At 39.8% G+C, this 69019-nt stretch overlaps 2 protein-coding genes across 2 annotated transcripts; one reads left to right on the top strand and one right to left on the bottom strand.

Annotated features, from left to right (window-relative positions):
* The first annotated feature begins 8355 nt into the window (after positions 1 to 8355).
* LOC100562411 (keratin, type II microfibrillar, component 7C) lies at positions 8356 to 14831 on the top strand. The gene is made up of 5 exons (XM_062969380.1): positions 8356 to 8469; positions 10555 to 10767; positions 11546 to 11766; positions 12307 to 12338; positions 13587 to 14831. Exons 1-5 carry the CDS (start codon positions 8356 to 8358, stop codon positions 13868 to 13870), a joined length of 864 nt encoding a protein of 287 aa, XP_062825450.1. The 3' UTR covers positions 13871 to 14831.
* Positions 14832 to 21881: 7050 nt separating this feature from the next.
* LOC100567055 (keratin, type II cytoskeletal cochleal) lies at positions 21882 to 45552 on the bottom strand. The gene is made up of 9 exons (XM_003216975.4): positions 44961 to 45552; positions 42452 to 42660; positions 35947 to 36007; positions 33963 to 34058; positions 30903 to 31067; positions 28438 to 28563; positions 26180 to 26400; positions 24455 to 24489; positions 21882 to 22716 (listed from the first exon to the last, which is right to left on the bottom strand). The coding sequence occupies exons 1-9, from the start codon at positions 45390 to 45392 to the stop codon at positions 22493 to 22495; spliced, it is 1569 nt and encodes a 522-aa protein (XP_003217023.2). The 5' UTR covers positions 45393 to 45552; the 3' UTR covers positions 21882 to 22492.
* Positions 45553 to 69019: the final 23467 nt, after the last annotated feature.

Raw genomic sequence — 69019 nt, 5'->3', positions numbered from 1 at the left:
GGGCACAGTCTCCCAACTGGCCTCATTTACAAGGCCTTCAAAACCATCCCCTCAGATTTGAAACCTCCTGAATAAGACCTTATTTGGGAAGCTGCCTCCCGTCCATCACCTAAACTCATCAGCCTCAACCTGATGCCTGTTGGCTATTCCAAGGTGGGCAACGGAATTGCTGGCAGACAATGGGAAGTTGCACAGTATATTAGACAACAAAACTTTTTTCCCAATGCACATCTTCAAAATTGAAGTGCAAATCAATGGTGCATTATACTTGAGTAAATACAGGTATTTAACATCAGGATTCATCCACACATTATATCTTGTGTGTCAAAGGGCTGGGCCTCCTACAAGGAAAAGTGAGATAATTTTGTCACATACTACCTCATCACATCGGGGCAAATTACCCCTTTGTAGCGGTTTGGGAACAGCGCCTGCAGAGTGAAATCACATGATGCTCAGTAGTCCCCTCCCCCCACCCTCGCTTGACCCTCCACGTGTTGAGGAAGTGTTGTAAGATGCTTCCTTGGGTAGTTCCTAGGGAAATGTGGCAATGCGAGTTGCTGCCCTTTCCCCCACCTGATAGGGGCAAGGACAGGCCGCAGACATGCCTTATCCCATTCCTCAATGTAATGGGGGAAGGAGGGAGGGTTTGCAGGGCATTGCGAGGTGCCACATGCACCTACTGTTTTGCCAGCAATTGCGAAATGGAGCACACCTGAGATAAGTGTGAAGAGGTCCATAAATTCTATTAAGGGCTACAGCAATCCTCCTAGATCCCCTGGCTCTTACCTTGTAAGGAAAAAAGGATGTTCTGGAGAATATATTTTCCTAATACTACTTGTAATACCATACCCCTCCCTTTTAGATAAAGTACAATAGAAAAGGAATGCATTGAGGTCAGTGTTATCATGTTGATAGCCTAATTTGGGGTGCAATGTTGCCCTTTACCTCTAATATTTAGGCCAGAACATGTTTACTGAACTTGTATTTTGAGATAGTTCCATGTTTCTGGCAATTTCTCAGTATCAACCTCACCATAAATGAGATAAATATTACGCATGTGCGATCCATGAAAAAAATGGTTCAAAACTCGCTTCGAAAGTAGGGGGAGCTGGCGCTTTGTTTCTAAAGTCATTTCCAAATTTTGAAGCAAAAAAATTAGAAACTTTCCAAAAATTTGGAATCTTCGTATGTACCTCGTTAATGGCAGATGCGCATGCGCATGAAGGAAACCATTATTGTCAATGGGTAAACTTAAGGGGCTTCTCTCTCTCTCATTTTTTGAGCTATCCTAATGAAATTTGCTACATTTACCACTGTTAGCTCATCAATTCTAAGAACGTTTGACTTATCCTCAGACTTTTGGCTAATTTTCAAATTTTTATAAAAAAACATTTTTTTAATAACAAAAATCTGTTCCTGGTTTGGAAGTGTTATTTCCTATTTCATTGTCTTTACTTTGAAAGTCATTGTTCTACTTCAGAAACTTTGTTTTGTGGCTGAAACTTTGTTAAATTGGTGGAGAGAGACTCAACAAACCATAATGTGCTATTTTTTATAGGACGATGTCCCTTGCGCAAAGACAAAGTTTTGCCATGTTTTTAGGACAGAACCAATTAGGAAATCACATGTATCAACAAGGAACAGAAATCATAGCACACCACCAAATCACTCCTGACAGATGGCCATCAGCCTCTGAATAAGGAAATCTGTTTCTGGTTTGAAAGTGCTATTTCCTATTTCATTGGGTTTGCTGGGTCTGAGAGTGTGTGACTTGCCCAAGATCACCCAGTGAGTTTCCATGGCTGAGTGGGGAATCAAGCCACAATCGTAATCCAACTCTCAAACTACTACATTACACCATGCTTAAGAGCCCCATAGAAACCAACCGGGAAGGGAAGGGGGATTTCTCTCCTGGATAGCAATGGGTTTAAGAGCCCCACAGAAACCAATCAGAAAGGGAAGGGGGTTTGCTCTCCTGGATAACCAGGAGAGAAAACGCTCCAGGCTTGGTTTCTATGGGGCTCTTAAACCCCAATGCTAGCCAGGAAATTGGTTGAATTAAAACACTTTCTCATATATCTGAAGGTTACCTGAATGTATTCCGAGGCATGGGTGCCAATGCTTCAAATTGGAAGGTTAAATTCGAAGCAGCAAACTACCTTGGAACCCAGTTCAGAACCCAAAATAGATATGAATTTATTACGATTAACGATGATTCCAATTAATTCGCCCATGCCTAATAAATATGTTTTGAGAATCCACGTCCTGTGTATAACACTTCATGGACTGTCTTAGAAATAAAATTATAGGGCTTGGAGATTTTATGACCACACTGTCATGGGGCAATTGCAACTGTGGTGAGATAAAGTAATACCATAAACCTGTATGATTGTAATTGCAAAATATTATGTGGTGCAATTCACTTTGCAACATGTATTCATTAAGGTTATGATTTGTAACTTGCTTTCTAGCTCCTAAATATCAGAGTTGTTGCTGCATAAGAGGATTTCAAAGAGATGTAGTTTTATTATTCACTTTTGCATGATGGAAAAAATAAAGGGGGAATTACAATCATTCCCCTATAAAACAAATTGGATTCTTTGGTCTGACTCAAAAGGATCATATTCAGTTCAAGACTACAGAAGCAAAGGTATACCTGTTTTACTTTTGCACATGGTTATACCGTGTACATGCATGTACGTGGATGGTGTGCATTGTGCATGGATATACATGGGTACACGTATTATTGTGCATTTCATTGCTACACAGCTGTGAATTGGAGCAATTCACTGATAAGAAGGTGTTGCACAATCATAATATAAAGTTATGTTCTATCTTCTTGTTATAAGATTATGTTTGTCCCTTCCTTGAAATTTACATGCAAATCTAGCAACTTTCTTACATTAAACCCACCAAGAGCACCCATGAACTGAGGTAGAGCTCTGACAAGTCTTGCTTTTGATGGTTTCCCCATTTCTGGTAGCCTCAGGGGAAAGGCAATGTGTACCCTCCATTCCAAAAGAATCTGATGTTACTGTTGGTAACAAGACAGTGTATTTCACTGGGCCATGCTGGCCAAGAGATTTTGGGAGTTGTGAGCAAAATATTAGATGGTGATAGAATGTGAGACTGCATAGTTTTACCCTGATCATATCTTCACTCATTCATTTAATAAGGATGTCATTGGATTACGTTATGCAGTAGGGGAATTTGAGTAAAGCTTTTCTTGACCAGTCACTCATACCTACACACAGTACAACCCCCACATCTGCAGTACTGATAACCACAATTTCACTTACCAGTGTCCAAAAACGTTGTTAACTCTAGGCATTATCCTGATCCTCCTGTGTCATTTTATAGTATGTATCACCGAAAGCCGAGTATAGCATCATGCTGGTAGAGCTAGAAATAATAGAGAGGTGTTCTCTCTAGGCATTTTCCAGGTTCTCCAACATGATACTCTGGTTGCTTGCACCAGGAGTCATTCATTTCAAGTGTGTTATTATCTGTGAAACCACAGGTTTCTAATTTCTCCAATAAGACCAAGCATACAAGCATGTTAGAAATCATCAATGGACATGGGTATTGTACCATAGTTACATAGGTTGCCTTAGGTGGATTCCTATGGAAAAATTCAAGGGCAATAGCATGAGAAAGCATTTCTCTTGGCACGTTTTGAGATAGAGAGAGGAGAGAATGAAGGAAAGCAAGAAATGGGAGTGTATCAGTAACCTCATTAATTGGTCTATTAACTAAGACATAGAAAGGCCACATAGCCAGTTGTCAGCACAATCAGAAAACACGGGTGATGCAAATCCTCATTTCTTGATACATCCTTGTGTTAATTATAAGTCTTGTTCCCTCTGTGTGGAAAAAAGGGGGAAGAGTGAAATAAACTCTTTAATATGGCATTGCAAGTGCAGTAAACAATGACTTTGTGTAATCCCTGAAACCTTTTTATGTGCCAGATGAGCAGCCATAGGGTGGGGTGGGGTGGTGTGCATATAGCGTCCCAGGTTGTAGTTCCCTTAAATTTCCCAAGCTAATAATTTCTGGGACATCACTTGTTCTCCCATTTTTATACCAGCCAAACCCAGCTAGCCCAAACAGTTATAAAGGCCGTATCTTTTCCATAAGGAACCACAAGATCTTTGCACTTTCCACTCTGCAGCTACATTTCCCCCTTCTTGCATCTCCTTCTCTTCTACCAAACCATGTCTTTCCATTCAATCCCTGCCTGTGGCCCTAGAAATTTCAGCTCTTGTTCAGCTGTACTACAACACCCAGGGAATACATCTCGGATCAGTGATTCCTGCTCATCCCGAATTTCTGGGATCAGTTGTGGAGGAGCAGGTTGCTTTGGTACCAGAAGTCTGGGAGGCATTGGATCTTGTGGTCCCAGAATTGCTATTGGGAACTGCCCACCTCCAAGGTGTGGATACAGTTGTTGTGGTGCTGGATATGGCTGTGGTTATGGGCATTCTGGGATTTGTATGCCTTGCTCCCCAAACATCACCAGGGTGACATGCAATCAGGATTTGCTGGAACCGCTCAACCTGGGAATTGATACCACAGCCCAAGCGACCAAGTGCCAAGAGAAAAATGAACTACAGTGTCTCAACAGCAAGTTTGCTTCTTTCATTGACAAAGTAAGTTGGGCAGAGACATGTAGAAATGTTCTAAACCCAAGGCTAGATGACTAAGTTTTTAAAATGTATTCAGTCAGTTGTCTAAATTAATCTGTTGTATGAAATAGGACTGAGAAAAAGGCCTCTAGCATTTTTGCATTGCCTCTGTGTTTTCTAGTGAACCATCTTGGGCTGTTCTGGTTTGTAATGCTCTGACCGTATCTATAAATAGCTCTCTGGTTACTGATTTGATGTCTAGTTCTAACCAAAATATCCATGCTATCCATACCTTGGGTGACAGGTCCAATTTTTGGAGCAGCAAAATCTGATGTTGAAGACAAAGTGGGACTTCTTGCAAGAGAGGAAGTGTTGCAAAAGCAACATGGAGCCCATGTTTAAGGAATATATAGCCAACCTGAAGAAAGAACAGGAGTGCATGGAATGTGAGAGAGCACAGCTGCAGGCAGAAATGAAAAACTGGAGAGAGGCTCTGGAAGTCAACAAAAAAAAGTGAGTGTGATTTATCACCATGGCCTGTGACCAAATTAAAATTTTGAATGCATAGCAGATCTAGGCAGATCTAATCACCCAAAACAGGCATCACTCATGGATGGTGGCTCACTAGGTATTTGACAAACTTCCTGGTTTTAATGTTTGCCCAGGATCAAAAGAATTGGGGGATGAGATGAAGCCATCCAAAGCCCAGTTAATAAGCAGCATTTACTAAGTTGGGCAGTTTGCCTCCAAGTATTCCTTCCACCCATTGTTATAGCTCTGGCATGCATGGATGCAAGAATGTACAAAAATAACATATATTCTCAAAAATTGGTGTTTTTAAATTATTTCTTCTAGCAGCCATGGAATTTTGAAAGCCATAGCCAAAAAAGTAATTGTCAGCTCTGCTGCTGATATGAAATGCAGCTTATTACAAGCATTGCTATCCAAGCAGGGTGAAGTTTGTGAAGTTTAGGAAGTCCATGGCCTGATGAATATTGAGCTGATTATAGATAATCTTTTCAAGGATATTATCAAAGTAGTAAACAAATCCTTATGCATGCAAGGTTCCATCCTAAGCATTGCAAAAAGAGGGTAAAGAAGCACATGGAAGGATTAGAAGAAAATGTACACATGCCAATCCAGATATTTAGATATACATTTGGAAACAATTACTACAATTTAAATAGAAAACTCAGTCTATCTCATCATAGGGGCAAGGCTTATGATATGATGACTTTTGTACTTGGCTGCTTAGTCTACTGTCAAGATGCTAAATGTTGATGGGCAACTGGCCTCTCTTTTGGATTTTGATCTCCATTTTTTAAACCAAACTTCAGGCTAAATGTAGTTTTACCTCAACTAGAGTAGACCCATTGAATCAATGCAAACTTAGTAAGTTAACACTTTCACAGGCTCCATTGTTTTAGGGAATCTGATCTGATACTAGAAACTGGTCTCAGGTCTTGGATGAGGCAATCCTTCCAATGGAGAGCACTTCCAAACATGACATTATCTACTTAGAGAGCTCTTCAAAGTGAGAACTGTCCTCTTTAAAACAGTAGCAAATAGTCCTTTGATGTGAAGTACCTCAGAAGTCCTGTTTTGTCTATATAATTATTTACTTTAATTATTAAATTTACATCTCACCTTTATTCCACAACAAGGTTGCTGGCATAGTTGTTAGAATCAAGTTCTGCAAAAGGAAGTGATTTATTAAAACAGAAGTAATGTTTAATACATCAACAGTTTACAGATTAGATTCTAGACTGATCGTAAACTCAGGAAAAATGGGGGATTTCATGAGCACCACAAGAAATTGTGAAAATGTTAATAAAACACTTCCCTCACCAGGTTTGAAGAGGAGTGCCACCGACGAACATGTACTGAAAATGAGTATGTGTCCATTAAAAAGGCAAGTGACAAAAACACTTCTGAAAAGCAATCTACATTTCTGTACTTAACTGCATTTGGGTGTTATTAAAATTCCTGGGCCTTGACTGGTGATAATGGCAAAACATTATCATTTCTTCCTAAAGTTGTTCAACATTTTCCCCTTTAAATTCCATATTGCTGCAGGAGGTGGATTGTGTTTTCATGGACAAATCAGAAAAAGAAGCTAAAGTCCAGGCTTTGATGAAAGACCTCTTCTTTTACAAACCCACCTTTTATCAGGTAAGATGTGTGTTAGTAATGCTATGATCTAAAGTGTGCTTCTGAGAAAGGATTTTGGAAGCTTAGATAGAAAATCTAAATTGAGATTAAAAGAACTGAGATGTTACAATACCTCAGACATAAAGCAGGTATTTTGGCTGAGGATGACAGATACATGGGTGGCGGAGAGAACATTTGAATTGGTTTTGTATAATAGATATCCCTCCCATGCTATTGGCCATAAGAGTGGCACTGAACTCACAGTCTAGCCAACTAAAGCCAATTAATATGCTATGGATCTCCTACTCAGAAGCTATTACCTGGCCACACCTATAGCATATAATAATAATAATAATAATAATAATAATCATCTTCATCATCATCATCATCATCATCATAAAAAATATTTCTAGACCTCCCTTTCTCCCTGAAGGGACTCGGGGCAGTAAAAGTATGGGTGAATTAGCTTACAGTCTTTCCTGCGCAGTTCCAGGTAACATGCTCAGTGGTGAAGAATAATGGACAATAGTAAAAAATTCAGATTGGGCAAAACTGACTTTCCTCGATAAAACCTAAAGGACCACATGGCACAGTGCAGGACCAGCTCACGCATTCCATCATAAGCACTCAGGAAGGACAGTGGGATAAAGTACAATTGACTAATAAGGGTATACAAAACATATTAGGGATATATACCTCATTTGAAAGTTTTCAGCTTCTGCAAAACCTGGTATTACAACACAAGAGTAAAATGATATGTGATTTCTGTTTATGTCACAAAAAAGGTGCATTTGCACAAAACATTGATTTTCACACACAAAATGAGATTACACCAGAAAAAATCCCAGGAAAAATAATAAATATTTTAAACATACACATAAGCTTTTAAAATTTGCATTTTTAATCATTGTACCTGAGAATGAAATAACCATAGCTATGAATTCCTAAGGATTATAAGTCTGCCAGAAGAGGAGGAGGGAATAAAGCATTATCTAGGCTAGTGATTTTCAAGTTTAGATACTCCCTGTGGTATTTTGGTTACAACTCTCCAAATCTTTTCCTGTTGGCAATGCTATCTGGTGAGTCAAGATGTAGTCCAAAATCACCTGGGGAAGCAAGGTTGGGAACCCATGGTCTAAACTAAGTTGAGCTTTAGAGCTTTTTCAGTCAAGAACTTTATGGGTCAAATTCCCACCACCTTAGGACATATTTATAGAATAATAGAAATCAAGTATGCTTGGTGGGCTTTTGGCACAAATGGATTCCCACAACACTTGCTGCCACATGTTTGGGAGAAATTATCCAAAATGTGAGTGTCAAAGCCAAAGTTTCAAAGTCCCTCAAGAGCAACCCAATTTCCCATTGAAAGAACATCATATATGGGCAGTGGGACAGGAGAGAGATCAAATGTATTTTCTATCTCCTCAGAAAGCTGAGAGATTAAACCCCAAGTCATTTTTGTGTTAACAAAAACAGACATTCATAGCACTAACAGTGTCTCCCTGTTTCTGTTCAATTTGTCTTGTAGGAAATCCATGAGCTTCAGTCTTGTATCTCAGACACCTGTGTCACAGTACAGATGGACAATAGCCGAGGTCTGAATATGGATTGTGTTATGGAGGTATACAGGCGTCAGTTTGAAGAAATCTCCTCCAGGAGCCGGGCTGAAGCTGAAGCATGGTGCCGTTGTCAGGTAGGTCCCACATTTAAAATGCAGATGTGCCAGTGTGTTGAAAAAGTGGGTAAAGGAAGACAACTGACATATCACATTGGCAACCTGAAGTAAAGAGTGGGCGCTGTGAGTAGAACAGAAGTGGGCATTGTGATGAGGGCAGAATCCTTTGTGGATAGGAATCAGCAAACAAAGCCAGAGTCAACCCTTCCATCAGTCAGAGCGAAGCTGCCACCCCAGGCAACTGATTTTAGGATGTTGTGAAAGAGTAGCACATTGTTAGCTAGGTAACTAATTGAACAATTAGTCCTCCACATTTGTGAGTTCAACTTTTGTGGATTTGAGTAATATGGTCTTTCTAGGAATAGCTAGGTCCTGTGGTCAGCTCCTGCTGGATTAGCACTGGAGGACCTACAGATTTCTAGAGAAGTGTTCTCTCAGATTAAAAAAAAAATTAAAAGTTTTTTTCCAGACGTTCTACACCCCTAAACACACCAAACGTTGAGAGCCTACTGTGCTTTTGCTCCCAAGGAGCAGAAGCATCTGTCTACAGTTACATAATATGGCATAGGAAATAGCCTGGGACATCATGCTAATTTGCTTAAACCTAGAATAAACCTGATTATTCAGGTTTTAAAATGTTGACCTTATCACATGAGCCAGGCAAAATGTTTTGCTTCTCCTGGCTTTGGCAAAGAAATGGGTGGGGGACCAGAGTGAATCCGTCATCTCATTCACCGCTCCCTCACAGCAAAGCTTTTGCCATCACATACCGTATGAGAAGCATCACCTGAGTGGCGAGGTTCTGTACTGGCTCCAATGGAGCCAGCACAACACAAACAGACTCTCATGTTGGGAGGGAAGCATCATACAACACTTTCTCTCCAGTTGTGGGCAGGGCCTCTGCCGGAAGTCCTGTGACATTGCGGGATGGGCAGCATACCCATCCATCTCCGGACTGCTGGGAAAGTGTCCTAGGATGCTTCCCAAGTATGGAGGTACAAAATTTGCCTTAGTTCCTAGAGCTTGAAAATGAAACTGCATAGCTTTGGAGATAGGATGGGGTAATCCCCTTCCAAAGCTCCATAATTTCATTTTCAAAGCCCATGAAACTGAGGTAAGTCTCATGCCTCTGTATGAAGGCTTTGTCTCTATTTTTAGGGATTAATTGAGGGATGGGGAAGGGGATGATGGCCTTGCCCACTCATGTTTATAGCAAATCGCTATGGGTGGGTATTTGGCAACCTCCAGCCCCTCCCCATGCAAAATGTTTGAGTAGGCAAAATGAATATTTATTTATTATTTATTTCCATCATTTATATCCCGCCCTTCTCACGCAAAGGGACTCAGGGTGGCTCACACTCTGGCAGAACATCAAAGTAGGTAGCCAGAGATGGTACATAACATGAACAAATCTGAAAGGCTCAATATTCTGCCCCTAGTATTATGGGTTATTATACTTTTGGAAAAATGAGATTACCTTTTTTTTAAAAGGGGGGGGGGGAATGGCTACTTCTAGAGACTCCCAGAAGAGGCAATCCACCCTTATTTGTCCCAGAAAAAGGTGGTCAGAGGTTTAGGGACCAGACAAGTAGCCTTGGGGATCCACATGCACCCACAGGACCATATTTTGCCTACCCCAGTATTGGAGATTTTCAGAGTAGAAGTGAAGTTTGGACTGTCTGTACTGGATAAAGCTCTAAACTTTTAACATTGGCATTACTCTACAACAGTTATTTAGTCAAGTATATCAGTGCACAAAGGCCTCTTCTACACTGCCCTATATCCCAGGATCTGATTCCAGATTATTGAATTATCCCAGATCATCTGGCAATGGAGACTCATATAATCCAATTCAAAGCAAATAACCTAGGATCGGTTCCTGCGATATAAGGACAGTGTAGAAGAGGCCTTAGTATCTTTCATTGCTCTGTCCTTCAGCCATGCTATAATAATTCATGCTCTGAGCAGATCACTACAGCAGAATGGATTTCCTTCTCGCCTGTGCAATTGATGTCCAGTAAAATAGACTGGAGGTGTGTTAATCATTTATTGTAACTTTCGTTGGTGGGTGGTTGGATACTGTTCTTATACCAATAGCTATAGCTGCATGGGAGCTTTGACAGGGAACAGAATAATTATTCACACAGTCTCTGGCATTTCCCAGCAATATTCTTTTCTCTTGTGCCTCAGTATCAGGAGCTGAAAACTACCGCTGCCAAACACTGTGACAACCTACGTCATGTCAAGGAAGAACTTAGTGAGATAACAAGAGTTGTTCACAGGCTGGAGTCAGAAGTTTCAAATGTCAAAGCCCAGGTGAGAAGGAACGTTATTGACCTTGGAACTATGGCTGTAAAGTTGTCTTCCTGTATTGAAACTGTATGTTGGGACAATTACAGCTATTGCATGTAATAAAGGAACCAGTTGACTTCAGTTTTTGAAATAAATAATTGGCATAGGCCTCCTATATTCCACTATGTCACAACAATGCCAACTCACAACTTTAGCACATTTTACTCTCTCATTTCTTTTCTAAAACAGCTATGTCTACATGTATTGTTCTTGATGCTGAAGAGATGTATTTGAAACCAATTTCTGTTGGAAGATTATGGCAAGAAAGTATGTAGGGATATTTGCATGGGAAGATATGAGCAGGATTTCCTTGACACCTCTCAGTTTGGAAAATACTCTGAAATGTATATGTGACTTATAAAGTTTATAGCAAGAAGAGCAAGAATTATGATTAAAGGGAATCAGAATTATAAAATAAATTGCTAAAGAGGACGTGCAGGGCCATATTGTCCATTCTCCTTTTATTGCAGAAATTAGCTACTAAGTACCCCTAAGAAGTGCATATATCCACCCTCTGTTTAAACATCTCCAATGGAGACTCCCAACATTTCCAGAAGCAGGCAAACAACTTGTACCATCAGAATAATTTTCTTAATGTTCTGTCAGAATCTCTTTTCTTTTTAATTTCAATCTGAACTGAAACAGAGAAGACATTGCAAATGCTATCCAATGCTCAGGTAAGAAGATGAACTAAGTTCACTTCATGTGTTGTCAGTTAAGATCTTGTGCCTTTTCCTCACAGTGTACCAAGCTAGAAGAAGAGGTGGCTGCTGCCGAGGAACGTGGAGGCATTGCTGTGAAAGATGCCAGGTGCAAACTAGTTGAGCTGGAAGATGCCCTACATAAGGCTAAGCAGGATATGGCTTGCCAACTACGGGAGTATCAGGATCTAATGAACATGAAAATGGGCTTGGATATAGAGATCACTACATACAAGAAGCTGCTGGATGGAGAGGAACTAAGGTGCGGACCCTTGGGTTAATTAGCATAGTTTGCCAAATGAATCACACTTGTCAGGTGTTACAGACAGCACTTGAGACCTTTTCGATCATTACTTTTATTCCTGGCCGAAGACAATCTTTGAGAGAAAGGACAAGATTGTGTCCACCATTTCATGTACAGAACCAAATTGGGATAGCAGTTGAATCTGAGTTTTTTTGTTGATGACAATGAATCTGGTTAAAGTTAACTTTTCTGCTAGCCATAACCTATAATGCATTGGAATTATCTTGAGATCTAAAAATAGTCCCAGATTCACTGCATGCAAGCTCTCCCCTTTTAACCAGGTAAAAGGTGTCAGGGCACATATTTTATTTTTGCCTTTTTCATCTGTTTCATTGTTGTTTCATGAGGTTCTAAATAACTGGTTTAATAATTTTGGTTGATTTTAACATTTTGTGAACTTGTTCTGCTATAGACCAGTTTGATTGTTTTTATGCAAGCAAATGATGTAAAAGTAAGCAAATTTGTTTAGTAATCTGCTTTCCACTTCTTTCTCATTAGGATGGGTGATGGAGACTGTGCTGTGAACATCTGTAAGTATTCTGGTGACCTTCTACCCTTCTCTGCCTGTTGCCTATTATTACTTACAGGACTGTATATAACCAAGTGACTGTTAATACTGTTGGCCAGACCATAGTGGGATAGAAGGGAAAAGAAACAGGAACCAAAAACACTTCTACACTGCCATATAAAATCTAGAGTATCTGCTTTGACCCGGATTATATGGCAGTATAATCCAGTTCAAAGCAAATAATTTGGATTGAAAATTGATTGGATTGAAAATCTAGATTATATGGCAGTGTAGAAGGGGAATTCTGTGAGGTCTAAAGGTTGTGGTTGTGGGCTCTAGAGGCAGGAAATGATGGTGACTAAGGACTGAAAGGGAAAGGCTCAACCGAGACATGAGGTAAGGTCACATTAATGGAAAGACTTTCATGCAGGTGAGAAGAAAGTTGTTTTTGCCACTCCAAATCTGACCCTTGCCTATTCCAACGTCTCATTTTTTTATGCCCAACCTGACTCCGGGCAAGTCTAGACCAGGCAATTTGTCACATGGTCAGGCAGTGCCCCTGCTCTGCCAAGGCAGCATGCATCTCACCTCCATGTTTCCACTGCCATGCCTAACCGACCATGAAAATTCATATCAGCTCCTGGGCATCACAGGTGCTTCTGCTGTTATCAGAATAGGGTACCGACATAACCATGAAATGGAAGGGAAAATTGGCTGGTTGCAAAAGTAACAGTGCCAATGTCAGAATGGTGAGACTGCACAACCAGGAAGAAGTGGGGGGCTCCCCCTCCTTCTTTTTGGCCATACAGACACCCTGCTCTGAAATCAGCAGAGATGTCTGCAATGGCCAAGAATTCGCATGGAGGTCCATGACCGGCTAGGAATGGTGATGGCATTGACACAGAGAAAGAGATGAGAGCAGATAAAGGGTACTGGTGCTGGGGTCTAGTTTGGACACCAGCACTCTTTCTCTAACTGTCCAGACTGCACCAAATCCACTCTTGAATTTCCAGCAAACTCTGGAGTATCCCCAACTATGCCCAAAATCAGTTTAAACCGAACAAAATCAGTTTAAACCGAAAAACCCGATACTCACCAAAGTAAGTGTGTGTCCTGAAGATACCCAGCTTTCCATTCTGGGTGACCCAAGGTTTTTGCTAGTGTAGACAAAAGCCCTGAAATAAAATTAGTATCCAGGGCAGGCATGAGTTAATTGTAATATGTCACTGATGTGTTTATTTTCCTTCCATCGCTTTTCCTGCCTTTGCAGCTGTACGAAGGAGCCAGGGTGCAGTTGTAGGTGGCTCTGATCCACGGCCTCCATGTGGACCTCATGTGTTATGTGGACCCAACAAAAGAACTGTGACAACCTGTGGTCCAAGCAGAGAGAGGTGCATAGACACTATGCTGCCTTGTACTGCTGCTCACTGTATGAACACTTGTTCACCAAGTGGAGATCTGTGCTCTCTTCCAAGGGGGTTCAGCTGTGAGAGTGGAAAGTGCTCTAACATCAAATGTGTAACATCCATTGGCCCCTATGGACAAAGATACTAGGAACCTACCACTGTGGAAAGGCAGCAACAGTAACTGAATAATGCTGCCTACTAAGAGCAGTATTTCTTGAATCAGTGGATTTGCAGATGAGCAATCAAACCAAAATCTTTGCAGCTTGGGAAGTTGCTTTATTGTCAGTCCGATATGTCCAGAATACTAAATTGATCCCTCTGTCCCATCATCCATTTGCCCAATGTGTGTGAAATATCAGGTTCACTTGATGCTTACTGCAGTCAAATATGTCTCCTTAAACATTGTAGTAGTTGACTTATCTCCATTGACTTCAACTACACCAGTGGTTCTTAACCTGTGGGTCCTTAGGTGTTTTGGCCTACAATTCCCAGAAATCCCAACCAGTTTACCAGCTGTTAGGATTTCTGGGAGCTGAAGGCCAAAATATCTGGGGACCCACAGGTCAAGAGCCACTGAACTACACCAACTATGGATTCAAGAAGTACTTTGCAATTTCTGCCATTCTGTAGTTTAAGACCTTCAAAAGCATTCTTGTCAGCCAAAATAACACTGTGAATATAGTGAACAAGCTTGTTGCTTCAGTAAATAACGCCTTTAAACCCAAGCGGTTAGCAATTCCATTACAACTGAACATTAATATATTCCTTTCAAAATATTTGAATTGGCATTAAGGGGCAAGAATAATGGCTTTTTCATCCATTCATTCAACGGGCAACTTGAAGCTGTAATCCTGTGAAAACTTGAAATTAGGCCCCATGGACTAAGTGGAATTTACTTCTGAGCTTCTGTGCATGGGATTACGTGGAAAATATGCATTTTGACATTCGGACTCCAGCTGATTTTATTTGATACTTCAACACTTTTCTGTGCAATAAGTTTCTGCTTGCATCCTGTTTGTGAATTTTCTAATTCTAATAAATTGACTGTGCTAAGCAAACAAAACAGAACAAAAGATTCCACTTTTATCATTATCCTTTCTACCAAAGTAAGGCAGGGATGGGATCGTCTCTATAAAACAAGGGCTAAGCAATTTGAGGGCCACAAGAAGTCCAAGGTGGTGAGTTAAGGGCTACACATGTTTACATATATGTATGCATCATACACTTCGACATTTCACAGATCAAAATGGACATGTGTGGCCAAGCAACATTAATATTGTCAAGATGCAAACATTATTAAGAAGCGCACAAGCTAGGAAATGTTACAACAGTTTCCTTTTGCCTATCACAGTGGTTCTCAACCTGTGGTTCCCCAGATGTTTTGGCCTTCAGCTCCCAGAAATCCTAACAGCAGGTAAACTGGCTGGGATTTCTGGGAGTTGTAGGCCAAAACACCTGGGAACCCACAAGTTGAAAACCACTGTCCTATCATGTCTGCGATGTCATAATGGGGTGTCCACGTGAGCAGGAAGGAGGAGGAAGAGCAACATCACAGGGGTCATCTATACAAACCATTTATGCAATTTCAAAATTGTATTGAAGAAAGCGGTTTTGCTGCACAGATAATTACATAGAAAATCCCATGACCAGTTTGAGGCCCAGATTATGATTACACAAATTAAGGGGTTTCTTTCCTCCCCTTTTGTGGGAGTTTGTTGTCTGGCTGCTGTATTTTGAAGTTAGGTTTGAACTGCATCAAATGGGGCCACAGATGCCATCATACTGGCCAGGCACCTGCACAGAGCTTCATGGCTAGTAGGGAGTGGTAGAAGTAGCATGGGCATGAGCTTCCCCAACCAATGCCTTTCTTGCCTTAATCCAACTTTGCCTAAAGCAGGACAAAGTTGGATTAAGACAAGAAAACCCAAGATTCTCACAGGAGGTCAGCACACAGCATGAGGACAGACAGCACTGGAGTCAAAGTGAGACTGCTTTTCTTGTTCATGCAGACTCACCCTAAGATATTTGAGCTTTTGGGATGAAAAAGAGATGGAGATTTGAACTAAAGACTGCATTTTCATTTCATCACACACAGTTTCTGTCTTCACAACATGCCTGGGAAACATTGCCAATGAAAACATGAAGATGAAATGTCAGATTCCCAGCTACCAGCATTGCCATTACAGCCACCCACATTGCTGGAACTGGATCACAGGGCAGCATGCAACCTATAGTTAAGAATATGAATTAGTCTCCAGTGTTAATATTGCATGTTTTATGTTGATTTTAACGATTGTTTTTACTGTAATTGATGTTTTTATTGAATAACTGTTTTATTGCTGTGTTTTGATATTTGATTGTTTTATCGGGCAAGGCCCCATGTAAGCTGCCCCGAGTCCCTTCAGGGAGATGGGGCGGGGTATAAAAATAAAGTTGTTGTTATTATTATTATTATTATTATTATTATTATTATTATTATTATTATTATTATTATTATTATATCAATAAACAAACATACAACTATCTAATGCTTGAATTGAGTTGAAAAGCCTGAAAAGTGGAAGTGTATGACCTCTAGTGGCTAATGTCTAAAGTGGAATGGTTGGAAGGCAGAGCACACAGATTCTGCAGGCAAATGGAGACCCTGGTGGCATAAACAGGTGAAAGAAAAATCTACATCAAAGTGTAATCTTAGCAGAAATATATGTCGATGGCAAAGCATACTTTTGCACGTAAGAAAATCCATGAAAATTCCAGTTTAAGGAAGTGCAAATGAAGAAGAGCCAAAGACTCTAGCTAAAAGAGTCGTAGGTAGCTGAAAAGCTAAGGGGCACATTAGCTCCCTAGAGCCTTGAAATGTCTCACCCCTCACACACCCCTAAATATCTCCTAAATACCTCCTAGGATCTTGGGGGGAATTCTCACTATGTTTTGAGGTTTTCCTGGGGCCTTCTGAAAGTATTTTGGAACAAACTAAATTATTAGGATAACATTTTGACCCCTGGGCTGGCCGAAGAAAGGAGAGTACTCCATATGTGATTGAAATGTCCTCCATTCCCCTAGAGACATTTCGAGGATAATTTTGAGGATTTTTCAATCCCTGGGAGACAGAAAAATGGCCTTGGAAATAACATGTTTGCCCATTTGTGAGTAACATCAAAGCTAAGCAACTTCAGTGAGGCACAGGGGCCAGTTCATCCTTGAAACAGCCATGTGTTCCCAACCACACTGAAATTTGGAAGTGAATCATGCTGCTGGTTTGGGATAAATATCTTTGAAGTCAGGCCGCATATGCAAATTGAAAAAAATGTGTTTCATTGCTGCTAAATTCAGCGTAATTGTTTGTGGATAGGGTTGACTCCACAAATATGGCCTCAGAAGACCACATGACCTGCAGGCCACATGTTGCCCACCACTCTGCTGTGTCTTAAACAGGTACAGTATATGGAAGAATTGGAGTTGTAGCTCGTTTGTGTCATGCTACCTACATCTGTTCCAATTCCCTTTTCTATACAACAATTTGAGATGTAGCCCTTTCCTTCTTTCCAGCGTTAGGAAAGAGTTTTGCTCAAAACATTAGTAATACAGGGCTGGAGGAATGAACTTAACCAAATGCAGCTTTTCTCAACCTTTTTACCATGTAGGAATCCTTGAAATAATTTTCAGGTCTCAGGGAACCTTTTCATGAAAATTATCTTTCATTTTAAAAGATTTTTAAAATCACAATCTCTTTCGGAACAACTAATGGCATGTTGTGGAACCTTAGCAAGTCAGGGAACCATAGTTGCCATCCCTGATTTAAGGTCATCATTTGTCAGTATCCCATCAAGTCATAAAGCCTGGCGTGCCTAGAGCCTAACAGGTAGGTAAAGAATGTGCATTCCACTTGAAATCCTGTGACTGCCTCCTGCAGACGTTGGAAGTTTGTAGTTTAGGGAGGGGCTCTTAAAATGCTCAGTCAAAGAGTTTTCACTACACTTCAAATCCCAGAATTCTTCAGAAGGCAATTTGAACAATAGCAGTCTGTCTAACAGGTGGATAAGCAACAGCCATGTTCACCCATTGAAGCCGCTGATAGCATAGTGGGTTAAAGCCTCGTGACCTGAAGGTTGGGTTGCTGACCTGGAGGCTGCTAGGTTCGAATCCAACCTGGGGAGAGCGTGGCTGAGCTCCCTCTATCAGCTCCAGCTCCATGTGGGGACATGAGAGAAGCCTCCCACAAGGATGGTAAAAACATCAAAACATCCCGGCGTCCCCTGGGCAACGTCCTTGCAGACGGCCAATTCTCTCACACCAGAAGCGGCTTGCAGTCTCAAGTCGCTCCTGACATGAAAAAAAATGTAACTTTGCAAAAAATAGGACTTCTAATCATCAGCCCTGGAAATGAGAGTGGTTGAAGGAGGGGAGGTGTTTGGTTGAGGCAGAGGTTTTTCTTTTTTTCTTTTTTCCTGGGGGATTTTTTGTTTTCCTTTAACTTCACGCTTTGCTTGCTTTCTTGGTGGGAATATAGCAGAAACAAGTAATGGCAAAGGCTTGATGCCAAGCAGATAGCTAGGTAGGCTTATCTAACAATTATGAAGATTTCACAGCAAAATCCCACACACAGTCTTGGTATTCTGGTAATCACATGGGAGACAAGGAGAGGGAGAGACCTTGGAGACTTGCAGTGTACTTCAAGTTTGGCAGAAGCTGATTATAATCTGCCACTCTTCCCTGTCCCCTCTGAGCTTAGATGCAATCCTCACAGTAGTTTGGGGAAGAGATTAATTTCCCCAGACATAGTAAATTGTTGTGAATTCCCCTGCTTCTGGTACAGATAAAAAGTACTAGAATCTGGTTCTACATTTGATCTGGTTCTACATTTCCCCTGCATTTTGATACCTTTCTTTAGAGGTCTTTAATTATGGAAAGCATTTCATACTTGATAACTGCCTACTACTGGAGACAGTTGCTGTATCAGCCAACTCAGCAATAAAAAATGTCTAGTTTTCATAGATGGCTAATATGAAAAAGAAGCTTGATGAAGTTACTTCTTTAAACAACAATCAAGATTTTGAGCATGCAGACTTTGTTCCAAACAATAACTTTTCCAAAGCTCTAAACATGAAGTACAGCTATATCACACAGATTTAGGTCAAACTAAATGGGATATAGAAGGTTGATGTGTGGTTCTTCCTGAACATACATGCATACATATGAAAAGATGTAACAATGTGGTGCTCTGAACTGGATCACAGTTGTAATGCTAGAAGGGAGGTGCTCTGAGGAAACAGGCTGTGTCTGCAAAAGCTTATGCTAGAAATATCTTCTCCATTCGTCTTAAAGACGCTATGGGATTCCTTTATGCCTTTTAATGAAAAAACAAAGTAACACAGTTATCTATTTGAATGCTAGTTCAAAGGAATTACTGTTTGAAGCATTGACTCTAGACCCTGAACCATTCATTACTGTAGATTTTATTATTCCATGGATTTTGCTATATGATCAAAGGATGTTTGTGGTCATCATGTCATAGCTGGAAGGAATTCATCCATTTTTTCCCAGAGGTTTGCTTTCCATTGGTTGTTTAGTGTCTACATCAGTGGTTCTCAACCTGTGGGTCCCTAGGTGTTTTGGCCTACAACTCCCAGAAACCCCAGCCAGTTTACCAGCTGTTAGGATTTCTGGGAGTTGAAAGCCAAAATATCTGAGGACCCACAAGTTGAGAACCACTGGTTTACATTGTAGAGGTTCAGGGCAGGATGGATAAGGAGAAACAAGATACCAGCCCTGCTCTCTTTTGCCGATCACAGCTTTCTCACATGTTTAAAACTAGGAATTAGATCATTATTGGATCTGGAATGCTTGTGCATCCTCGGAGATGAAAAACCACATCATTTGAGGATGGTGAAGTCATGTTTGCATGTAAGAACCTGCAGAAAAAGATGTTCTCATGCAACAGGTTCAGAACTTCTAATAGCTGATGTTCCCCAGCCCGTCAATGAAGAAAAAAAAAGGACTGATATTTTTATTACTAGTAACTGCCTCCCAACTTGGCAAACAACTGCTTCGCCATAAATATTACTAAACATTTCGCAGCTTATTATTTTTTTGTATCCTGGTTAGAGGCCTGATGTTGCAACGAGGGTTAAGATTGTGACTAGGGAAGGGAGACCCTTTGGCAAAAATCTCCTGTCAAGCTCAGATTTGCTAGGTGGTGATTGGTAAGCCAGGATTGGTTTGTGTTATCAGTCACCCTTTTGAAGAAATAATGCTTCTTTTTCCTCTCCTACTTTGCAGGGCTCTTGTGATGACTACTGAGAAAATAGCTATTAAGAAGAGTCAATTCCTAGAGCAGGGGTTCCTAACCTAAAACTTGTGAGCCAATGCGGCACTCCAAAGTCATTTGCCTAGCCCCTGCCCTAAACTTTAGACTTAGGGTCATCCTAAGTTTTTGTAAAAACCTAAAAAAAATCCCCAAAATAATAGATGAGTTACTAACAAAACGGACACTTATGATAGTTTAGGAACTCTTTAGAAATGACCCCCCCTAATTTTGTAATGAGTATTGAAACATTTTTTTCATCGATCACATAGGCCTACTGTATACATATTGCAGAATTATAACAGTTTGACACTACATTAACTTGCCCTGGCTCAGTGCTATGGAATGCTCAGATTTATAGTTTGTGAGATATTTAACCTTCTCCTTCAGGCAGCTTTGGTGACACAGCAATCTACAAATTCCAAGATTCCATAGGAGGAAACCACGACAATTAAAGTGCTATCTAACTGCTACAATTATGTAGTGTGGATGGTCTATCAGTGGTAGTCCTAGCAGCAGCAGTAACACTGTGATAGCAGGAATCATGCATGACCTTTAAGTTGGGTAAGTGGGAAGGAGGCCTCCCACAAGTCTGAGCAAATAAAAATCTTATGATTGATAATCTAAATATGTCCCCTACAGTAGTTAAACTGCAGGGAAAAGCACTGAATTGTATGTATAATGCACAGTTATTACATTTACAGAATTTCATAATATGTATGCACAACTAAAGCATTCCTGGCAAAGGGGAAAATCTTTATGAGCTTTTGATTGTGACTGCAATAACTGAAACAGAGTTCCTCTCCAGCCCTTCAACATATTTTTTTATTGTGAATTCCTGTACTAATTATTTTGATACAGAGGAAAAGAGGCAACTCTCTTTCACTGCTTTTTCTGTTCTTCTTCTGCTAAAAGAAGATGGGTGGTGCCACACTCCAACTTAGGAAGCAACATTTATGGCATTGAAAGTATTGGAGTGGTGGGCCTACATGGATACTTTCAGTACTGCTTGAATATCTCTTATTCAAATACTTGGGATTAGAATGGTTTGGATTTTTTTTAAGGTATACCTATATTTGCATATATGTTGAGATAACTTGAAAGTGATTTTATATTTCATATATACCTTCTACACTTAATCAGAAGATATACATTTCTGTTTTTAAAAAAATGTGCATGAAATAATCCATGGTACTCAACCATCAGAAAGCAAAGGTGTCATGGTCTCAGCCCCTCATGTGGATAATTTCAAGTTTTGGATATTGGATTTCTGGTTAAGGAATACTCAAAACTTTAGCTGTGAAAAGAAAACTAATAGTTGTCCCAGATATCCAAAGACTTCTATCTCCATGGAAGCACGATTGAAAGCTGCTATGTGAATTAGAGTTTTGGTGATTTCCAAAATCAGGTATTTGCATTGTTTTCTTGAAAGAATCAAAACTTCAGCTCTCAAATACTGGTAGTTAACTGATTGCCCACCTCTTCCACACTGGCAGCCTTAAAGGAGTATATCTGATGTTACTTCTAAAGATCAAAAACACAGTCTTTAATACCAGACGAAGACAGCAGTGTGCAATGATGCCTGAACTGTATAATTTTTGCATGCTGATAATAGAGGTGCATATGTCACATTCATTGTCTGAAGCACCTTCGTGTATCAGTTGTTGGGAATTGAAAGGAGGAGGATACAATTCCATTCCGAACAGTGGGTTTCCCATTACATATCTGGTTGACCACTGTGAGAACAGAATACTTGACTAGATAGACCGCTGGTCTGATTCAGCATAGAATTTCATATGTCCTTATCTGATCACAATGTAGAATAACAAGTAAAAGTATTACAAAACAGAATATGTATTTTTGGAGGGAGGAAAACATTACTCCAGTTTTATTTCAGTTTACATTTGTTTTTCTTCCAGGGAAAATGAGATGGTTCATGTGACAAAGAAAGGAGAAAATGAGATAAAAGAGAGACAGTTTCTGCAACCAAAATACACAGTTTCAAATTTGGCTGGATATTTTAGAACAGGCTTTTGCAATTTGGTGCCTTCTTGATAGGTCAGACTACAATGCCGCCCACTCAATGTTCACAACATCTACAGTGCTGTGGGAAATGGGTGTTGTAGTCTAAAACATCTCGAAAGCAAGAGGATGAGGAAAGACTGACTTAGAATTTCACTATCCAGATTAGCCCTTTGGTCAGTGAAACCAACCGCAGGGCTCCCCTTGATGTGAATGGAATCAGCATCAAAATTTAGGCTTCTGGGGCCGTGTTCACACAGAATATAGCACTGACATTTCAAGCTTTATTGCTGGACTGTGAAGGCAATTTGGTACTGGGAGACAATAAAACACCCTTTATTTCCTAGCATTTTCTTTCCTTTTCTGCTATGGGTGTGGGCAGATATCAAGGTATGGGGGAGACTGGTATCTTCTTTGTTTCAGGCAGTGATGGCTGTCTGGAGTTTAGTTTCTGACACTTCGCTGGCTTGTGCTTGAGGACACACTGTATGTTGTTTTAATGCTGCCCTGGCCACCGCCACCACCAGAGGAGAAGCCGACACTTCGACTGCCCATTCCACTTCCAATGCCAATTCCATAGCCATAGCCACTTCCACTGCCATAGCCACTTCCACTGCCATAGCCACTTCCACTGCCATATGCAGAACTACCAGTGGTGTTGAGGACAGCTGCCAAACAGAAGAATAATATGTGTTTATATGAGACTTAAGAACAATATGGCTTTATTCAGAAATGCAATTGACTTCACTCATCCTTAGAGACATTATGTTGTCTTCAGAGACATTATTATGTTTCAAACCACTATTGTATCCCCATTCATGGCAGGATCCTTAATTAGATGGGATCAATTCAGTGACTACCCTAGGAACAGTGCCATCTATAAGTTGTTTTCACCCATTGTGGTGATTCATAGTGTCAGTCCAATGGATTTCTTCCTGTAGCAGACCATATTTATTTATTTATTTACAGTATTTATATTCCGCCCTTCTCACCCCGAAGGGGACTCAGGGTGGCTCACATTACACATATAAGGCAAACATTCAATGCCTTGACACAGAACAAAGACAAAGACAAGCGCAGGCTCCAAGTTGGCCTCGAACTCATGACCTCTTGGTCAGAGTGATTGATCTCAACTGGCTGCAGCTGGCTGCTCACCAGCTTGCGCCACAGCCCGGGCGCTAAGAATCCTTAGTAATGTTTTTGTAACACCTAAATCCATAATTTGTAGTATATATCTCAATGTAATGACAAAAATCAGTGACCATAAAAACCAGCAGCAATGAAAAGAATAGTGTGTGTTTGTAGCACTTGCACACAAAACTAAGTGTCATGGTAACTGGGTCATAATGACAGCTCTGACTAGAGCACATGTCCATAATTAGAAGGTTAAAAGAGTCCATTAGCACAGAGTTTTAGCTTTTTAGTTATATTGATATAGTACCTGTAAGCTGGGCTTATGAAAAATGCATCTGTAGTTATAACCACAGGTTTATTTTTATAAACAATAGTACATTTCTGTTGAAACACTGCAATTAGTTTTAAAGGCAGTCTTTGGGTGTCACCCCTCTGATGGTGTCACCCAGTGCAATCCACCACCATCCCTCCAATTGATGCCACTGCCTAGGAAGAAGAAATTGCAGCCAAAGTAACAGTGAGCAGCCTAATTATAATGGATCATACCATTGGTGTCAATCACAACAAACCATATAATGGACACTTTCGCAAGGCTGTGATGATGGCTGCCTATTTCTAGGAAGATCCACCAAAATCTAAAGCTGTGCTAGATTTAAAGGAATTGTAAAACTACCCCTTTTAGGCTGCATGTAGGTGTCTGGTTCAGAGCGCACAGGGTATCTTTAATATTAAAAAAATGAGGACGACATAATCTTTCTTGAGTTGGCTGAACTGTGATTACTATCATTCCTAATTACCAGCCTTGCTGGCAAGGTTGGATGGATGTTTTGGTCCATAACATCTAGAGTGCAAAAGTTACATCATTACCATTTTAGTTCAATTGGTTATTTTGTGGCTGTTGGTTTTAAGCTTCTTTTATCTGTAAATGTTGTTACCAATGCCTAGCTTTTGGGTGGAATCAAATTAAAACTTAAATAGTTTTTATTCTAGGATTTGTCAATTCTTGATCATGGCAAAATTTACTCTTTGGATCAATTGCTGAAACACAGAATGATCTCAGAAATTCAAAACTTAAATATCCTTGGGATAAATGATCACCTCTCCCTCCATTCTTCTTTCCCTTTCCACTATATCTATCTAGCTATCCTGAGGGATAGCTTCACTCTTCCAGCCACACCCTACCTTTCTGTGGCTTATGTGTTGGGTTTCAATGTGTTCTCTGATATTTACAGTAGAACTGCAGGAAATTTAAGTAATACAAAGGAAACTTACTCATGCTCACAGAACCAGCTCCATCACCAGCCAACCTGTGGAAAGAGAGAAACAATTAAACTAAATGAGGATTTGTTCTTACCTTTCTAATCATGACTAGAGGATAATAAAAGAAACACAAAAGAAATTGCTTTTGATATGAAATATTCAGAGGACACAGCTGTGTGCCATTTGGTAGTTGCTAATATTTAATGCATCTATCCAAGCTCTAAAAGATACCATGAACCATCTAGCCAGATTGTGCTATGTGTTCATTTAGTCTATCAATTTGCTATCTCTGATACTGACTAGCCCACAGAGCCCAACAATGGAAAGCCAAGTTCCATTTCAGCAGCTTACATATATGTTTCCTTGATAACAAATGGGTGAAACCGCCAGAGGACTGACGGAAGCAATATAAAACCTGATAATTGCTTCTTATAAAATGTAATGTTTATACATGGGAATTGATGAATCATTGTTTGGTACAAATGGTGACTGTTATCTCTCTCATACACCGGCCCACAGGCTATTATTGATAAATCCAGAATGTTAGCACATTATCTGGGACTGAAGGAAGCATTTCATGACAAAATGTCACATAAGCCAAAATGGGGTAATTGTTTTGGTTTGATTTGAGCATATAGTAAGAATTAAGGAGGACAGTTGTCAAACATATCAAATATCTATTATTTGCTGTTACTGAATTGGGGTGGGAAGGGTCAGCCCTTGCCCCAGGTTTGCCACATAGGTAGTGCTTAATGTTTAAGAAAGGAGAAACCAGTGCTCATGTCCTAATGAAATTCGTGCCGACTGCACTGGATGAGAGACCTTCTATTTTATTTTGAGTGTATATGGAAATAGCAATGAGGGAAAGTTATGCTGTGACATTTTCTTAATAAGGTATATAATGTTACTGTTATCTTTTACCATCAAATCAGGTCACATCTATAAATGGAAGTGATCATGCCAAATGGGGGGTATTTTAAAGGAAGGATGCCGCTACTTGGCTTTGATTATTACAGCTTTCCAACTAGCACCACTATTGCCACTATCCATTGGATGCCTCCTGGTAAAAGATGTCTCAGTCAATTTAACATATAAGCAATTGGTTAAATCTTCATAAGGGTAGAAATCACAGTTGTGTGTGCAAACAAATGCTTCTTCTACATAAAGTCTATGGAAAGAAATCATTCACCACTTTACTTGCAGCAATATGGTGAGAGGATATATTTGAAAAGGTGAGGGTGAGATGAATGTATTTGGATGTGACTTAAATCAGCAAGAGTAGATCCATTGAATCAATGTGATTTATATAAATTTGCTATTGGGCAATTGATCCAATAGATTTGTTCTTGGTGGAGCAAGTAATTGGATATGTGAAGGTGTCTTTACATCTTTGTGTCTACATTTACATTAAATAGATATAGATATTTTGGCTTAATTGAGATATAGACATTTAAGCAAGATATAAATATTGGTGAACTGGACTAACTGATTCATTACAAAACCAATCAACAAACCAACTAATCAATTAAATGTAGCTTTAGTACAGTGGTTGTCAACCTGTGGGTCTCCAGGTGTTTTGATCTATAACACCCAGAAATCCCAGCAAGTTTACCAACTGCTAGGATTGCTGAGAGTTGAAGGCCAAAACATCTGGGGACCCACGGGCTGAGAACCACTGCTCTAGTAAATAGTAAATAAATGGGTATATTGCTTGAAGCATTGCATCCTGACACTAACCGGCTCTCTTCTCCTTCCAGCAACTTCCTGTAGGTGGCAATCTCAATATCTAGAGACATCTTGACATTCATGAGCTCCTGATACTCTCGCAGTTGGCGGGCCATCTCTTGCTTCGCCTTATTGAGGGCATTCTCCAGCTCCTGTAGTTTGGCCCTGGCATCTTTGACAGCCAGCTCACCACGTTCCTCTGCCTCAGTAATGGCTGCTTCCAGTTTGCCACGCTAAGAAAACAAGACATAGGATTATACAAATGTTCACCCTATTCTTTTCTCTGTTTTCATGAGGTGTACAGTTTGGAACTGCTCAGAAAAGGTCACATAGAAAATCATGCATCAGGGTAGAACTCTGCCATCTATTGCTTTATCAGTCAGGAGACCTTAAAATGATGAAAAATTCAGTCCTGTGATAACCTCCATACAATCTGACATGGTGATGTCTATGCCCAGAAAGGATTTTACCAAGCCATGATCATGAGCTCTTTGTTTGGAGGCCTTTGGGAAATATGAGGGAAGACTGTATCTGTTACTACATTTAACTCCATGCTAAGTTGAATGCACTTTTTGATGATCCAATATTGATTAATTAGAACAAGTGATTGAAACCACAAGGACTCCCCAGAATGTGTAATGCAAAACTTTAAAGTGCACTGTGACACTTAATTCTAAATAGGAGAGGTATCTTTTTTTAATTGCCTCCCTGCAAATAGAAATATAGCACATCAGAGAGGAAGGTTGTCTACTACTTTTTTTTACATCTTGTCACATTTTCTATTTATAAGGTACCAAAGGTATAAATCCAATTATAAGTCCCAACTGAAGAAGACCAATTAAATTAATTGCTACCTGGTAAATCAACATTGATGTAAATGTCATTGATTCAATGACTCTATTCTGATTAAGACTAGTAACTGGATTTGGTCCTAGGGAAGCTTTAGCATCAGAATGTGCACAAGTTCAATCTAGACATGCTAGAAATTAGTCAATCTGTCTTTAGAAGTCACAACTGAGCTGTATCCTCACCTCATGGCCCCAGCCCCCATCGGACAAAAAGAAGATGGTGCTGCACTTTTAAAGAGAGGTGAAGGTGGGAGAAGGCTTGGTGGGAGAGCTTTTTTGGATTTAGAAAGTCCAAGTTTCAGTCGTTTGCATCTTCATTTGAAAGACTTTCAGGTTAAAAGACTAGAGAAGGTGTCCCCCTGAGATCCTAAAGAGACTCTAGCCAAAGAGACTGAGCCAATGTTGGGGACTACACAGCCTTTTAGATTTTACGAGACCATTGTACACCTTACAAGGATCCCTCACCAATGATTAGGTCTCTTGGGATGTTGGGATTTGGACTAGAAGACCACATGACCCTTACTTCTAAATTGACAATACTTGTCTAAATTGACCAATCATATCACTCAGTGAAAGGTAGCTTCTTGAATCAGAGGAGGGAACACATCTGAGTGGCAGTACTCTAGCTTTGGATGTAAAATGTCCACAAATACACACTCTGGCATCTGTAGGCAAAAGGTACTAGCTCAGGGTGGAGACCTCTCATCCTGAGATTATGTTGCCATGCCCAGTCAGATCAATGATCTGATTCAGTACAAGATAGCTTCCAATAAGCAGGGATGAATACATTACAGGTGTTTTTTAAATACACTCTTAAACTCATTTGTCTTTTGCACCCTATACTTGCTGAGCCTGCAACTGCTTATGGCCAATAAATTATCATAAGAGTCAAAGATTATTAGTTATTTGGCACAGATGCCAATGACTAATGCAGTTCTTGCATTCCCATTGCTTATCATCAGTCCTATATTCTCATATGGTGCAATGCCAAGGGTGCAGGGCAAACACCAGAGAGGAAGGGTGTATTGCTGGACACCTGGGCTTCAAGACTCCCATACTTTAATCACAGATACACTGTTTGCATTGCTTCCATGTGGATGTTTGCTGAAGCCGCCCTGCCTTAAAGGCAAACAAACATGATGGGGAGTGATTCACAATGGCTTATCTTTCTGCTTTTGTGAAAGCTCCCTGGTTCATTCATCATGAAATATCCAGTCCTTGCGGGCACCCATCAATCAACACAATTACTTCTTCTTTTCAATTCTTTTTTTTTTTTGACACACCACTTGCCTTTGTACTGTAGAATTAATGCAATTTCACCAAAATATGTTTTAACAAAATCCTCCCCAATCCTATTTATAATATATGAAGTCAGAATATATCATTTTAAAATACATGTTTGAGTTCCTTCTGCTTTCTCACCTGGTTTTTCATATTTTCAATCTCAGCCTGCATCCTCTGGATTGTACGGTTAAGGTCCGAAATCTCCGTCTTGGTGTTTCTCAGGTCATCCCCATGCTTTCCAGCAGTGACTTGCAGGGCCTCGTACTGAGGATGAAAATTGAAATAAGAGAATGCAAAAAAGTATAGATTTCCTACAAAAGAGACTAAACTTCAATTCCTGAGTATACTAAAGCTATCAAATATCAGAATGATTGGGGAAGGCAAACTCTTGCAGTACAAAATTTTTGGACATTTTTTTTCCCATTCATTGTTTGCCTCCTTCTTTGCATTCTTGCTAGGAGAATATTGTTGAAGAGGCATGATTGAAATTGTTGGGAGGAACCTTGTACTTGATATCAGACATAAAACACCTTCCTATCATTTTCTCTCACAAACTCCTCCCTCCAAAATCAACACCACCATATTCCAAAGCTAGCTTGCAGGTTTTTGACTCCATTCTGAATTTACTTCTTATCCTCTGCTGTGAATACCAATCATGTTTTCCTTTCCATTAGATGAATGAATGGTAGTTAGTCATACTTTTTCCTCAAAGATGTGAATAGGAACCATTCAGTGAGCTGACTGAAAATAAGAGCTGAGCTTTCAGACACAAGCTGAGGTTAAATCCAACTAGAGTAGATCCTATGAACTGATTCTTGATACCACACACATAGATTCCATTGATTCATTGGAACTATCAAGAACATTCAAACCAATGAGTGGTCCTAGGGTCTAATCCGCTACCTGCCAGACTCACTTCACAGGGTTGTTGTGAAGATAAAGTGGAGTGGAGCCGTGTACACTGCTCTAGATTTACTGGAGTAAAAGATGGGAAACATGTGACACTAATACATAATAAACAGTTAATCGGCATTAGCTCCTAGCTGGTTTCTTAGGCCTCATCTACACTACCACATAATGCAGTTTAAAATTACATTAGATGGTCAGTGTAAATTCATATAATCCAGTTCAATCCAGTTGTGTGGCATTATATTAGTCTGCACTGACTATATAATGCAGTTTCAAACTGGGGTGTTTAGGTTGCCTTTGTACTGTAAAATTAATGCAATTTAATGCCACTTCAATTGCCGTGGTTCAATCCTATAGAATCCTGGGATTTGGGATTTGGTGAGGTATCAGCACATTTTGACAGAGAAGCTAAAGACTTTGTAAAAGTAAGGTTCCCATGTTTGCATAGCATTGAATTAGGAAAGTTAAAGTGGTTACAAGCTGCATTAATTCTACAGTGCAGATGCACCCTCAGTTGTGTTGGAGAGTGATTTGAGATGACCACAGCCTTGAGGTCAACTGTGAGATGGAATGTTGTTATTTTAAGAAACAGACTGTTTGAACCATTGCTTGGAAGGATTAGCTTTAGACGACATCTGAAAGCGCTTGGGAAATGAACTAACCAAAATTGTTAGTTTGTTTTATAAATGAATCCTTCATGTCTTTGCCCTCTGTTCCTGTAATTCCCAGTATCAGGTAGGGTAATCCTGAAAGGCACAATAGTCAATGTTCAATCTCTGGGCTCCTCTAAGGACTGCAGTGAATACCAAAAATAACAAAATATTGTAGAAGTGGCTGTAAGTCCACCTCTGGTTTTGAGAACATTTGACTCTTTTGAATCAAAGCATCTTTTAAATGGCTAATCACTGCTCCTGGAGAGGCAATATGTGTTTGATTTGGCCAGGAGAAAAAAGATGGCCTGAGAGTCTTAAGAAGTTGAACACTTGCCATAAATCTTCCCCCATGTTTATTCCTCAAGTGGGTTCATACCCACTTGAAGCCAAAAGGAGTGGCCAGAAATCCCTCCTTCCTACTCCAATCATAGATTTTTGGTAGTTGTTTCCTATTCCTAGGACTGGAGGGAACTGTGCAGAGTCATTTAGGTAAGATGCAGTGTGTATGCGTGTGTGTGTGTGTGTGTGTGTGTGTGTGTGTGTGTGTGTGTGTAACTAGCTGAGCAAAATAAACAAGTGTAAGTAAGGACAAGGGGACAGATGTGCAAGTCGAGAGGTATGGAAAGTATGAGTAGACATGGAGAAGTTATGATATAAATAGACCTAATGTCAGCAAGATTGCCACTGGACTAAAATGCTTTCTACTCCAGAGACATCAAAGAGCTACAAGCTTCAGCTATAGAACTCTGACAGAAACAATAAAGAGTAAGGTTGTAATAATCCTTGGAGATACATTTGTAGGTAACATTGTTTTTAAATAAAAGTAACTACCCAGAAATAGGCAAATGTGCAAATCTGAAATGTTAGGGGATGTAATATTTCAGATTTGCACACAATCAATATCAACACACACAAGTAATACAGGGTGTTTGGAAAATAACTCCCTAGTTCTAATGTAAATTACATTAGAACTAGGGAGTTATTTTTCAAACACTCTTGTATACCCAGCTAGTTTCCCCCCACTTTTCCAGCACAACTCACCTTGGTTTGGTAGAAAGCCTCAGCCTCTGCCCTGCTCTTGTTAGCAATCTCCTCATATTGAGCTTTGACTTCAGCAATGATGCTATCCAGATCAAGGTTTCGATTGTTGTCCATTTGAAGGACAACAGAAGTATCAGAGATTTGGTTATGCAGCTCACGCAGTTCCTGGAAAATTAAATAAATGCATTTATTACCTACTCTGTGTCATAAAAGTTGGTCCGCAAACTTAGGTTGCAAAGGAGACCTCTCTCTCATTATCAGTGCAAAAATCTGTTTCAACTGGCAGTCAGATATTCTTTAGTACATAGAACAGAGAGTATGAAGAGGGCACCATCTCATTCTTTGACTCAGGATGCCAACTATCATGGGCCAGTCTTTTCTATAATAATATGTGTACATCTGTCCACTTAATTTTTCTTCTTCTGAAACTCAGGTGAGGAGTCTACAAGGATAGGGGAGGACTTTGTTCCATATTCTTCCTCTCACATTGGATGTGGTCCATGAGATTAAAGGTACAGGTACACAGTTCCTTCCCTACCTCCAAATAGGGTCTAAAGCAGTTGTAAGAAGGTGCAATAAAAACTAGTAGAGAGGAAAAAGCAAGAAACTGTCTGCCCACTGTCTTGTTTACATCAAAGCCCTTGGTAAGGGTTTTGATGTAAACAAGAATATGATATTGGAAAAGGCGAGAGAAAATCACAGATGTTATTTTAGCCTGAATTAGATAGAGTGAATTCTATCCTCTGGGGCCCCTTCCACACAGTTGAATAAAATCCCACATTTTTTGCTTTGAGCTGGAACACATGGCAGTGTGGGCTCAAATACCCCAGTTCAAAACAGATATTGTGAAATTTTCTGCCATGATATTCTGGGTGATATGGCTGTGTGGAAGGGCCCCGAGATTAATGCTCAGGGTGAATTCAGAAGTTATCTCTCTCCCTCCCTCCTTTCCTTCCTTCCGATATTATGGCTAGATGCCAAAGAATTATTTATCCTGAGCTAACACCCTCCACTTGGGAAGGAAAAATGCCCTACCTTTTTTTTAAAGCTGAACTGCTGTCTCCACCAAGAGTCAATACAATTTTCTCTTTTATATAGGTTCCACCTTAGTGGATTTATTGGAAATGGAAATGAGTTGAATAATATTGTTAGGAATAAATAGAACCCTATTGGTTCTGCTCCAAAGCCAAAAATGAATCCATTCTGTTCCAAAGCAGCCAATTTATCTACCTTTTGATATATACACACATCCTAGTGCTCTTCTTTCTATACTTTCTATATAAGCCCTAAACGGTTTGGGACCCACCTACCTTAGAGACTGCATCTCCCTCTATGAACCCACACGTTCTCTTCGCTCGTCGGGGGAGGCCCTTCTCTTGCTCCCACCACCCTCACAGTCACGGTTGGTGGGGACGAGAGAGAGGGCCTTCTCTGTCGTGGGCCCCCGGCTTTGGAACTCTCTACCTAGAGAGATCAGGCAGGCCCCTACCCTCCTCTCCTTCCGGAAGAGCTTAAAAACCTGGCTGTTTCAAAAGGCCTTCAATGTTTAGTTGTTGCTGGATTGATCTATCTGTCCATTCCATAATAGTCCCATTGTTGTTGTCTTGCCATTTTATACCGCACTTTATTGTCCAACTGTGAAATTTCCTTTTCCCATTTCGTAACACTCTGCATTTCGCCTGGGATCTACGAATTAGTCTCCTGTTTTTAACACTGTATTCTGCTTGTTGATTTTAATGATTGTTTTTATTGATGTTGATGTTTTTTACTAGGATAATTGTTTTATTGCTTTGTTACTGTTTTGTTTATTTTATCAGGCCTGGCCCCATGTAAGCCGCCCCGAGTCCCTTCGGGGAGATGGGGCGGGGTATAAAAATAAAGTTATATTATATTATATTATATACTTAAGCTAATTTGTGAAATGAAACTCATATTCTCCTGCCCAGTTTATGCAGCCCCCTTCAAATGTACATATTTTTATATTTATTTTCTAATCTACATAATTTGCATGAATATTTGCCCTGACTAAAACATGTTTATGGAACTTAACCAAAAAAAGTGTGCATCCATATTTGTTTCCCTCTGAAATGCATCACAGCCTTTGCAAATAATACAAGATTTGTTGTATTGTGTTAGCAATCTCAGGAAGAGTGAAATGGGTGCCCCTTAAAATAGGGGTGGAAGTCATGCATCCTTCCGAATATTGGATTGCAACTCCTGACATTACTCACTATTGGCTAGGCTAAGTAGGGCTCATGGGGCTCGCAATCCAACAGCACATGGAGGGTTACACTTGATCTACCCTTGCTGCACAAAAAAGCAGATCCAACCCATTTATTTCCTATCTTTCATTGTCTTTTCTTCTGCATGTGATTAATCATATATAGAAAATAATGGGGACAAATGTCCCACTGAAGCTTGGTATATGTATTTGCAAGAAATTGATACAGGCATGGAAATATTCATTCCTTCACTTCTTGCTGCAATATACCAGTACTGAGCTCATCTCACCATAGAATCATAGAATCGTAGAGTTGGAAGAGACCCCACGGCCTTCCAGTCCAACCACAAGAAGATCAATATCAAAATAGCATATTTGCTAAGATCCTTGTGATTCTTGTGATTCTTGTGTATTACATATAAAATCATATGAAACCAACTGGATATGTTTAGCAAAGGCTTAGGGTCTTCTTTGCAACAAACTCTTAGTTGGCAAGAGACAAAGTCAAGATGGAGTTTGGCAAACAGACTGGAGTCTATGAGTCAAAGGGATATAAGTATAGTGAAAAGTAAACTGTTTTGATTATAATTCTATAATGTCTTCAACAGCTTCCTCAGTAGAGAAATAAGCAGAGAAACTCATCATCATTTGCATTTAGTTACTTTCCAGGTTTCAAATAACTTGTAAGAGGAGAAGACTATCCAATGAACACTATGAGACAGGGCCAAAATTAGACTACAGTTACATATGAATGATTCAAGTACAAACCCACTTGATCTGATTCAGGTCCCCCATATGTATCATAAAAGAGAGAAGATGACATGGAGGATTTTACTTACGGCTTCATAGAACTCTCTCAGGAAGTTAACCTCATCAGTGAGCCCATCCACCTTGGACTCCAGTTCCACTTTGTTCATGTAGGAAGCATCCACATCCTAAAAGAGCAAACATTACCAGAAAGCTGAATGAAATTTTGGCAGGAATGGTCAGGAGTAAGGTGACAGTTGCCACTGTGTGTACCTGATGAAAAATACCATCTCCATGTTCTAAGAATTCATCCTATTCACAATAAATGTAATTGGCTTAAAACCAGTGGTTGGTCCCCAATGAATTAAAGAAACTGGCCTAAGTATTGACTCATCATTTCCCCCCAGTGATTCAGTGGATCTAGTCTGGTTGGTAGTTAACCATTGGATTATGCCATTGCCACCTATTAGCAATATTAAATTGCCATAGTGAATCAAATTACACCTTGCCCTAGTGCAGATATGAGCAAACTTTGGCCTTCCGTGTGTTTTGGACTCCCAACTCCCACAATTCATAACAGCTGGTAAGTAGGCTGTTAGGAATTGTGGGAGTTGAAGTCCAAAACACCCAGAGGGCCAAAGTTTGCCCATATCTGCCCTAGTGGCAAGGATTACAGCTATACCAATGTGCTTTCTCTGATTAATCTCAGGTGCATGTTTCTTGTCAAAGCCGCTTGTCAAGAGTGTGATGGGGAATACTATCTCTATTTTTGCCAGCCAAGACAAGAACAAGGTAAAATTATCTGGATCAGTAAAATGTTCCCATTGATGCCAGTGGAAACTTTTCTAAGCCTTGTAGCTGTGCTATGTACAGCCATTGCCATCAATAGGCAGATGTGGGGTATGTGAACAGCATTGAGTGACACCATCAGAAAGAGCTACACCGTAATGACTGTCTATTAAACAATTCTGCACTGTTTCAGCAAGCAATTATTGTTATAACATTTTTTAATAATCTCAGTTTACATGTCCCATATCTGTATACTTACAAAGCTAAAACTCTTAAGTTAATTTACTTTTTGGACCTTCTAATGTATGTACTTCAGACAGAGCAGCCATTATTGTTCAATTACAATGATGCTTCATACCATTTTGGTATGCACTACAAGCACATACTGTTGCTTTAATTGCTGCTGTCATTTTATAGTCACAATTTTTGTCCAATTTTCTGATATTTTAGCTATACTTTTTTGGTATGGCTTGATGCAGGGGGTTCCTACTTTGGAGGGCGGCTTGAATTACTGCACCAATTGGCACCAACCATAGTGATGCAACTGACTGTGGGTGTTACCTGGATATTGGGGTGAGAGAAAAAATAAAGTTGGGGATGGAAGGAGAAAGATCAAGCTCCACTCTTGTTTGCACTGTAGGATCAGGGATGCTCACTCCTGTGTCCATAATGCATTAAATATGAAAAGAGTACTATAGCCTGCTGAACACAATCTAGGAACCTGTCTGGCCAACAAAAAGGGATTGGGAGAATTAGGCTGTCAATATCTAATGCAGTGGTTCTCAACCTGGGGTCCCCAGTTGTTTTTGGCCTACAACTCCCAGAAATCCCAGCCAGTTTACCAGCTGTTAGGATTTCTGGGAGTTGAAGGCCAAAAACATCTGGGGACCTCAGGTTGAAAACCACTGATCTAATAGGTCACAGTGTTTCCTAGCCCTGATGGAATGTCCTTTGTCATCCCTGTGTTACTATTGATCTCTTTGACCTTAGGAAAACCACCAGTCATTTCTTTGTGTCTTTTATCCTTTTCTCCATTGTCTATTTGGTATGTAAACATGGGAAGAAAAGGCCCATAGCTGCACAATGGAAATGTTCTTTCCAACTCTAGAGGACTTTACCACTTTATAATGTGGATGGATATAGAGGAAAATTCCTGCACATAGAAAATTAGCTATCTCATAGTTCTATAACTGCAAAGCATGATAGTCCCCAATTGCCAGGGATTGTCTCCAATTGCCAGGGATTGTGTGAATAAATTGGTTTAAGAAAACAGTGCTTCTCACCCACCTTTTTGAGGACAACAAAGTCATTCTCTGCAGTTGTGCGCTTATTGATTTCATCTTCATACCTGTTGGGAAGGCAGAATGAAATAGGTGGTTTAAGCTTACCAACAGAACAAGCCAGAAAGTAACAACACACAAGCCTGGAGTGAAAATCTGTTCTTTAAGTGTTCAATAACATGAATGATGGGATCCTTCTCCATGTTCTCCAAAAGAACTCCCCCCAAATCATGTATTTCAACTTGTAAAAATAATTATGCGGGCTCCTTCTGGAGCCTGCATTGGGCACTCTGGAGCCCACGTCGGCCCTTCCAGTGGGCCGGGAGGCCCAAAGAAGGCCCGCAAGGCCCGAAGAAGGAGGCGGGGGTGGCGCCATCTTCCCAGGGGCCTCACTGCGCCCCCAGAATGATTGCGCCACCAGAGGCAACTTAAATGGCCTCGCCGGTGAACTGCCTCTGTGTGTGAGTGTGTGTGTGTGTGAATGAGTGTGTGTATACGCACATCATGTATTTTAAATGCATTAAATTGTATTATATGGGTCTACACTGACCATGTAATGCAGTAGATGGGCCCTCAGTTTTAATTCTGAGACCCCTTCTACATTGCCATATAAAATCCAGATTATCTGCTTTGAACTGGATTATATGGCAGTGTAGACTCATATAATCCAATTCAAAGCAGATAATGCAGATTATCTGATCCAATAATCTGAATGACATGGCAGTGTAGAAGGGGCCTGAGGTAAGCTATGTTTTAGTTTTGAGCTAGCTGTTGGCATTGGTTGATGCTGGCAGCAAAGATTATGAAACGTACTTCTCTAGTTGATGCATCATAAAACTTTTTGCTTGCCCATGTTAAGCAACCTTGCCAAACAGGAATGAAGCAGATATTTTCTTCATTTAGGAGAACAATTTCATACTTGCAGATGAGCTTCCCAAATGCAATAATAATGTCCAAGCAGTTATTGTGGATTTGGGGAAGAGAAGAATGATGATATTAGATAATGTGTGTTGCAAATTGTTTTTCAATTAGTAGCAAAATAAACCTATATACCAAGACCAAGCAGTAAGTGATATGTTGGAAAACTCTGCTATCATGGAAATGAAATACACTGGTTTCCTGCATAACACTTGCCTGCCTGCCTGCCTGCCTTTTTGAGATAAAATAGCTGCAGAAATACAGGCTGCAGCCATCAGAAGACATTTATTTCTTGGAAGGACAGCAATGACCAATCTCGATAAAAGAGTGACGAGTAGAGACGTCACACTGGCAACGAAGGTCTGCATAGTTAAAGCACTGGTATTCCCCGTAGTAACCTATGGATGTTAGAGCTGGACCATAAGGAAGGCTGAGCGAAGGAAGCCAGATGCTTTTGAACTGTGGTGTTGGAGGAAAATCCTGAGAGTGCCTTGGACAGCAAGAAGATCCAACCAGTCCATACTCCAAGAAATGAAGCCTGACTGCTCACTGGAGGGAAGGATATTAGAGGCAAAGATGAAGTACTCTGGCCACATAATGAGAAGACAGGAAAGCTTGGAGAAGAGAATGATGTTGGGAAGAATGGAAGGAAAAAAGAAGAGGGGTCGACCAAGGGGCAAGATGGATGGATGGTATCCTTGAAGTGACTGGACTGAACCTTGAAGGAACTGGGGGTGGCCACAGCTGACAGGGAGCTCTGGCATGGGCTGGTCCATGAGGTTACAAAGAATCAGAAGCGACTGAATGAATAAACAACAACAGCTGCTGCAGAAATAATGTTACCATAGGTAGCAATCCTAATTATTGAAAAAGAAAACATAGACTAACATAAAGACTGGTGCGGGCAAAATGGAAGGCAACTAATTAGGCAACTCCAAGTACTCAAAAGGAAGAGAACTAAGGATGTGATATTGTTTCATATAAAAAGAAGAAAGTGTTCTTTCTCCTCACCTCTCACCAGCTCTTACTTAATTCTTACTACTGTTAACTGGTTAGGCAACAATCCTAAGTCTTAAGGCTGGGGGCTGTAGTGGAGTTTAGTTTCAATATTTACCAATACAAATACTGTTGCATAAACTAGAAAGGCAAAATACAGAGCAATCTCTTGCTTTGCTGCTGCCAAAACTATATTTGCTAGATTGTTCCAGCTTTTCTCTCATCCTGCCAACGTCCTTAAAAAAGACGTTGGCAGGGAGGGAGAGGGAGGAGAAAAGAAGTGTTCAAAGGGCTGTGGCCAGTGCCACACCCTTGAAGCCACGGTTCCTCTATGTCATTGACACAGCTTCTTTTAATGTACTTTGCCCCCACTTCGTTCATTGAGAGTTGAGACAGCCATTTTATGATAGTACTTTTGATTTTGTTTTTTAAACATGGTAAAAGTACCAGAAGCAGCAATTACTACTACTACTACTACTACTACTACTACTACTACTACTACTGGTCCTTATCCAAAATGCTTGGGAGCGAATGTTATTCAGATTTTGGGTTTTCTTTTATAATTGTTATTTTGGAATACTTGTTTTTGCATGGATAGTGGGGAAAGGGGGCTACTCACGCATGAAGTGTTCACTGAGTTTTTTTTCCCTTATGGAGCCCCTGCTCTTCTACTATCAGAAATCTGATGGAGGTGGGAGAAAGAGTGGACAGGACTCCAGTTTCTGCAATTCCACTCACTCGAGGTTTGTTAAAAGCTCATACCCCAAACACCTCCTGCATTATCAGCAAACTTTCTATTATTTTAGCAAAGTAGGCAGAAAAGAGCAGAAACTCCTTCCCCTTGTCCCCTAAAATACTTTTTCACTTTGTCTGGGCAGCATATAGGATGAGGCCAAAGGGATCACAATGCACTCACAGTCCACTTCCAGGGAAGTTCATGTGCTTTATACAGGGGCTTTGTATAAACATAACCCTCCTTCCCCTCCTTTTCTTTCCCTCGATAAGACTTCTCAAGAAAAGTTTCAGTGGGTGCTGGATGTGTGATTAGCCCCCTTTCCCCAAAAGTGGGCATGTCTGACTGGTGGCAAAAGGTTTTGTATTTTGGAGTATTTCAGATTTTGGATTTCCTGATAAGGAGGACTCAACCTATAGTTGTAGCATCAGGAGGAGGAGGCTACTCTATCTATTCTAGACCCCAGGGTCTGAAGCCAGCATAATACTGATCATGCCAGTCAGTTACACATATTCACACATTAAATGTCGAGAGTTTTTGCTTATTGTGATTAAATCCATCTGAAATGAAATTTTCACTCATCCTTAACAGTGGGGAAATCTGTCCGCTTTGCTGCCTTTCACATTCATGTTTGGCAGACTGGAAAAATTCTGACCAAATCCAAACTGAAAGGAAAGTTGCATCTATCCCAAGCTAGCACCTTTTTAAAAAATATACATTTGTTGCTAATGCTGAAAGGGCTACAAATATCGCCCGTGTGATTTTTTACTATCACCTCTTAACAACTCTACAGTATAGGTTAGACTGAGGCACAATGCTAACAACACACTTTATAGTTACTTCATTCACAGAGCCATTTGCACACTAGAACAGCGTCGATACAGAGATCGTTGCTGCACGTAAAGGCAGGGTTTGGGGAAGTTATTATTATAATTTTTGCTTTTCCACTACAGATCCCTTTACTCTATATGGTTTTGATATACTTAAGGCCTGTCCTTGGCTGCTTGAGCCCTTCCACATGTCTGGCCTACATCAAATGATGATGGTGGTGATGTGAGTAAGGCTTAGCCCACAGAGTTATAGGACACACAATCATTTGGTGAAAATGCCCACAAACATAATTGCAAGTTTTTCTGATGAGGTGACAGCAAAAAAGGAGTAGTTTCAATGTGCTACAAAGAAGTGTTTTTTGTAACACGTAAAAGGCCTCTTTGATTGGAAAGTTTTGAGACTTTTATTAAAATAATTAGCAATGCAATAATTCAAACAAAGCCTTTCCCAACCTTCCCTCTGCTCCCATTCACTCCAAGTCACACAAGCTATAATACTGTGGCGGTACCTGGAAAAGGATTACTAGTTATTGACTTTTCTTCTCTATAGGGACCCACCCCGAGGGTTTATCAAGGTTGTTTGCTTTCTGTTCCTGCCTGCCAGCCAACTGCTATATTTTTTAAAAAACAATTGCAGGTGTGGCGGGGAGGGGAATGAGTGAGGAGCTGGCCCTTGTTGGACTCCCCCCAGGAGGCAGAGGGAACTCTTAATCCAGAGCAACGGCCAACCTTTACTCCCCTTGTCTCCATAGAGCTCTTTTTCATAACAGCAGGTGGGTCCTTTGTTTAATGCACTGCTGTCAATGGATACAGTGTTTAATTTTTTCACCACTTCCACCCTGTAACCCTTAGTAGTCCTTTGCCAAGAAAAAGAGAAAGACGGAAATAATAACCTTTTACTGACTGAATGCAATTTCTTTTAACAGATTGCACAAAGAAACGGATCTCAGTTGTAGAGGTATGCATGTGCAAACTTTCCTTTTTGAGTGCACACACAAAAACGACATATAGGTGTGCAGTAAAAACATAATTCCCAATGGCTTTATATTACACCATATGTAAAATGGCAAGCCCAAAGTTCAAGGTCTCTGGAATCAGTAGGGAGAGGTTGTAGCAGCAAAGATCAGAAACACACACTCTCTCTTTTTTTTTGAACAACAGTTCCCAGAATACTAGTTCCCCCTAGTCATGTCAGCTGGGGATTCTGGGAATTTTATGCTAAGCAGGAATGTTTCCAATTAATGCTCAGCTGACAATGTATGGGATCTGAACTGAGGAGGCTTGGGTTAAAACCTCCATTAGGTCACAAAAAAATATCTTGTGCCAACTTCTCTCCCTCTCAATAACCCTGCCTTGTAGGGTTGTTGAGAGGACAAACCAAGGGGGTTTGTGCAGACATGTTGCTCTTTGTTCAGTGCTCAGAACTCGTTGAAATAATTTAAGATGGAATAACACACACATAGATGACAAATTGACATCATCCATGGTCTAGTAGTAGTTTGATTAGAACATTCCCTCTTTTCTAAAACATTGCCACATTATTCCTCTACCTTAGGGCCCTTCCACACAGCTAAATAAAATCCCACATTTTCTGTTTTTAACCAGAATAGATGGCAGTGTGGACTCAGATAATCCAGTTCAAAGCAGTTTTTGTGGGATTTTCTGCCTTGATATTCTGGGTTATATAGCTGTGTGGAAGGGCCCTTAATCTGGTGTTACAACAACTTCATATCAGCACAGATTATGTTTTTTGGAATTTCTTACCAAAATATTGAATAAAACTAATCCATCCAATACACAATTCTGAATGATCCTTACCATATATGCAGACAGACTTTAGATGTTTATGGGGACAGTTAAGAGTTCAACAAAGGAAGCTTCATATATTATGACAGTCCACTAAATGAATCTTCCCAGACCCTTGAAAAATCACTCAGCAGAAAACACCCCTAAAGCAAGATTATAGTTGCATTTGTGAATTTTAAGTCTACTGTCATCTTCCAAACCTTCAGTAGAGTTCCTCATTTACCATGCTAAACTCCCATCTACACAGTTATATAATCTAGTTTCTAAATGCAGATTGAATGTATTGAACTGGATTATAAGGCAGTGTAGGCTCAGTACCCTTCTACACCACCATATAATCCAGTTTATCAAAGCAGATAATCACATTATTTGCTTTGAACTAGATTATATAAGTTTATACTGCCATATAATCCAGTTAAAGCAGATAATCTGCATTTTATATGGCAATGTAGAAGGAGCCCCATATTAATCAGTTAATCTGCATTCTGAAACTGGGTTATATAAAAGTGTAGATCCAGCCTAAGCCATCCCATATATGTTCTGAAAGAGACATCAAACCATCATATCTCCATATCATGCAAATAATCTAAGGGTGATGCCAAGCAAGGATAGCAATCACCGTTTATTTTGTTCTTGCATGTAGGAATGAAAAAGATGGGGTGGGAGATTCCCCTACTTATGAGAACCGGATGTGGATGGGTGGGAATGTGAATGAATTGTGCCATAGAGTCTTTGCACAAGTGTAGCATTTCACAGAATAAATATTGAAACTGTTTTATGAGAAGGTTGATGAATTTTTTATGACTTTGTCACAATCAGTGAATGTTTTGTGAAAATTTCACTAATGATTGTGCAAAACAAATGAAAACTGTATGCCGATATTGTGCCTTGGTAATTTTCAGTACCCTTGTTCAAGAATCCATGGGAGTTGTAATCTGATAAGGTCTTCAGCATTCTCTGCAAAAGAGTGCTGACACCTCACCGAACTACAATTCCTAGGATTCCATAGCACTGAGTCATGAAAATTAAACTGATGTTAAACTGCAGCAATTCTGCAGGGTAGATGCACCCAGCCTACCTAACATCAATGGGGTCAATGTTCAAAAGACTTAATTGTTTTATGTGTGTGACCTGAGTATATTTCTCTTAAAGGAGAATTTGGGGTGCACCATAAGGATGCTGTTTGAACCTCCTAGTCACACCTCAAAACTGTTGCAAAGATACATTACTTGCTCTTGAAATCCTCAACCAGATCCTGCATGTTCCTCAGCTCTCCCTCCAGGCGTCCCTTGTCATTCATCAGGCTATCGAGCTGCCTCCTCAGGTTAGAGATGTAGGTCTCAAAGATTGGTGCAAGGTTGCTTTTTGTGGTCTTCTGCTCCTGCAAGAGGCTATACTTGGTCTCCAGCATCTTGTTTTGCTGCTCAAGGAACCGGACCTGGAAAGATGCCACAGGCAGAATATCAAAAAGTTTGTCATTCTTCTGGCAAGGACTAAAAATGCCACAAAAGCAGGAGAAAAATAGGAGTCTGTATGGCACTAGATGGATGATAATAAACCACTTGAGGAATGTTGGTCATCTGAGAGTGTGGGAGGAAGAGAGACTGACTGCTCAGAAGAGGGGAAAAGGCCAAACTGGAATCTTCTGGTTAAAGAAATTATGCAAAAAAGAAATCCTCTATATTTTATAAGAAGTTTTCATTTGTGAAAGGAATAAGGACAGAGCTTGAAAACATTGCTTGTCTTGGATTACAATTTACAGATTCATCTAGCCCACATGGCCATAAACTGTGCATGAGAGTCAAGTTCTGCAGTTGTAGTCTCCAAAGGCCTTTCCACACAACTGTATAAAATCCACATTGAACAGGATTATATGGCAGTGTGGATTCGGATATTCCAGTTCAAAGCAGATATTGTGGATTATCTGCCTTCATAGACTGAGTTATATGGCTGTGTGGAAAGGCCCCTGAAGTAACTGTTTAGCTGTGTCCCAAAAAGATAGCTAGTTGTGAAAAGTCTTCAAGTTCAAAATGAGGCCCCTTCTACACTGTCAGATAACCCAGGTTATGAAAGCAGAGAATCTACATTATCTGATTTGAACTGAATTATTTTAGGGCCCTTCCACACAGTCATATAACCCAGAACACCAAGGCAGATAATCCACAATATCTGGTTTAAACCGGGTTATCTGAGTCCACACTGCCATATAATCCAGTTCAAAACAAATAATGTGGATTTTATACAGCTGTGTAGAAGAGACCTGAGGCTCATATTTGCACATTTTTGGCCTATACTATTGATAGAGATTTCATCAGAGTAACATCCTAACAGCTCAAGGTGATTTATATTCAAATTGACTGTGTCCCATCTACCCATCACATAACATTCTTAAGAGGTGAGTTAGGCTGAAAGATAATGAGCCAGCATAGAACATCCCCTCAAATCTCTCATTGTCCAAACTAGTAGCCTATTGACCTCATTAGATGAGTGGGAATGTTAATGATTTGCAGGAGTATAGCATTTCAGAGAATATATATTGAATTCATATGCTCACAGAGGACTAATTATGAAACCTTACACATCATAGAAAAAGTACAGATAAACTTAAGGAGAAGGCTAGTAAAGCCCCCCTATACACTGCCATATAATCCAGATTATCAAAGCAGATAATCCACATTATCTGCTTTCAACTGGATTATATAAGTCTACACTGCTATATCAGCCAGTTCAAAGCAGATAATTTACATTTTATATGGCAGTGTAGAAGGGGCCAAAGGATGCTTATGTGATAATACAGAACTATAAGGGAGATACCGCTGGATACCCAACAATGCAATTCTAAGTATGTCTGCTCAGAAGTATGCCTCACTAAGGTGCATCTGCACTGTAGAATTAGTGTACATCTCTCAAGTTATATATATATATATATGCTTGTCTGGGAGTAAATGCTCATAGGACTGTAACTTCAGGCTCTAGTCCTAAATAAATGTAAATGTACAGGGTTATAAATGTGCATAGGATTAAATGTACATATAATTGTAACCTCAGACACTTAAAAAGATGACTCAGAAGCAGGTTTAACAGATTATATAGCCTTAGGTTGTGAACCTGTATCCTTTTACCTTTTAAGGCATTGTGCATCATAATGTTGCTGCTTTAACTGATGAATTAATATGTGAAACAAGTGCTGTTACAATTAATTGATTTTATAACAGGAACCTTGCCCAAATAATGGGTCAAACAAAAATGTTAATGTTACAGAGTCTGTTCCCTTGACGTTTTTGGTTTTAGAGATGTGGGCTCAGAAACTACAACTTACTGTAATTCTGTGCCATTTTCAACAACACAGCCACACACATGTGTGCACACACACATATACATGTGTAATGCTGGCTACCATTTTGGCAATATGAAAGAAATCAGCTTCCATTCCCCATCTTTTACAAACTGATCAAAAAGCTTAAAAGTACTGAACCTGCAAATGTTGCAATATCCACAATAAATGAGGTAGGCAACCAGGAAATAGCCAGCTTCGTTTAGCCATTGTGTTTTAAGTTCGAGTTGGTAGATTCAGAGACGGAAAGCTGCTGACTCATATAAAGTCTTAGAAGAAAGATCTGCACTGTTTTCCCCCACCCCACCACGAGTCTCATAGCAATTGTATGTGCACAAGTGGAACCAGTAAAGAGGGGGGAAAAAAATCTCCTGTTCAAGGTGTTAATAAGTGCCAAATCTTACCTTGTCAATGAAGGATGCAAATTTGTTGTTGAGGGTCTTGATCTGTTCCTTCTCCTCCTTACGTACTTTCTGGATAGTGGGGTCAATTTCCAGGTTGAGAGGGGACAAGAGATTCGTGTTGATGGTGACCTCTTGGATCCCTGGCGATGGGAGCGGACCGCCATACCCTCCACCGTAGGCACTTCCAAGGCCTCCACCATATCCGTACGAGGACCGGACACTGAAGGAGCTGCCTCCACCACCAACACCACCCCCCAGGGAAATCCTCTTGCTAGAGCCCAGGTTGTAGAGGCTGCTGCTGCCGAAGCCTCCTGGTTTCCTGAAACTGCTGCCCCCTCCAATGCCACGGGATGAAGATACACTGCTGACTCGGACCTGGCTAAACCCAGCAGGCCCAGCAGCTGAACGAGAGCTGTAACTTAATTGTGACATGGCTAGTTTAGGATCAAGGCTATGATAGTCAGAAAGTTATAGAGGAGAACAGTGAGATCTAAAAAAAAAATGGCAAGGGAGGCTTTCAGTAGAATGAAAGAGAGAAGAGTCCCTCTGAACCTCTGAGCTGGCACTTCCTCTCCTTTTATCCGTTAGAAAGAGTTGGGGGCAGCGAAAGGATCGTTTTACTGCCTGGAAGGACTTGGGTGTGTCTGAAAGCCCTCCCACTTGCCTTCAACCTGCTGAGCCTGGAGCGGCAAAGAACAACAGACAAGGGAATATTATCAGCTCCACTCCCTGCACCTTGTACTCTTCCCCTGTAGTTTTGCATTGGTCATCTCTCACCTGGAGCATTTAAGAGCCTTCTCTCCCTTTATTTCTCTATTTGTGCATATTGACAGAATTAGGAAAAAGTATCAGTCCACCACACACCTTTCAGATTTCCATGGAAAAGAGTGCAGAGTTTGGAAAAGCTCCTTGTTTTGAATATTAGCATGATGGCTGGGAGCTTTTGGAGCTTTGGAGTCGAAAAAGACAATTTCCCCCCATTCTTGGAAAGGAAGAGGAAAAAAATTTAAAAGCAATTGTATAAAAAGAGACTCAGGGAGATGAGAAAAGAGTGCTGAAATGTGGTTGAGGGAGCTTCACACTGAATCTCAGCCACTTGCCATTTATGAGACTTCTAGCTGCTGTTCCCGCTGCCCCCAAATGACAGATTCATCTACCTTGCAAAGTTCATATTAGTGCTACTGTCCCCTGTCCAGGAAAGTGTTCTCTTCATAGAAAAGATGGAAATACAGTAGAGTCTCACTTATCCAACATAAACGGGCCGGCAGAACGTTGGATAAGCGAATATGTTGGATAATAAGGAGTGATTAAGGAAAAGCCTATTAAACATCCAAGTTAGATTATGATTTTACAAATGAAGCATCATGTTATACAACAAATTTGACAGAAATAGTAGTTCAATATGCAGTAATGCTATGCAGTAATTACTGTATTTACGAATTTAGCATCAAAATATCACGATGTATTGAAAACATTGACTACAAAAATGCGTTGGATAATCCAGAACGTTGGATAAGCGAGTGTTAGATAAGTGAGACTCTACTGTAAAACAAACTAATAAGATTCTGGAGTATATCACTAAGGAATGCAGCAAAGAGTTTTTTTATTTAAAAAAGGAATATAAAAAAGGATATCAATTATGTGCATTCTTTCTAGAATATAACTGTAAAAATTATTATCAATCCAGCTTTCTCCTAGACATGATTTTCCAACTTTCGAGGAACATGCTTTCGATCATGTTTTGAATATTTGTAACATTCCTTTTATTCCTTGTATTGTAAAGAGTTTGAACTCGGGGGTCCAAAAGCAATGCTTTCCCAGCTCTAATAGCATTGGTTGACAGACATAACCAAGCTGAACAATGGTATTCTTTGTATTTGATCCAGATCAGCAAAAACATTAGACAAGCTATTCAAAGTCCAAGATTCTTTTGCTGTCTGGATGTTCAACCTACGGATGGCATTGTTTCTTGGGAATTGCATCCCAGGGGGATATTCCAAATTGCCCATTTCCAAATTATAAGTAAGAATACTTACACATACTATTTTGTGTGCTGTGTTTTTAAACAGAAAATCCTTATAAGAGCAAAAGCGTTAGAGACATCAATCTGCTCCCTTTAAAATCCAGAAAAGCAAATAATGATCCTAATAAACACCCGCCACAGTTAAATAAATATGGGAGAAGCAGACGTTATCAGGCAAATATGGGATTTTCATTATAATGCTAATGACTTGGGTAGGGCAGAAGAGAACTGGCAGGGAAATGGGTGCTGGTCTTCACCTCTCTTATCAGTTCTCTTCTGGAAATTCCCCCTCTTCTCTAAATACACAGAGGGCCATCTCATATCCTCTAATATTTCATGGATGAAACTCAGGGTACATGGAGCAAAGCAATTGTAGAGTGTTAGAAAGATGGCAAAACTTATTAATGAAGAGCAAACAAGTTATGAGAGCCTGCAGCAGTTTTCTTTTTCTCCTGGTATACTAAGAGGGCAGAAATTTACCCACCACCACACACTTTCCTGCTCTGAAGTTTTAGTAAATATCCTGGATTTCTCACAAAACTCTTGCATATGTTTTAGGTGGAAGAAAACTTCTGATTCCATGGTTTTATCAATACAAGGCTGGAACAGAAATGTGACCCATCAAGACCACAGGCCCCACCAACCTTACATGGAGGGGTCATAATAGAACATGCTTCAAGACAATTGCCATGCATGTATTCATTATTAATTATTTATTATATTTATTTATACCCCGCTATGTCTCTCCATAAGGAGAGTCAAAGCAACTGCCAACTTTTGGTTCTTTGAACCATGCTTGTTCCTCCCATGTCTTTAATAGCAGATCTATGAGCTGCCATCAAGTCGAGAAGAGTGTCATAATATTGCTGTTAAAGGTGCCAGTGTAGGATAATGGTCTGAGTTTTGTACTACCACCTTAGGATTGCCATTAGCTAAAAACAAATTGAAAGGAAACAGCAAGAGCAAAATGCAGTGAAAAGTTTCATTTGTTCTTTACGGCAGACCTAGGGAGAATATAAGTGGAATTCCCTATCTGAGGTCCTCACTGCCAGATAAAGTAAAATAATTTAAATTACGGATCATGATGAGGAAGGCTGCAAGTTTGGAAACCTTGCACAACAACAACAACAACAACAACAACAACAACAACAACAACAACCTTATTTTTGTACCCCCGCCTCCATCTTTCCAGAAGGACTTGGGGCATCTTATATGGGGATGAGCTCAATCAACATAGTTAAAATACAACACACTAAAATATATAAACAATATCATAAAACAGAATAAAACAACAACAATTAGAATAGCAATTATAACAGAATAAAAGGCAACTATCAAACCAACAACCAACAAGCCTGAAATAAAAGTCAATTTCTGGCATGAATGGGTGGCCTGGTGCAAATCAATTTTGTGGATAGGCCTGATGGATAAAGTGCATTTGTCTGGTGACAAAATTAGGGATGGAGGCAAAGTAAAATGGGGAATAATATCTTTGGGTAGAGAACAATAGTAAAGTGTGAGATGTTAGGTCCTAATTGGAGCCAAGTTATCTAGGAGATTATCTAATCAAAAGCACAGCAGAACATCCATGTTTTTAGTTCTTTATGGAAGATGGACAGGGTGGGTACTAGCCTAATTTCCCTGGGGTGGGATTTCCAGAGCCAGGAGGCCACCACTGAGAAGGCCCTCTCTCTCGTCCCCACCAGCCATGCCTGTGACGGGGGTGGGAGTGAGAGAAGACCCTCCCCAGAATATCTTAGAGGTCGCGCAGATTTGTAAGGAAAGATGCGGTCACGAAAATAGGTTGGTCCCAAACTGTTTAGGGCTTTATAGCTGATAATCTGCACCTTGAATTGGGACCAAAAATTTATTGACAGCCAGTGGAGCTGTTTAAAAGGCACATAATGTATTTTGTGCATTTCTATTAAACCAGTAAAGGTACAACCACAATGTGTTTTTTGTATTCCCCTCTCGGATGAGAAGGGCAGGATATAAATGTTGTAATAAATAAATAAATAAATAAAATATTTTGCAGTGTTTTATTGCATGGACAACATGGCTATGAGAGCAGACCTGGGGCCTATCCAGATAGGCCCATACTCCGGGACCTGTCTAAGTTTTTACCAGAGGCATCCAAATGACACCTCTAGTAAAAATAAAATAATTCAGAATAACCTAAATTATTGCGAATTAATTAGATGCCCCATTAGATACAGGCCTCCCTGAAAGGTCTGGGTCTAATGGAGTATTGGGCTGTGAGGACTTATTTTCAGTCCTGCGACTACCTGAAGGTGAGTCCCCATTTGTCCCAAAGGTCTGGGAAAGCTCCCACCCCCTCCCTCCCAGACCCCCATATATACCTAAAACTAAGATAAAACTAACCTGGCGACCATAACATTTCTCCTCACAAGGAAATGGCATGCCAGGAAAGTGGAGGGAGGGGGGAGGAGGGATTTTCCTCTTCTCCCCCCCCCCCCCCCAATCTCCTGACGTGCCTTGAACAAGTCACACTACATGAGCTTTATAGGAAGGCAATCTGAACAAATCTTGCCAAGAAAACCTCATGATAGGTTCACCTTAGGGTCTCCATAAGTCAGAAAATGACTTGAACAACAGTGGTCATATGTAGCCCCTCTTTATTATTTATTTATTTGTTTGTTTTATTTTTATCTTGCTTTTCTATTGATATAAGGATTCAAAAGTGGCTAAAAGCACACATGGCAAAATACAATTAAAACAGAGCAAATGCATTAAAATTGGTGACATATTTGGGTGGTAATGAGAGGTTCATTTTAGTTAGTTTAGAAGACAACAAACCGCTCCTGTTGTATTGGGAGGAAACCCTTCTACACTTTTCCTCAATGGAGCTCTGGACAATAGTCCCAAATCTTACCCTGACAACTCTACTGGTTGACAATCTTCACAGTCATACATTATATACTAGGGATGAGCTGTGTTTGGTATGGCAAGCTTCGAGCAGTGAAAGCCGGTGTTAGATAGAACTTGATGGCAATACCTTTACAGCACGAATCCACTGTGATGTTAGTCAGGTAGAGAAAAGGAATTTCTCAAACAGAGATAGGAATTTGCCCTGAGATGTCTCCGGTCAAGTGCTTTATCTGAAACAAAGTTGTTCTCTGTTTTTCCGGGTGCCATGGTAACTGTTGTGTAGCTGAGCAATTACCGGACAACCTTGAAGCTCTCAGATTTGACCCTTGGCAGTCCTACCTCCTGCAAGAAGTTAAAACAAATCCTTTCTGTGATAAGACATCACAGACACTGAGCTTCTTGGATATCTCTTGTAAAGCTTATCTTTTCCAAGTGTATGAAGTGCTCATACATATAGCCAGGTTTTCAACTATAATCCCCAGTATCCCCAGTCTAGTGAGATTGTCTGGGAATTCTAGGAGTTATCCTCCAAAAAAGGTAACTTTGATAAGGTGTGTTAGTAGTTAAGAATAGGAGGACCAGAAAAATGTTCCCTGATCAAAAACAGATTTCTCAAGAGTTGCAAAACGTCTTTGATAGGATGACATTGCAGGGAGAATTTTGCAGTTATTCTGTGGAGAATAATGCATTTTTTTTGTGGGAGGAAATGTTTTCTGTACAGAAATTGGGTTTCTTGCACATACACAAATATTTTTTATATGCATGAAACCTATTGTCTCCACTGACTGTTTGTTTATTCATTCATTTTTGCATACCCAAAACCTTTTTTTGTTTTTCTCTGAGGTAAATTTCTCCACAATCAGGACATTTAAGCATTTAGAGAATATTTCTCTTGCAGAAGTAAGGCAACAACCAAAGTTGTTCATCTTTGCACATGAGGATACGCTTAACTAAAGAGCAGTAGCTGTGCTTCCTCCAGGCACATGAGGGCTTTTGGGGTGGGGATAGAAGCAAACAGGACAATGTAGTAAAGCAAACACTGAGGCATACTTTATGCATGCAGAGCTTTACAAAGAATCTAGTAAGAACAAGACAACTCAAAGTTTTCTATGCTCCACTGCAAAAATAAATGTATCTGGCAGCATTATCTGGGTAGGCGCAACCATCTGGCATGTGCAAAATCTTAAGGTCCTTTGCACACCTGCTTTGCTCTATTGTTTTTAAACAAAGTGGGGGAAGAGAAAGATTGAAACAGAGAAGAGCAAAGAAAAAAGTGTCAAATAAAAAAATTAAATTATCAGATATGAACATTAAAGTGCTAAAAATGAACAAGCTTGCAAGAATAAAACCTACAGCATGGTTGTTGCCTGTAGAAAAAATATGTCCCTGAAGCCTTGCAATTGACCATAAAAGAGTAAACACTCTGAGGCACTCCTGTTACAGAAATTCCACCTACCTGCCAGGCCACACCTTGCCTTGGAAGCTTATCAGTTCAGTAATAGCATACAGTAATGGTCATACAGCCTGGAAAACTCGTAACAACCCAGCATACAGGTTTCTTTCAAAATATGACTTTTGTGTACCAAAATGACTCATATCCATCTACAATGTGGAGATTTATTAGGACAGGCTGATTGCCATTTGGGGGTCTTGTAAAGTCCAACAAATATGCTCCACACCCACCATGAAAAAAGCACTGTGTATCAAATAGGTCTCAAGTTTCTTTGCACAACTGAGTGGTTCAGCATTGGTAGTAGACCAATGGTGGGTTTCCTGACAGAGACCTTCATGTGAACTATTTTTCTTGAAGATAGATTTTTTTTGTTTTGAAAAAAGGAGGTAGAGGAGGGGAAAGAGGAGAGGGAAAAGTTGGGGAAGTGTAGTGGAAAAGCAATTGAACTCCAGTTGAGTCCCCTTGGGGAGATAGGGTGGCTTATAAATAAAGTTGTCTTCTCCTCCTCCTCCTCCTCCTCCTCCTCCTCCTCCTCCTCCTCCTCCTCCTCCTCCTCCTCCTTCTTTGCAATCTTAATTAATGAAGCATACAGAAATGTCCAATAGCTTTAACAAATGACCTCAATCTTTTCCTTCTCCCAATATATTTTGCTTGAAGATGGGGATAGACAAAGGGCCTTATCAAACGCAGTCTTCTCTGTAACTTCTCCCCATTGCTGAAACTGAGTCCTACAGAGCCCATCACGTTATGCAGGCCAACGTCCGACAGGACTCCATACGACTCCATTTTTGCAGCATGGAGAAACGGAGGCCAGAGTAACTTTGGAGATGACAGGTGTTATTATTTATTTATTTATTTATTTATTTACAACATTTATACCCCACCCTTCTCGCCCGAGGGGACTCAGGGTAGCTTACAAAAATTGGCAAAATTTAATGCCCAAAATGCAATCATAAAAACAAAACAATATAAACAGATCCATTAATAACATTGATAAAACACATTATAAAAACCTTAAAAATGTATATATAATTAATTCCATTCGTCCGAGATCCTCATGCTTCATCCTTAAATCAGGCCATGTCAACTTTGTCATTTACTCATCAAAAGCTTGGGCACATAACCATGTTTTCATGGCCCTTCTGAATCCCAGCAGGGTAGGAACCTGTCGGATATCTCCAGGGAGGGCGTTCCACAGCCGGGAAGGCACCACCGAGAAGGCCCTGTCCCTCGTTCCCACCAGCCGCACCTGTGAGGCAGGTGGGACGGAGAGCCTGACTTCTCATTGCAGAAGATGAAGATGAAGTGAGGCAGCCATGGGAAGGGATGGGAAACAGTGTGGGATGGGAGTCCATCCCAGGAGACAGGGAAAGATGACAGGAAATGAAGGAGTATGGTTCCCTCCAATTTCCCCAGCTTTCCCCCTGCCCATCTGATGAGGACTTAGGAAAGCTACCTGGATAATAGAAGAACCGAAGTTTGAAGCCCATTTCATGGAAAGTCCAGCATTGCCCTGAGTAGAAATGGCCTCTAAGGGCCCTTCCACACAGCCATATAACCCGGAATATCAAGGCAGAAAATCTCACAATATCTGCTTTGAACTGGGTTATCAGAGTCCACACTGCCAAATATTCCAATTCAAAGCAGAAAATGTGGAATTTTATTCAGCTGTGTGGAAGGGGCCTAAGACATTTTGAGTGGGAAACATCTGCATGCATTTCTTCAGGAAGTTTGTCCAAATTCAGTCACCTTTTGATTCTTTTGAAGGCCATTTCAAGGAGAACTGATTTATATCAAGGGTAGAACTTACCAACAAAAACTAATGGATACTTCTCTCCCTGTATATATGCATTTGCCTCCCCTTCAATCTTATATAAATTAGTTCAGAACTGATTTATGCCTAATATCCTTCCACGTTTAAACTTGAAGTGATAGCAATGGCATCAAGCTTCCAGAGATTTGTAGCCACCAGTTGCTACTGGTTGCTCCCATATCAATGGAGGCCATGAAACCACTTCTGGTTTTACTTCATACTTTAAAGATGCTATATGCTAAAACATGTCCCCCAAAGAAGCCCCATCATCTTAGATAGTTCATATTAGATTTAGACAAAATCCCATTCCACTGAACAGCCAACTACCTGTGCATGAATCACAGAAATGTGATTCCTGTGAAACCGTCTCAACAAATTCTGTCAATCTTATCAAACCTCTTTTTTCTTTCCTTAAAATGCTACTATTGATCACCTTATTTATTGTATGACTTTTCCATCCCTTGAAGAAAATTAGAGCGAGCTACACAACCCAACACATACAAAGTTTTCTTATGGCAATCCTATGGAGTAGATTAGGCTGACGCCCCTTCCACACAGCTGAATAAAATACCACATTATCTGCTTTGAACTGGAATATATGGCAGTGTGGACTCAGATAACCCAGTTCAAAGCAGATCTTGTGGGATTTTCTGCCTTGATATTCTGGGTTATAGGCCTGTGTGGAAGGGCCCTGAGAATGAGTGACTGGTGGAAGGTCACCCAAGGAGATTCATGGCTCAGAAATAACTAGATTTGAATCCACATCTCCAGTGGCTCTCAACCTGTGGGTCCCCAGATATTTTGGCCTTCAACTCCCAGAAATCCTAACAGCTGTTAAACTGGCTAGGATTTCTGAGACTTGTAGGCCCAAACACCTGGGGACCCACAGGTTGAAAACCACTGCTCTAGCCACTCCACCACACAGATTCCCCTTGGATATATCCTCTGAACAAGGAATCATCTGAAAATTTCCCTTTAGACAACCTTTAGGACTTAGAATTATAGAGTTGGAAGAGGCTGCAAGGGCCATCTAGTTCAGACCCTGCCATGCAGAAATCAACAAAGACCTTTAAACAAGAAGAGCCCATTGTGTCCCAAAGCAATCTGTTCTACGATAGTTCTTACAGTTGAGAAGGTTTTTTTTCCTAATGCTTAGTACTGTCTTTGTACTTTGAGTCTATAGATTTGTATACAAGTCTCTGGAACAGCACAAAATAGAAATAAAAAAGTCTTTAAAATATCCTTGCCAGATATCTTTTCAGACCCAAGCACAAAAAGTGAAAAAAATACAGTGGAAATGGTCAAGAAAGACATGTTTAGAAGTGCTAAAACATGCCACCTCTGTGTTTTCAATCTTTTCTCCACACCAGTAAAAACAAATGCTTGCCTTTGAAATGAAAGCCAAAATTCTGAGATTCTACCATGAACGGAAACGCCAAAAACAACTAATTGATATGTGACCCTACAGTTCTCTTGAAGGAAGGTGGAAACATAAGTAAATGTTGGATGAGTACATTAGGAAAAAGTCCAATAATTCCCTTTCTTGTTGTGATTAATCATGCTTGTCAATCATTTCCAACATGATTTCCTTTTTAAAAATAGGCAATAAAGAGGAAGGGTCAGAGGACAAAGGTGGAAATGAAGAGGGACTTTATTTTGGTCAGGAAGGGAAAACATGCAGTCCACCAAATGTTGAATTGCGGGTCCTATCACCTCTAGACATCGTAGCAAATGGCAACAAATTATGGAAGCTGCAGTCAAGCAACACATAGAGAGCCACAAGGTTATGACTCCTGATTTATAGTCCCCTTCCCACACACACACACTTTGTATAAGAGACATCCCATCCATTATGAGATGCACTTTGAGATATTTATGTTGAAGCATGCAAAGAGTCATATTTTTGATTTAAGGAGCCATTTCTTCTTCTTTTCAGTATATGTACCAATTTGCATATTTTTAATCACACAGAAGTACTGCCACACTATTTAGTTGTGACTCTGAGTAAGGTCTTTCCATTACCATGGCCAGAGCCTGGACATAATTAGCATATCATTAATTTGTTATCCATAATCTGTTGATAATTTCAATAAAGACTTAATCATTTTAATCCTTATATAACAATAAGGTCTTTAGGACACATGCGAATACCATCACATTGGCTATTATGGCCATGCGTGAGGTTTCACATTGTCATATCCATAGAATTATAGAGCTGGAAGGGGCCACATGGATCATCAAGTCCAACCCCCTGTTTAATCCAGGACCTCCAGCTAAAGCATCCCCACCAGGTTGCTTCCCAGCCTCTTTCTGAAGATGGTCAGAGAAAAAGATTCAGCTCCTCCAGTCTTTCCTCATTTGTTTAGTTTTCCATATCTCTTACTGCCCTCATTGCCCATTTCTGAATCTGCTCCATTTACCTATATCATTATCCTTCTTAAAACGAGGCATTCAGAACTGATCCCCGTACTCAATATAAGGCCTGAACAGTTAAGAACATAATGCGATATTATTTCCCTCAACTTGGAAAGTATATTTCTATTAAAGCAGCAAAAATAGCATTCACCTTCTTTGTGGCATTTTCACAGCACTGGCTTATGTTCAATTTATAATCAACAGTAATCACAAGGTGCTTTTTTCATGCTGTCCTGCTGAAGTAATCCCTTTACCTATATTTTTTGGTTTTTGTGGTCTAAATGTAGAATTTTGCATTTACCTCTGGTTCATTAATTTCTGCCCAATTTTCCAGTTTATCAAGATTCTTTTGAATCCCGTTCCTATCTTCCAATGTTTTAGCCACCCCTATCAGTTTGGGAGTTATCTGCAAAGCTGTTAAGGATTCCTGAGGCAAAACCCTAAGGCATTCCACTTGCAATCTCCTTCGAGTTCAAAGCATAGCCATTGATGATTCTTTGCTCAAGTTTTCTTGAACAGTTACTGATCCATCTGACACTGTTCCCATCTATTTCACATTCAATCAGTTTTATAATCAAAATAGTGAGAGAAATTTTATTAAATGATTGAAAATAATAAATTTAAATTAATTACTATTAATTTGATAAAATATCCAAAATCTATGAATATTATATTTTACAACCTTGACTACAACACGGCATCTTATTCTGGCTGGTTGGCGGCAAATAAATTATATAACAATGTTATTTTAATTGTTTTTAAACTGATTAGTTTTGTTACTTTGCAGGTTTAATAGATTTATGTGTTTTATTTAATTATTTAAACTTTGTGAGTCGTTATAATTTGTTATAGATGTTTTATTCAGGGAGCTATTTTATCATTTTGTATTGTTTTATACCATTGAATGTTTATCATGCTTTTTTGATGATAAACATTCCAAGTCCCTTGGGGAGAAAGGGCAGGTGATAAATAAAGTTGTTGTTGTTTATTATTATATTTATCTACTGCATTTATATCCCACCCTTCTCACCCTGAAGGGGACTCAGGACGGTGGTTAATCAAATTAATCTGGGAAGGCTCACAAGGAAGAGACTGAGTCCTTTATACTATGGCATTTGTTATTTGTGGGTTGTTGTTGTTGTTGTTGATATATATTTAAAATCCATTTTAAAGCATTATATACTTCTCACATTATTTATTTATCATGCTAGCCTATTTATGGTTTGTTTCATTATGTACCATATCTACTGATTTTTAAATATTTTTATGAAAAAAGATTTAACCATTTAGCTAACTAATGAATTTCATAATTTCCCCTTTCATTAGAAAATGAAGATTTTGTTCTTTAATGGTTTAACAATTATGTTATGTTCTTCTTCCTTAAAGTGACTCTCATAAATACTGATGCGTTGGGCTATATAGCACAGGAGTACATTATTATTATTATTATTATTATTATTATTATTATTATTATTATATTTATTATATTTATCTACTGCATTTATATCCCACCCTTCTCATCCTGAAGGGACTCAGGACGGTGGTTAGTCAAATTAATCTGGGAAGGCTCACAAGGAAGAGATGGAGTCCTTTATACTGTGGCATCTGTTATTTGTGGGTGATTGTTGTTGTTGTTGTTGTTGTTGTTGTTGTTGTTGTTGTCGTCTCTAACTGTGGAGCTTCCTTTCGGCCATTATGGATGGTAATAGCAAGGGGTAGATCAGTTATCTGAAATTTGTCTCTTTCCTATCCATTTGAGGGTTGTCTACATAGGCTAAATTGCCCACACTCAGAACCTCATCACATTAGATGATTTCAGTGTCCTAGGTTGCTTGGGGGATGCTTGGGAGGATGGAGCCTGCTGGATGCCATCAGATGACACACAACTACTTCTGGTGGGGCTTCATCCTTCCAGTGTCCTCCAAGTGTCCTAGGGCACTTCCTAGAGAACACAGGAGGGTTTCTGTGTTCTCATAGGAAAGAACAAGGCAAGTGCGGGGGCAACACTTCCCCCATCAGAATGCTGGGTGATGGGTTCCCATGCTGCTCACCAGATTCACCACACTGCATGGTGAATCCACGCTATCACCCACAAATTAGACCTCAATGTGATGAGGTCCTAGATCTGTAGTCACTCCTGGCTGTCTTCATAATGTTCTGGTGCTTGTTTATCCTAATTGAGCCCTGCTTTAAGAAAAGTCGGGATGCTCTCTGGTTGCATGGGAGCCCCTACTGATGTTATCATGGGACACTCAAGATAGTCAGGAGCAATCTTGCACTGGCTGGACTCTGCTTGCCATCTCCAGGGTCAGTCCAAAATTTTTTTCTTCAGATTGTCTCCATTTTAATCGGCCCACATAGATGAGGTCTGAGATAATAGTTATCACCATAACTGTGTGGCCATAAATTATACAACTTAAATTAGGTGCCATGCGGTCAATCTGGTCTGGTATCATTTTAGGCAATTTGTGAGTGCCCATGGAAAAATCTTTTCATCCCTTTATGGCAATGTCATTTGATCCCAGGAAAGTGGGTGTGGGATGCCTCCACACATAGTTAAGGATGACAGGGTATAAATTTTTATTTGTATGCTTTTGTATTTGAACAATCATCTGAAAGGCAGTAATAGCAGATAATTAATTTTATTAAATGGACACCCAGGCCTGAGGCCTTTTAGATATCCTAGCAATACAGAAGCCTTCATTACCTGTACAATGACATCTGAAAACCAGAGCTAATGACACAATCAGAAGAAACTACATGAAACTCCCCTCCCAGGAGGGCTGATTTACAATAAACAACAAAATGGAGTCTTCCTTGCTGGAAGCAAACCACATAAATTGGATCAGGGAGGAATCTGGTTAGACAAGAATGTGTGCCGTCATTCTGTTTTGAATATCTACAAACAGATTTTTCCATCTCTAATACAGGAAAAGGATATAATGGTCTCTGATACCAATAGCATGATTAATCTTCACCTGTAAAAAAAGTGAGGGGAGCTAAATCTTTTTAAAGATGCAACAAAATTGCTGCAGTGCAGGAGATGTCTGTTTCAGGTTACCCACCCTACCTTGGGTTTGATTCCCTCTACCACTGTAATAGTCAGCATTTCATTTTTTCATTTTAGGTGATTTTTTTTCTTTAAGTTTTTTGTTCTACTGAAAACTTTGGTTTAGCCCCGAGCCTGTGAATGTTCCCTACTCTGTTTGGATGTTTCTTGATTTGGATTTTTTCACTTTCACAGGGATCCTGTGTCCCTAACCACAGCAAATGTGGAGGGCTGACTTACTTCTCTCAGCTGAACACCAAAGTAGCAAGGAAAACATTAAAACAATGAGCAGAGCAAGTGCATAAAAATCAGCACAGGTAGAAAGACATCCATGCAAGTATAACCGAGCACAGAAACCAAAAGGTGGGAAGATGCACCTTGTTCCATTATTTTTTTTCATAGGTTTGAGATCCATGCTACCTTCTTTACAATTTGAAAAAAATATTTTCAGTGTATTCACTTTTTAAACTGCAGTTTAAATTTTCTTTTCCTTACAGGTTACTGGTACATAACATTACTCATGCAAATTGATTATATTGCAGTGAACAGCCGCCTTCTGTCTGGGCAAAATGTACCATTACCTGGCTGGGGAAGGATGCCAAAGAAGTACCCAGTGATCTGAAAAACAGAGCTAATGTTTCCCTTCCAGATTCCTAGCCAATATACAAATGTTCAGTGCTCTTTTATTCTGCATAAACTCTTAATGTGAGAACACTGCATCCCAGCCTTTCCCCTTGTACTGCTCTTTTTGACCCAGTGTTAGCTTTGACATTGTGTTGAGGGAGTGCGCTTGATCCATGTCCCACAATATGTTTTTCCTTGGCTCTGGTTGCTGCAAGTTTGTATTTTGATTTGCCTGTGCAAAATGGGTGGATGCAGGGATGTTTGGACCTCAAGTTATTTTCCTGAGCTTTGTAATGACAGCAAGCTCAGTGTGTGGTTCAGAGGGAGAGGCTCTGGAATGTGGTAAACCAGAATATCTGGGTTCTGTTTACATCTCTTCTTCATTTCTTACCAAGTGACCTGGGATCAATTGTTTTCCTTCACTATAGGACGAGAGCAGAATTTATCATCATTAATATTGTGCTGGTGATGAATCAGCTTCCTTTCAACTAAACTTTGTCCTAAATGTAGTGGTACCAGTTACTATATATGAGTCTATAAGTTGCAGGTTTTGTGGAGCTTCTCCCTTGATAATAGTAAATGGCATTACCATGATGATCCTCAGAGCTAATATTGATACACTTTATTTCTATTCTTCTTTATCTCCCCGAAGCGACTCAGAGCAGATTAAAGTATACATATAAGGCAAACATTCACTGCCTATTACACAGTGAACAATGATATACAATACACAGACAAAGGTAAAGGCATTCTCCTTTTCACCTGAAGATGATGCTCACCTTCAGCCATGGGGAGGTGCTCTTGTTCCATTTTTCCATGCTGAGGAGCCTATTGTCCATAGACATCTCTGATCATGTTGTCGGCATATCTACATGGAAACCCTTTTACCTTCCTGCCAAAGCGGTACCTTTTTATCTACCCTGATTGCATGCTTTTGAACTGTCACATGTAGCATTTACTCTGTCATAGGACACTATCACGATTTCAAGGACAAAGAGGCCACAACTTTGAATCACCTTTTGCTATCTTGAAACTCATAGGTGATTTGTATATATACTTGTTTATATATATGTGCCTCATGTATTAGTCGAGAACAGAACTGAGGATCAAAATTATGCAATTTGAAATGACCAGTGGATTTCAAGGATCATTCCACAGAGGAGAAGTTCCAATGCCATCTCAGGGGCCATTTGCCCTGTGGCTTTTGTTTTCCTCTGAGGTCAAGAGAGCATGACTTGCCAAACCCACCCAGTGGGATTCCAAAGCTGATCAGGGATTCTAACTCTGATCTCCAGAGCCCTCGTCCAATGCTCAAACCACAAAACCAATTCGCTCTCACTCATAGTTGTTTATGTCTTCTGCTGAGAGCCATGGGCTATAAGTTTCAGATAAATGTTTTTAATAAGCAAAAAACAACAACAATGGATGCCATTCTCTTGGTGTTTTTCTCTATCAGTCTTTCTGCTTGTCGGCATTCAACCAAATGTTAGCAGTGCAATGTTCTTCCACCATTTCTAGTTGCTACTGATCCACTGAATTGGATGGTGGATGAATGGCTGACTGGGGTAGGAGAGCTAGAAGGGGAGCCAAGTCCAGTCTTCTCTGAACACTCCCCAAATCCATCTCTTCAATGGCTTCTTCTTTTGCTAAATTCTGCTGCCTACTGAGTCACATCATACATTTCCTTCAGCCTGAATCATTCTTCGAAAAACTTCCTGGCTTCCTGAACCATCCAGAAGATAATTCTATTGCATTATAATGAATCAGTTCACTAACTAAATGTGGGGTTGCCACTGGCATCAATCAGGCAAGTTATTGAGTCTGATCATATCACTAGAAACCACACATGAGTTGTTAACTTCATTACTTATTTCCTGGCTCTAAAAACATACAAAGCACATGCTAATAGTTAGGGATGTAAAAAATCTGGCAATTTGCTTTTCTTTGCATTTAGTTAGAATTGCATCAACATTCTCATTCTGTCAGACCATATGAGGTTATAAGGTATTTATTTCTCCTCCTGCAAAAAAAAAATGTATATATTTCTCTGAATGTGTTTTTAAGGTATCTTTATACTGACTGTTTGTTTATATTGTCCCCAAAACACAATGGAGGAAAATGTGATTTAAGATTGCAACTTTATTATTTTATGTTTAAACCCACTCCTTTTGGACTTGCTCATGCAACTGGAACTGAGCTGAGCAACACCAGTTTCCATCTGCTGGAAGATCTGTTTCTAGATACAAAAGAGGGGATAAACTGAAAAACAGGAAAGGCAGCAACCTCCCTTCCTGCATTCCCACCTGACCGGTCCATCCTCAGATTTTGTCGTCAAAGCAACTCAAGAGAAATTGAAGGAAATAGCTCTGCTTGACACATACAAACATGAATGAAAAGTGGTGGCTGATGGTTCTAATCTGCCTTGGATGTTAGTCTGAATGCTGTCAGAGTTGTTCAGGCTGCTGAACCTATGCCCAAATACTCTAAATCAGGGGTGTCCAAACTTTTGACTTCCCTGGGCCATATTGAAAAAAAGAATTGTCTTGGGAAATACATTACACAAATACTAACAATAACTGATGAGTGAAAAACAAAAAAAACAGCTCTGTGCATAATTTTGGTAACACCCACCATCACAGCTGAGCAACAAAAAAAAATGCTCTGCCCAGTTTGGGCAGGGGGTCTTTTAGAATTGTCAAGGATATGACAATTGAATTATAATATGAATTATGGATCATACTCTGATATTTGTGGCTGTAACATACTCATTTATTATTACATTCCATTCCATTGGCATTTATTATTACATTACATTCCATCTACAAAGTTTGCATGTAAGAACTGTGCCATCAAGTCACCAAGAAAATTCACAAAAACATCTCATAATGTTTTAAATAAATTAACAATTTTGTGTTGGGCTGCATTAATAGCAATTCTTGGCCATATATGGGCAGTGGGCCATAGGCTGGACAAACCTGAACTAAACAGTATTATAGCACAGACACCATCGTGAAAGTTATTGTAAAAATCAGACTCGGTTCACTGGGCTATCAACACTGGAGTCACCAGCTGCCAGTTTAAACAACTAATAGACCCCTGTCAAAAGTCATACACACAGAAGTTGATTTCCATTACATACATAGAGAATACATTCCTATCTGCATCCTACATATATGCCATAGTTGTTCTAAGTATGCTGTGAAAAGCCTGCACAATGTATGACCCACCAAATTGAATGCTATGGACATCATTGTACCAAGAGGCATGATCAAATGTTTTGTTGCCTGCTTGAGGCAGGGAGACTACTTGAGCTGAAGCACTTAGCAAGTTGCAGTTTGCTGCTGGAGGCTTTATTTAGCTTGTTGGATCACAAGTTACACATACCAGCCTTGGGAGGGATTCATTTTTTTTTTTACATTTTTCTTCCTTAGCCCTGATAAGTTTCATTTGGAAGTTCACCTGTACATTCAGGTTTTAGTTAGCCATTTCAGCTGCTGTTTCTTTCACCTTATGAAAACTATTATTTGTTCATTTCAACTAAGATCTTCAATGCAGATTACTCACAGTAGCACAACATCATCAGGCTGTATTTTGGTGCTCATGTTTGTTGAGATACAAATTTCACTGTATAAAATGGATGGCAGATTGTGAACTAGTGCAACATAGGTTGTTCAGATATAAATCCCATTCTGTTTAGTGGAAGTAAGTCTGATAACCACTTTGATTTAGTGGTTTGAGTGTTGGACTATGCCTTGGAGACCACGATTTGAATCATGCTCAACCAAACCCTAGAAATCACGTTCTCTCAGCCCCAGAAAACCACATAATAGGTTCATCTTAAGGTTGCCATCAATTGGGAACAACTTGAAGACACATAACAACAAGGTGTGTTTAGAGTTGCATTTATGCATTCCCCTACATCTACAAAGTTGTTGTTGTTGTTGTTGTTGTTGTTGTTGTTGTTGTTGTTGTTGTTCTGTTTGCTTTCAAGTTGTTTCTGACTCATGGTGATCATAAGGTGAAACTATCACAGGGTTTTCTTGTCAGTGTCACCTGTGTCCATCAGATACCACAAAACAACCTATGATTGACTTTAAAAGTGCTCAACATTAGAAACAGTCTTCACTATTTCTCTACTACAGATTTTCTCTGCATCACTGAAGTCCAGGGAAGCATTACCATAATAATACATGTAATTGGCCAATGAGAACAGGCAAGGTTTGTGGTAGACTATATATTATGCTAAAATGGAAGTGGGATTCTCAATGGTTTGGGAATATCTTAATAATGAAAACATATTTTATATTACACAAAGCAAAATGAAAAAAGATTTGTGAGGTAAAAATAGCCCTTACTGCATGCAGAGGAACAAAATGGAAAAAAACATGTACATTTCTCAAAGCACGCCTAGGAAATACTTTGTTACAAATTATAATTGAATTACCATGAGTTATTTTTCCTATAATGAAGGTATACATTAGGGGTCAAACTATATAATATAAAAAGTATGTACTTAGAGGATCTTGGGCCTCTTCCACACAGCTGTATAAAATCCCACATGTGGAAAGGCCCTTATTCAAATAATGAAATAAGTCTCTTGTAGCATGTGATTGTCTTTAACAGTATACCAGGAATTTGCAGTTGGTGTGTTTTTTAAAATTGATTTTTCAATGAAAAGGAAAGGTGGCCTTCATCTGCAAGTCTGAATACTAAAGCATGTATTCCTGGAGAGGTCCTGCTTTGAGACTGAAAGCATGCTGACAAGAAGCAGTAAGGCCCATTACATCTAGTCTAAATTTAATGGTTTTCTATGGACCATTTTCATCAGAAGGACATATGGAGCCCACCAGTTCCCATTTCATGATGCAAAGGAACTTCCAGTGTGGCTCCATGGGTCAGCTAGTGTGGAATTGGCCTATGCCTCCACTGCGGCATCATGGGAGGCTTCCCATGCTGCACCAAAAGAAATGGGGCGAAGCCATGCTGTCGACGCTCCCCCCCCCCGGTGGAATTGGCTTAAAGGCTAACTGGGCGATGCAAGGGGTGGGGGGATGGGTTCCCCATGCCCCCCAATGGCGGTTGCCAGATTCACCACAACACGTGGCAATTCCAGTGGCCCATGTGAAGAGTTCACAAGAAACTGGAAAGTAAAAGTGAAACATACTTACAAACAAAAGTAGTTATAGGGGCGGGGCATTCTTCTAATGTCACTAATTGTTACATTGAAAGTAGCTTCCCAAGGTCTGCCATGGATTCCTTTTCACAATGTGGAAAACATTTTCATAGCATAGTTCTGGCAAGGCAAAGCTTCCAAATCAGAAAAATATCAAAGTGATATTAGAAGAAAAATAAAAAAGGAATATGTCGGAAGACATAGTCCTCCCTTTTTTCTTATATATTCCTTTTTTTACTTTTCCATGTAAAAAAGACACACACCCCCACCGCCACCGCCGCTGCCGCTGCCACAGTCACTGTTATTGAAAGGATAACAAGGAAAAATGATTCCTGCAAGTTTGTGATTGTATATTAATTGTGAGATATCCAACCAGTCTTATAGACAATGAGGTATTCCTCCTTGTTGAGAAAAAAAAATCTTGAAAAAGATACTAAAGATTACCATAAGGGACCAAGGGAAGGTTAGGCTATGATTAGGAACTTCAGAATCAATAACAGTGTAATTTCAACTTGCTGTAAGGTAGCATGAAGCAAAGGTTTACTTGAGAGTCCAATTAATATAAACAACCAACACAGGAAAGCTGTATGCATGCCAGCAACAGAGTAGGTGACAGCAAATTAAACCAGCCTGTAGGTATGTATCAGTGAATCAGGCAACTGTACCATTTTAAAAAAGGAAACTAAGCAAAATGGTCATCTGGGGGAAAAATAGTTTAATAATTCAATTTTGTAATGGATGGAAGTACCTTAAAACAAAAAGAGCAATGATCAGCCTGAAGGTGTATCATTTTTCTGAGATCTTTGTTCACAAGTGGTCTTGCTTTAGGCAGAAATTAATGGGCTAGGCATGCCCCAAGTCAAGTGGGCATGTCAGCATCTCTTAATTACTTCTTTGGAGATGGGGAAACTTTAGAAGTGGAGCCTATTTCCTGCTAAGGCTTTCCACCAACTACTTTAGATTGCTCTTTGAGTAGATGAACTGGTGTGGTGACTTAGAACGACAGCTACATAGATCCTCAATTCCCATGCTTTGCATTTTTGGGTGAGAGCAACTCCTATTAATCCAATTAGAACAGAAGGCATACGGGATGCAAAATCTAATTATGTCAGATAACAATAGCTTGCATACTACTATCTGGAATTTTCTGCTCCAAACTGCCTCTGGGACTTTTGTTTCAATTACTTCTTGAAGCAACATGGATGCTTAAGAAACAGTGTTGTCTGAAGACAGCATGGCTGAACTTCTTGGTGTATTTTTTTAAAAACAAAATAAAGGTAAAATGGCTATATGGGAATGGTAATATTAGACAATTAGCCTGCCCACAACCAGCAGGTTTGATCTGTCTTCCCTTGAAACCAGTGTGCAACCTAGGGAAAGATGCAAGTACAAGTGAAATGCATCAATAAGATCTCTTGAAACAGTATTCCCCCAGACCAGTGGACTACGTGCAAAATCTAACTTATAATACTTTTGAGAAAGCAAAGGAACTTTAGGAATAGAAAGTAATTTTGAAAAAACCTAGTACAAGTGTGTCTGTATAAGAGGGTTTCTCAGTCACCATTCCTTGGAACCCTAGACTTCCATTCAAGCTCATTAGTGTTCCACAAGAGAATGTGATTTGAGAAAATGGTTTTGTTGAACTATACATATAATAGTATCTGTTTCCTGAAATTTGAAATTTGTTTCAAGGGTTCCTCCAGGGTAAAGTGGTTAAGCAAGGTTGCAATATAACATGGTTATTCAAAAGGGATGCCATCAATCATATCCTCTCTCATTGTTTCTTTCTTGGCCACCTTTTGTTTATATACTTTATTCATAACCTGTCTTTCTCCTCATGGGGAATCAAGGCAGTGAACAACCATACAATCTGGTCAGTTTAAAACAAAGCAAACACCAAAATAAATTTTAAAAAATAATGCGGTGTGGATTCATGTTAAAATACATTTAAATTGTAATAAATAAAATTAAAATGACATTTAAAACTTCTCAGGAACTGTATCAGAAAATAATCTTTGTGAAGGGGATTCTGCAACATGTCCCTACACATATACACACCAGTCTTTGGGGTCATACAACTTTATTCCTGTGGAATCAGGAACACCTATAATGCTGGCTAACTCACTAACTCTACATACTGAATCAAAAAATAAAATAAAAATAAAACCTTTATTTACAGTCAGCAACCAGTATCGAATCCATCCACATTGGCACAGTGTTTACATTAGGTTAGTATAAAAATTAAAATGTAAAGCTATTACAGAAGATACTTATAAGAACCTACTCTGTCTATAGGTTTTGAAAAGATAGGCTAGACCTTAGAACAATATCATGTTAAAAACATCTGAGTCATCCTTGTAAGCAAGGATCTAATCCTATCTGTGGAACAGAAACCACTAGCAGAATTGTTTTTCTTCAACTATGTAATGGAGACCTTCCAGAGACACGAGGCATGTACAATGCAGAAAGAGAAAATCCACTTGTGTAGCTTTGGATGGAACACATTTAAATGGACTGTGTCCTAGATATGTCTCATGATACAAATCTGTACAAGCAGGGGTGGAAATCATGTATAAAATTCTATACTTCACAGAGGAAAACCAGGACACATGCCGACAAGCAGCATCAGAGTATGGCCAAGATGGCAAGAGATATTCATGTAGAAGAGCAGATAAGCGAGCAGCATCTGTTAGGGGTGCTTTGTTCCTGCATGGCTGTCATAAAGCCAAGACCCCTTTTCCAAACAGGAGGTTAGCAAACAGTTCAAGTTTAAACTACAGAATCCAGTATAGAGGCTCCAACACTAGGGAAGCTGATTGTCCATTCCAAGATATCAGTCAATTCTGAGAAAGTCTAGAGTTCAAGGTTAATCCAAAATGTTGAATGCCAGAGTCTAAGAAATAGCCCGAAGTTCACCAACATCCCAAGGACGTTTTGGGCTGCTGTTGTGTCAGTGATTTCTATTCCCATCAGATATGAACAGATTCCATTTCTATCCCTGTATTTCTTTTTAAAGAGTAGAAGTTTGATCTGACATGATGTCACTACTGTTTAAAATTTGATCTGGAATAGGTATCCACTATCCATAGCCAGTGAGATGTAATGGTTTGAACATTGATTAAACTAGGTCTCTAGAGACCAGGGTTCAAGTCCCTGTTCAGCCATGGAAACCCATTGGGTGACTTGGGTAAATCTCACTTTCTCATTGTCAGAGGGAAGCAATGGCAAAACTCTCACTGAACAAAACTTTCCTGTGACAGGTTCACCTTAGATCCACTAGATGCTGGAAATTGCTTGAAGGCGCACAGAACACCAATAAAATCTTTACTGAGAATTTCTCTTTGCTGAAAGTCTTTGATTTCCAATCTGCTAACGAAATCTGAAATCATGCCCTTAAGAGAAGATCAGGCCTTTGTGTTCTGCAGAAGTGCCCAAGGCATGCATTCCTAATACAGGACTAATTTTGCCTCAAGGCTTAAAAAAATGGCAAGGAGATTATGAATAAGGTTATGGAAATGAATCAAAATGCTTTAGATAATCTTACCAAGCTTTGTCTTTAGTTCTACTCAATGACACACACATTCATGTGTGCACAGCAGCCAAAAAGTGACTAAGCATAATTCTTGCTGAATTCCTGATGGGTATCTATCTCTCAAAGGCTTTTGTTGTTGTTTGATGGAACTTGATATATGCAACCAGAACTGTACCATGCAAGCACATAGCCATCTGATTATTATAATTTAAAAAGAAGCTCATTTGGATGTTTCATCTGAAGCAGAACCTCTATAGTTGTCACTGATAAAAGACCATGTGATACCTTCTCCTTGGAAATAACTACACTGACTTTTGTATCCATTTCCCCCCTTATAACAGTGCAAACAAGTGTCAAATGTGGTGGTTGCATTGCCTATAGAGAGACAACGAGAGAGAGAAAAAATAATATCCTCCAACTTTTTATAGATGAAAATTGGGATAAGTGTAGCTAAGTGTAGCTAAGCAAAATCAGAGTTTGGTCAAGATGGCCAAAGTTATTAATGGAGGAGAACATATGAGCTAGGAGAGATGTAGGAGTAAGCTTTTACCCAACTTGTTAAGGTGGACAAAGATGCCAGATTTTGCCAGGAGTAGTGATGATAGCAGTTGTGAACATCCGCAAAAATACAACTCCCTAGGTAGTTGTGGAAGTCCAATATAATCAGTTTGGGCCTGTGAAGTAACTTATCACCGTTTTACAATCTTTTTCAAACGTAAATTTGACAGATCATAAATAGGAGTTGGACTTATCTCTCTCTCTAGTTCTTGTTTGCTCAGCCTGCACAACTTTCAGTTTATTAAGTCAATTACAAAACAGTTTCCATTTTGGCATCCCAAGAGGAATCCCGATAACACTGACTCCTTATTGTGAGGCCAATCCAGAGTGTCAGATTCTGCATTAGCCCCCCAGTGACTGTGGAGGAGGCAAGGCTGAACCCTGACTCACCAGCAATACTGAACCTGGTCCAGTGTTTCCTTCAGCCACCCTTACTGTCCCCCTCCTGTTCTTGTCAATGCCTGACTAGCAGGCATTACATAGCTAGTATCAAGACCACACATTTATTAATGAGGAAGAACAAAGAAGCC

This window comes from Anolis carolinensis, chromosome 2 (assembly GCF_035594765.1).
Source record: "Anolis carolinensis isolate JA03-04 chromosome 2, rAnoCar3.1.pri, whole genome shotgun sequence".
Taxonomy (NCBI): Eukaryota; Metazoa; Chordata; class Lepidosauria; order Squamata; family Dactyloidae; genus Anolis; species Anolis carolinensis.
Note: the sequence above shows the minus strand (reverse complement) of the source record. Positions and strands in the feature narration are given on the sequence as shown.

Coding starts and splice junctions, on each gene's coding strand:
- LOC100562411 (XM_062969380.1), top strand. CDS start 8,356: ATGGACAATAGCCGAGGTCTGAATATGGATTGTGTTATGGAGGTATAC. Junction 8,470..10,554: donor AAGCATGGTGCCGTTGTCAG/GTAGGTCCCACA, acceptor CAATAGCTATAG/CTGCATGGGAGCTTTGACAG. Junction 11,767..12,306: donor CTGGATGGAGAGGAACTAAG/GTGCGGACCCTT, acceptor CTTTCTCATTAG/GATGGGTGATGGAGACTGTG.
- LOC100567055 (XM_003216975.4), bottom strand. CDS start 45,392: ATGTCACAATTAAGTTACAGCTCTCGTTCAGCTGCTGGGCCTGCTGGG. Junction 24,490..26,179: donor CTGGAAGGAGAAGAGAGCCG/GTTAGTGTCAGG, acceptor CTCTTTCCACAG/GTTGGCTGGTGATGGAGCTG. Junction 22,717..24,454: donor AGCTGGTTCTGTGAGCATGA/GTAAGTTTCCTT, acceptor TCTGTTTGGCAG/CTGTCCTCAACACCACTGGT.